This window comes from Mauremys reevesii, unplaced genomic scaffold (assembly GCF_016161935.1).
Source record: "Mauremys reevesii isolate NIE-2019 unplaced genomic scaffold, ASM1616193v1 Contig1, whole genome shotgun sequence".
Classification (NCBI taxonomy): domain Eukaryota; kingdom Metazoa; phylum Chordata; order Testudines; family Geoemydidae; genus Mauremys; species Mauremys reevesii.
The window spans coordinates 1,280,104-1,348,192 of record NW_024100715.1 but is presented as its reverse complement, the minus strand read 5'-3'; the positions used below and the strand labels follow the sequence as shown (position 1 = coordinate 1,348,192).

The 68,089-nt window shown below is 58.6% G+C and overlaps 5 protein-coding genes across 5 annotated transcripts in view; 2 read left to right on the top strand and 3 right to left on the bottom strand.

The window, feature by feature from the left end:
- The window catches only part of LOC120392496 (protein Bouncer-like), a 4,223-nt gene extending 3,465 nt beyond the window's left edge, over positions 1-758 (bottom strand). Inside the window, exon 1 of the mRNA XM_039517296.1 lies at positions 330-758. Coding sequence (XP_039373230.1) covers positions 330-381 — 52 coding nt within the window. The 5' untranslated portion in view covers positions 382-758. The remainder of the gene's footprint in view (positions 1-329) is intronic.
- Positions 759-14,032: 13,274 nt separating this feature from the next.
- LY6G6C (lymphocyte antigen 6 family member G6C) lies at positions 14,033-29,694 on the bottom strand. Its single transcript, XM_039517295.1, has 4 exons — positions 29,650-29,694; positions 19,776-19,847; positions 16,559-16,675; positions 14,033-15,496 (listed from the first exon to the last, which is right to left on the bottom strand). The coding sequence occupies exons 2-4, from the start codon at positions 19,825-19,827 to the stop codon at positions 15,288-15,290; spliced, it is 378 nt and encodes a 125-aa protein (XP_039373229.1). The 5' UTR covers positions 19,828-19,847; positions 29,650-29,694; the 3' UTR covers positions 14,033-15,287.
- Positions 29,695-30,194: 500 nt separating this feature from the next.
- Positions 30,195-33,513, top strand: LOC120392498 (protein Bouncer-like). Its single transcript, XM_039517298.1, has 4 exons — positions 30,195-30,215; positions 30,835-31,037; positions 32,632-32,745; positions 33,181-33,513. The coding sequence occupies exons 2-4, from the start codon at positions 30,986-30,988 to the stop codon at positions 33,309-33,311; spliced, it is 297 nt and encodes a 98-aa protein (XP_039373232.1). The 5' UTR covers positions 30,195-30,215; positions 30,835-30,985; the 3' UTR covers positions 33,312-33,513.
- A 3,859-nt stretch (positions 33,514-37,372) lies between these two features.
- On the top strand, positions 37,373-41,968 carry LOC120392497 (protein Bouncer-like). The gene is made up of 3 exons (XM_039517297.1): positions 37,373-37,517; positions 39,205-39,318; positions 41,001-41,968. The coding sequence occupies exons 1-3, from the start codon at positions 37,466-37,468 to the stop codon at positions 41,207-41,209; spliced, it is 375 nt and encodes a 124-aa protein (XP_039373231.1). The 5' UTR covers positions 37,373-37,465; the 3' UTR covers positions 41,210-41,968.
- Positions 41,969-60,529: 18,561 nt separating this feature from the next.
- The window catches only part of LOC120392353, a 9,914-nt gene continuing 2,354 nt past the window's right edge, over positions 60,530-68,089 (bottom strand). Inside the window, exon 2 of the mRNA XM_039517069.1 lies at positions 60,530-62,094. Coding sequence (XP_039373003.1) covers positions 60,530-61,855 — 1,326 coding nt within the window. The 5' untranslated portion in view covers positions 61,856-62,094. The remainder of the gene's footprint in view (positions 62,095-68,089) is intronic.

Below are 68,089 nucleotides of genomic sequence, written 5' to 3'. Positions count from 1 at the left end.
GCAGCGGTGGGGTGAATCTTCGCCAATTTGCCGCCAGAGAGCGGAGGTGTGAGCCCTAAAACCCGCGAGCCCCTCTGAGCCCCATGGCTGGGGGGACACTTAGGGGGTTGAACCGCAGGCCCAGAGGGGGGAAGGGCCCCCCCATTTCTGAACAGCACTGTTCAGAGCCACTTCCCCCCCCTCCCCCTCCCCAATTTGGTTTGTTGAGTGGCAAAATTTCCCCCCAGGGCTCGGAAGGGAACCTGGCAAAGACGGCGGGACCGGGGAGATTTTCCTGGGGGGGAGAGGGAGTTGGGGGGGGGGTTGTGTGGGGCAGGGCTGGGGCTTACCGATCCCGACAAAGCTCAGCGCGGCCAGGCACAGAAGGATGACTCTGCCCATGGTCGTCGAGGGGGTGGAAGATCAGACAGTCCTTGGGCTGGGCAGTCGGAGGAGAGTCAGTCGGGTTGTGATCTGTGCCGTTATATATATACACATTGGCACCAACACACACTCACACACATGGGTGTGGCAGGGGCCTGGTGCCAGGGACAGCTGCAAAGGGGGGCAGGCCACATGATCGCCGAGGGGTATAAAAATAGGCAGCCGGTTAGTGAGTCAGAGAGAGATGGCGATGCAAGGAGACTAGGTGTAAACACACAAACACACAACCCAGCTACACACACACACACACACAGACATGCCCCATCTACATGCCAACTACACCCCTCCAGTTACACACACACAACCCAGCTACACACACACCAACTACACCCCTCCAGTTACACACACACACACACACACACACACACACACACACACACACACAGACATGCCCCATCTACATGCCAACTACACCCCTCCAGTTACACACACACACACACACACACACACACACACACACACACAGACATGCCCCATCTACATGCCAACTACACCCCTCCAGTTACACACACACACACACACACACATGCCCCATCTACATGCCAACTACACTCACCCAGCTACACACACACAAAACCCAGTTACACACCCACAAACACCCTAGCTACACACAGACACACCCACCACCCCAGCTACACCCCCCAGCTACAACCCAGCCACACACACACACATATACACCCGCCAGCCACACACACACACATGCCCCAGCTAAGACCCAACTACACACACACAGAGTAACCGGTAGAAAGACACAAACAGGGATAAATAGGTAATCAGATAGAGAAACGACAACAGACACAACAACAGCGACCCAGGAGGGAAGGTCTAGTGGTTCTCTCCCCGGGTCTGGGAGGGGTCTGGGGTCTAGTGGTTAGAGCAGGGGGGGCTCGGAGCCAGGACTCCTGGGTTCTCTCCCCGGGTCTGGGAGGGGTCTGGGGTCTAGTGGTTAGAGCGGGGGGGCTCGGAGCCAGGACTCCTGGGTTCTCTCCCCAGGTCTGGGAGGGGTCTGGGGTCTAGTGGTTAGAGCGGGGGGGCTCGGAGCCAGGACTCCTGGGTTCTCTCCCTGGGTCTGGGAGGGGTCTGGGGTCTAGTGGTTAGAGCAGGGGGGGCTGGGAGCCAGGACTCCTGGGTTCTCTCCCTGGGTCTGGGAGGGGTCTGGGGTCTAGTGGTTAGAGCAGGGGGGGCTGGGAGCCAGGACTCCTGGGTGCTCTCCCCGGGTCTGGGAGGGGTCTGGGGGCTGGTGGCTGAAACACGGGGGAGGGGAGCCATGATGTCACAGGTGGGAGGAGCTGGACCCCCACGAGGTCACAGCCACAATGACATCATCGTGGGCACCATGTGAGCGGTCAGGAGGTGGGGGAGGTCCCCGCCCTGATGAAACACAAGGCATCATGGGACACACGGTGTCAGCGCCATGGCAATGCCGACGAGATCATACGTCATGGGAGGTCAGCTCAAGGGGGTGATCAGCCACATGGGGTCAGAGCCATGGCAACTCCCAGGGGGTCAGAGGTCACACAGCCAAAGAGTTCAAAGGCCAAGTGGGGTCACAGGACACTTGAGGTCAAGGAGGTCATGGGCTGCATGAGGTCATCACTATGGCAACCACATGGTGTTCATCATAGCCAGGTTAACGCCATGGCGACACTCAAGAGGTCGCAGGTCCCCACCGTGGCAACGCCAGAGAGGTCATAGGTCATGGAACTCCATGCGGGTCACAAGGCACCTGGCAGCATCGCCATGACAACAACATGGGGATGGCCAGCCATCTCTACGGCAACACCAGGGACATCGTCACCATGACAATGTGGCGGGCGAGTGGGCGGGGCGGAGCGGAGCCTCTCGTCCTGGAGACGCCTCCCCCCAGTCCCTGAGGCCAGGGGTGGGGTGGGGGGAGCCGGCTCGGGGGGGGGAACCAGTCTCAGAGTCGGGGACCCAGGCTTAGGGCCGGGTGCTCAAGGCCCCAGGTGAAGCCGGGCCCCCAGTGAGGCAGAGCAGGGCTGGGAGCTTGGGGCCCCCCCATTGCACAGGGGTCTGCGGGTGGGGAGTGAGGGGCACCGGCAGAGCTGGGGGGGTGGGGGGCAGAGCTGGGGGGTCCCAGGGGGCTGTGGGTGGGGAGTGAGGGGCCCTAGAGCTGGGGGTGGGGGGCAGAGCTGGGGATACCAGGGCCAGGGGTGGGAGTGGGAACTGGAGCTGGGGTGTGGGGCAGAGCTGGGGGTACCAGGGGCTGTGGGTCAGGAGTGAGGGGCACCGGCAGAGCTGGGGGTTTGGGGGGGCAGAGCTGGGGGGATACCAGGGGGCTGCAGGTTGGGAGTGAGGGGCACTAGAGCTGGGGGTGTGGGGGGGCAGAGCTGGGGGGTACCAGGGGGCTGTGGGTTGGGAGTGAGGGGAACTAGAGTTGGGAGTGTGGGGCAGAGCTGGGGGTACCAGGGGCTGCGGGTTGGGAGCTGGGGCACTGGAGCTGGAGGTGTGGGGTGCAGAGATGGGGATACCAGGGGCTGCGGGTAGGGAGTGAGGGGCACAATAGCTGGGAGTGTGGGGGGCAGAGCTGGGGGGGTACCAGGGGGCTGTGGGTCGGGAGCGAGGGGCACCGGTGGAGAACCTGGGGCGTGGGGGCAGAGCTGGGGGGATACCAGGGGGCTGCGGGTTGGGAGTGAGGGTGTGACGTTATAAGTATAATATAATATCTCATTGAAAGGTGACAGGGCCAGAAAGAGTTAATTACCTCACCTCACCAACTGACCTGACCCAGGGGTGAACCTCAAGGACGGGTTAGGAAGATCTGTCAATGAACAGAGCTTAGAAATGCAGCCGCATTGCTAGGGGTAGAAGGGGAGGTGTTTGCTCAGGTCTTGGGATGTCAGCAAACAAGCCTTGTCTATTGCTAGAGCTTCAATTCAAAGATCAAAACAGGAATATTAACAGTTATACTAATACTTGAGTGAAATAGTGTTATTGTCTATGTGTCTCTTTGCAGGTTGTGGTATCTGAACTGTTTAATGGATAAATTGCCCTGTGCTAATGGCCAGGATGTTTGGGAGAAGGAGTTAATTAAGCCTGTTGTTTTCTCAGGCCCAAAGGCTGCTGGAAATGTATAAAAACCCTGGGACACGATCCTGCTTCATCTCAGATCTGCTTTGGGTTTCAAGAGGGGGAAACCTTAAGCCACAAGGACTGAGATCCCCAGTCACTGACTGGAGCCACCCTGAATATGGACATTGGACTGTAACCTCTGGACTGTTTCTAAAAGGACTTTTGGCAACTACAAGCTCATCTCTGCTGTGTCTGAACCTCAAGATTTGAATTCAAGTCTGTCTGTATAGTGATCTTATAACCAACACTCTCGCTTTTCCTGTTAATAAATTTTAGCTTAGTTAATGAGAATTGGCTGTAAGTGGGTATTTTGGGTAAGATCTAAGTTATAATTGGACCTGGGTGTGTGGCTGATCCTTTGGGGTTGGAAGAACCTTTTCTTTTATATGATGAGATCAGATTTTCAGGAATCAGCATCGGATCTGACGTGTGTGTCTGGACGGAGGCCTGAGGCTGGGCACTTCAAGGGAACTGCGGGGTTTGGACTCTGAGTAACCAGTGAGGTGATACAGACGCTGTTTTGTGCTGGTTGGTAAATCTAAGTATTGGAATAACCACCAGTGTCTGGGGTTTGTCTGCCCCGTTCTGTTTGCAGTTCACCCTGATTGAGTGACTTCAGCTGGCTCCCATGGGCAGCACCGTCACAGAGGGGCACCAGTGGAGCTGGGGGTGTGGGGGGCAGAGCTGGGGGGGTACCAGGGGGCTGTGGGTCAGCAGTGAGGGGCACTAGAGCTGGGGGTGTGGGGGGGTACCAGGGAGCTGCGCGTCAGGAGTGAGGGGCACCGGCGGAGCTGGGGGCGTGGGGGGGCAGAGCTGGGGGGGTACCAGGGGGCTGTGGGGTCTCTCCCACGTGCATGTGACAGGCCGGCCGGCACCGGGTTTCCCAGGCTGCGATGAGCCACCCGCGGGCCCCGCCCCCGGCCAGCCGAAACCAGCACAGGATCAGTCATAGCCACTTCCCTTGTGTCATCCCCCTGCCCCCTCCCAGCCGACACACCCAGACCAGACTCAGCGAGGGGGGGGATCTGTGGATGACGGGCGCCCCCCTCCCCTCCCAGAGCTGCATAGAACCCAGGAGTTCGGGCTCCCAGCCCCCTCTCCCACTGCTGTCCCACATTAGAACTAGAACCCAGGAGTCGCAATACAAGGTATGTTAGGGGCTTGTGCCCTCGAGGGGACAGGCCCCTGCCCCATTCCCCGCCCCCCTGAGCCAGCCAGTCCCTGCCCTGGGGCCGGGTGGGAACCAGTGCCCCCTAGAGGGGACAGGCCCCTGCCCCATTCCCTGCCCCCCTGAGCCAGCCAGTCCCTGCCCTGGGGCTGGGTGGGAACCAGCGCCCCCCAGAGGGGACAGGCCCTGGGCCCCATGCCCCACCCCCCTGAGCCAGCCAGTCCCTGTCCTGGGGCCGGGTGGGAACCAGTGCCCCCCAGAGGGGACAGGCCCCTGCCCCATTCCCCACCCCACTGAGCTAGCCAGTCCCTGCCCTGGGGCCGGGTGGGAGCCGGCACCCCCTAGAGGGGACAGGCCTCTGCCCCATTCCCTGCTCCCCGATGCCTATGGCTGAAGGATCTCTAGGATCTGCCCCCCACCCCATTGCATGGACAGACAGGACCTCATTTTGCATTCCCCCTGGGCCAACCTGGCCTTGGATATTCACCCTCACTTCACCTTAACTCTGCCCATCATGCACAGCTCCCTGCGGCCCTGCTCCCGGCGGGAGAGACTCCGAGGGACCCCGTCCAGCTCCGCCGTGACTCCTGGAGCTCGGAGTCATCCTCCGAGTGCAGGACGAGCACTGTGTCTCCTCCAGCAGAGCCCTGCACCTGTAGGATGGCGTTGGGAACGACGCGTCCAAGGCTGATCGGCCGCTTCCTGGGACAAAATCCATGGCAGTGAGCTGGTCTCTCTCCCCCAAGATCCCCAACCTTTGAGCTGGAGGAGCAACTCCATTAGCCGGCAGCAGTAGAAGGCGTTCTAGAGCGCCCACTGTTCTAGAGCGTGCGCGCTGTCCCCTAAACCCAGGGAGTGGGTCAGGGTGAGGAGAAATAGCGGGATTTCCCAGAAAGCACAATGGGGCCCTGGGCGGGAAAAAGGCTTCCCCATTCTAGAACACTGGATGTCTGAAGATTGTAAGTTCTAGAGCAATAGTTCTCAACCTTTTTAATATCTGGGACCTGCTTGCTGCCTTCCGACACGGTGTCAGGGAAATCCCAGGGAGCATCACAGTCTATGGGTGGTCAGTGAGAAATGCTGTTCTAGAGTTCCCGGGGGAGAGGAACATCATGGGTTCTAGACCCCCAGGAACAGAACATCCCAATGTCTCGAGTCTCTGTTCTAGAGCACAGACGACCAATGGGTTCTAGAGTGTCTAGAGCTGGGGTATGTGGAATTTTTTTGCTCCAGAACGCATTACCCGAAGGTGCATGGCTTCTAGAGCTCTAGGCTGCACAGTATGGGTTCTAGAGTGACTATCCTCTAGATCCCACTCCCCTCCCAGAGCCAGGATAGAACCCAGGAGTCCTGGATGCGGAACTCAGAAAACGCTGGTTGTTCTAGAGGGTGCAGCTTGGAGAGTCCGAGTTCTAGAGCACCACAGTTTCTGGAAAAAAATGCTTTCTGAATTCTCAAACGTCGTGTTTTGATGTCCGAGTGTCAGGGACTCTAACCCCGACAGCGAAGTTCGTTGTCTGACCGCAGAGAGACAGGCAACACCAGCAAGGTCCGATCAAAAGCTCTTTATTGACAAGTGCATCAACAGAGAGCAGCTCGTCTCCAGAGAGAACCAGCCCCCCCTTTACAGCTTAGTATCAGCCTATATAGACAGTTCCATCACGTCATAGATCATTCACTTGAGCAACCCACCCCCCCTTTTCTAACAACTAGAAACTAGACACCTTTAAGGTACACGCATGCCTAGTCCCCTACGTTTACAGCATTAGATTGTTGTTAATATTTTAACAAGCACCAAAAGTTAGGAACGTAGGGGAGTTAAAAACAAACCGAAAACCAAACCAGGGAGTGAGAGGGAGGACGCTGGGAGGCTGGGGTTTTTTATTAGTTTTTTAAATGAACTGTTTCTAACCCAGCACAGCTGGTACTATGCCAGGAATCCAGCCCCTCATTTATTTTACTTTTTTTCAGCGCTTTGTGAGACATGCTACTTCTCAGTATTTTTTCACTTTGGGATTACCCAGAAGCCCTTGTTAGCCTGACTTCGGTCAGGTTGGCATAACTGGTTTTGTGCTACATCTTTATTCAGGCCTAACACGAGAAGGGCGGGGACCCACCGAGAATCACTGAATTCCAGAACCCAAGGATCCCTGCTGCCTCCACACCCAGGACACTGGAGAGATGAAGGGTCTGGATTCCAGAACCCTCGATTTCCCAGAGGAGTCAGAGCTCTAGACTGTCCCCATCCAGAAATGCCCCATGAACCCCGGAGCCTGTTCTGGTTTCCCTGCATTCTAGGAAACGTAACGCTCTAACGGCAACCTGGCTGGTCCACCCCAGCCAGTCAGACCCTCACAACCTCTGCCAGCTGCCCAAGCTCACCGGGGGTTCTGGGCCGTAGAACAGAAATGCTCTGGATCCTCCCGCGTCCCGGAAAGGCCCGTTTCCTGGTGCTCCTAGAGCTCTGCAGTGGTCTCACTTCACCTAACTAACTATGGCTCCACAGCCACCTGGCTGGGGGTGAGCCCGCAAAACAGTCCAGGCCTTCTGGACACAAAGAGGGGGTTTAGCTGCGACCCCAGGGTTGAGGTCGGTGAAGGGGGTAGAGGGACCCGGGCCCACCCTACTCCACTAGGTCCCAGCCCAGGCCCCTAACAATGGCGGATGGTTCACCGCTGGGGATCACACATGGACTCGCTCTCCGGCCGCAGAACCGGATTGACGTCTGTGTGACGGGCTGGGTCACAGAAACTCCCCTGGGAGCTGCCACCCGATGTGCCCAGGGTACCTCTGCCCCTGCTTTCCCTGCCAGCTGGGGGCCCAGCCCCCCATATTGCTGAGCCAGACGCGCCCGTCTGCGCCAACGCAGACCCAGGGTCTGAATTACCTGCTCCAAAGCTGCAGGTTTACCTGAAAGCAGCTCACAGACGTGTGCTCGTCTCTAACACCCAGTGGGGTCTAAACCCGACTCAATCCGGTTTACCCGGTATAAAGCTCACACGGGGGAAACTCATCAACCGTTCGCCCCCTGGAACACGGACAGAGAGCTGCACGGCTGTCTGCTCCCCCAGGTATTAACACAGACTCTGCGTTAATTAATGAGTAAAAAGTGATTTGATTAACTACAGAAAGGAGGATTTCAGTGGTTCCAAGTAGTGACAGACAGAACAAAGTAAGTGACCAAGTAAAATAAAACAAAACACTCAAATCTATGTCTAATCAAACTGAACAGAGAGAAGATCCTCACCAGTTCCAGAATGCTCCTTTTACAGGCTAATCTCCTTTTAGCCTGGGTCCAGCAATCACTCACACCCCCTGCACACTGTCCTTTGTTCCAGTTTCTTCCAAGTATCCTGGGGGCTGGAGAGGCTCCCTCTTTAGCCAGCTGAAGACCAAATGCAGGGGTCTCCCAGGGGTTTAAATAGACTTGTGGGTGGAGACCCCCCTCCTCTGCCCTATGCAAAGTCCAGCTCCAAGATGGAGTTCTGGAGTCACCTGGGCAAGTCACACGTCCATGCAGGACTCACAGTTTTTACAGGTAGCAGCCATTGTTCACATGCTCCTTTGAATGTCCTCAGGCAAACTTCTCATGTGCACTGGAGCCTTCCATGATCCTTTGTCCTTTAAGTGTTTCTTGCTCGGGTGCTTAATCTGCACATTCCTTTCTGCAGGAACTGACCAAATGCTCGTTAAGGTTATTCAGAAACCAGCCAGTACCCAGCCACCATTCGTAACATTCATAACGTCGAATACAAAAGTGACACTTGCAGACAAATTGGATTAATACATTCAGTGGCTCAGAACCTGTCCGGGGATACGTCACGTGGCCCATGTAGCATAAACCACATTCTACGGGTATTTCCAGAAAGCCTGATGGGAGGTACCGTCACAGTCTGGTTCCCCTGGGCTACTTCCTATCACAGCCTGGGCGCAGGGCTCTGCAGCCAAAGGTCCCCCATCTCCTCAGGGCTCTCGGCCACCGGCAGCTCCCACGGCTCCTGGGGCATTCGTGGGACGGCGGACCTGGCGGCTCCTTGGGATGCTCATCCATCTCCTCCGACCGCAGGGCGCAGCTCCACTCGGGTGCCTGTCCATGATCCTGCAAAGATCCCCGCTCCTTGGAAGAGATGTCGGCTCCCTCCGCTGCTCCAGCCCCAACTGAGCTCTGGGGCTCTGGTTTTATACTTCCTGTCCCACCCCGGGACTTCCGGGGATTCGGCTCTGCCTACCGGGGGAATGTAGTGGGCCCTCGCTCTCCTGCTCAAAGGGAGGCCACTCCGCCTCGCTACAAGCACCCAGAGCACCCAACGGTGTGATTTCTTATCGTCCCCTGTGGCTCAGGATTGCCTTCTTCCTTACTTCTAGAAAGTCTGGCTTCTAGGTGCTGCATCATTCTAGAGCACCCCTCTAGACTCTGTTCAGGCTTGGGGCTGGCTTCTTGCTGTATTCCAGAAAGACCAGGTTCGAGGGTTTTCCTCATTCCTGAGCGCCTGCACTTCAAACGATGGGAGCGTCTGGAGCTGGCTTCGATTCTGGAATCCAGACGTATCAGGTTCCAGGGGTCCCCTCGTTCTAGAGCACCTGAATCACCCACTTGGCTAGCAGACGGGATTGGCTTCTTTCTGGACGCCAGACAGACCGGGTTCTAGGTCTCTCATTCTAGAACACCCCTTACCTCCAATTCGGGTAGCAGCCAGAGTTGGCTTCGTTCTGGGATTCCAGAATGAAGAGCCACCTAGAACAGCTGTACTGGGGGCCTGGGGGGGGGGGGGGTCAGCTTAGCTACAATCGAGGTGTTGCAACTTCTCTGATTTCCCGGATTCCAGAACGGGTGGAGACGAGTGGGCTCCAGGCTCCCTTCGGCAGGCCAAGAAATCCAGGCGAGAGGGATCCCAGCCCCGGCAGCTTCCCAGCAACCCCCATCCCTCCGGAGAGAGGAATGTTGTGATAAAGAGATGGGAAACCTCTCCCACTCAGAGAACAAAAGCCCCACAGATGCCGCCCGAACAGGCTACTTCCCTCAGGGCGAGGCAACGCCCTTGGCGCTCACCCAGCCAGGGCGGGCGGCTGGGGGAGAGATGCTGCAGAGAAAGTTTGGAGGAAGTTGTGGGGGGCGGCTGTTCGGAACCCCCACCCACGGGGGGGAAGGGACATTATTGCCTAACAGCTCCCCCCACCCGCTGGGGAAGGAGTCGGGAAGCCAGACTGTGGGCCGAGGGGCATCACCTGCCCCCAAAGCGGAGACACCCCCCGACTTCGAGAGTCAGAGCTGGGTGCAGTCTCTGGGGCTGGTTCAGCCTCTGCTGAGACCTCCCGTGGATCCCAGGGAGGTGGGAATTACACCGGGGAGGGGGCGGAGGGGGGCTGGGGACTAAAGACACTAGGTAAGTCAGCAGCACAGGTAAAAATAGAACCCAGGAGTCCTGGCTCCAAGCATCCCCTGCTCTAACCACCAGCCCCTGCTCCCCTCCCAGAGCTCGGGAGAGAACCCAGGAGTCCTGGCTCCCAGCCCCCCTGCTCTAACCACCAGCCCTCACTCCCCTCCCAGAGCCAGGGAGAGAACCCAGGAGTCCAGGCTCCCAGCCCCCCCTGCTCTAACCACTAGACCCCACTCCCCTCCCAGAGCCGGGGAGAGAACCCAGGAGTCCAGGCTCCCAGCCCCCCCTGCTCTAACCACTAGACCCCACTCCCCTCCCAGAGCCGGGGAGAGAACCCAGGAACGCTAAACGTATGAAGACGTCAGATTCTGTTTGGTCCTTGCCACTCCGAGAACCAGTGCACACCCCTGTCAGCGACCCCCAGAGGATGGCTCCTCCACCCCCTGCCCCACCGGTGCCCCTCACTCCTGACCCGCAGCCCCCTGCCAGCCCAGCCCTGCCCCCCCCAGCTCTGCCGGTGCCCCTCACTCCCGACCCGCAGCCCCCGCCAGCCCAGCCCTGGGACCCCACAGCTCTGCCGGTGCCCCTCACTCCCGACCCACAGCCCCTGCCAGCCCAGCCCTGCCCCCCCCCCAGCTCTGCCGGTGCCCCTCACTCCCGACCCGCAGCCCCCGCCAGCCCAGCCCTGGGACCCCACAGCTCTGCCGGTGCCCCTCACTCCCGACCCGCAGCCCCCTGCCCCGGGATCGCTATTCCTGCACCTCCAGCCTGAAGCCCCCAAATCCTCTCCTGCAGCGCCCCCTGCTGGCCCAGGCTCTCTTCTCCCAACGCCGGAGAGAGTTTAAACAAACGCTTGTTTTAGGGACTGCTTTCGGGGCCAGGGGTGGGGGCTTGTTTCTTCCCAGCAGGGAAAGGTCCCAGGTTTTCTATTCTGCAGCCGGGTGCTGCTTTGCTTTCGCCATTTAGCCAGGTGTAAACACTGGAAAAAAAATCAGTCCTGCCACTTGTAATTCACGGCCCGTTCCATGACCTGGTGCTCCGGGGTCCGAAACCCAGACACTGCCCAGGACTCTCGGGCTGAGAACAGCCAGTCAGATCCGTGGCCGTTAAAAAATGTTAGAAAGGCTGGACCTGGGGGTGCAGCCCCCCCCTCCCCCGGCGTCACCATCTCCCGGGCCAGCAGCGCGCTGCAGGAGCTCCAGAGCGAGCCCTGGAGATCTTGCCAATGCGTCGTGAACGAAATGGGCCCATGACGGGTTTTACCTGGTGGTTCACCACCAACATACATGAGCTGATGCTAAACTGCAGGGGGGAGATGAACATTTAAAAGTTTGTGGAGGGGGAAGCAGCATTAGACTAAAGCGTGCGCATTCGTTAACACATGATCATTGCCTGTTAGGTTCACTCCCTCAGGGGCACCTGGCATTGGCCACTGTCGGCAGACAGATACTGGGCTAGATGGACCTTTGGTCTGACCCGGTACGGCCTTTCTTATGTTCTTAAGAAGGGGGAGAATGAAATTAACGATGGCTCAGAAGTAGCGGAGGTACCAAACTCTTCGAAAGTCACGGCCTGATTAACTGATGGACGTTAGCGGCACGGAGCTAGACATGAATGTATTTTGGTAGCCAAATCTTACAAATTCCTCAGACGGGCTCGGGTTGACGCGCGCAGCTCGTGATGCTAAACACAGAGGATGACGCTGGAAGGATTTGCGAGACTAAACAGCACGTCAGTGACATTCACAAACTTGAGGACCATCCATGAGGCTCGGCCGGACGCTCAGAAATACCAAACGGGAGCAAAGCGACTTCCCAGCGGGAAGAGAAGGACCCACGGCTAGAAAGGGCTGGCTGAGGGCCAGCAGCTCCCCAGGTCCTAGCAAAGCGCGGCCCCGCTCGGGGGAGCTTTGGTGAGATCAAGGCTTTCCCGGCGGAACCAGCCCTTGGGGGTGACAGTCCCTAGCTGGGCACCTGACTGAAGCCCGGGGTAGGCGAATGCCGCCCTCACTCGAGGGACTTGAAACCCTTTCCCCGTCTGCCGGCTGGGAAAGCCGCGGCTGCCACCAGGCCACAAAGGAGGGCAGCACGGCCCCAGGGAGTCACGGCCTCACGCCCTCCTCCCGCGTTACCCGGGGCCAGGACGGCCGCACGAGAACTGGAGCTGCCCCTGGCGCTGCACGCGCCGCTCCCACAGCCGTGGCCCACGCGCCATCGGCTGCCGCGCCGGCCGGTGGCTGGGCCGAGTGAGGAGATGGTTTGAGCACTGGGGGGATGGACACCGGGGAACCGTGGTGTCCTCGTTCCCGCCTACCCAAAGGAAAATCACAGCCATGGAATTACTCGAGGGCTGGAGAAAATGCCTGAAGCCCCCTCATGTTTAACTCACCCCCAAAACCGGCCAGTGACTTAGTGTAGCAGTAACTTCCCCGGGGGAACCTACCTGGTACCAAAGAGCTGGTTCATCCAGCGGAGACAGGCCGGGCGAGAACCAGGGGCTGCTTAGCACCGGCACAGACGCCCCAGGACGGCCAGGGCCTGGCCAGGTCTTGGTGGCTTCCAGCCCAGAAGAGCCGCTTTGGTCAAACACGAAGCGAGGGGGGTCGGGGGGAGATTCGCCAGCCTGAGCCGGGCAGGACGTCAGACGCGATTAGTGCGTCTCCTCCGGGCAGAAGGGGGAGCCAATGGCTGGAAGATGATGTTGCTAGACTAATCCAGGGGCATTTTGTAAACCAGGGGGGTCACAAGCCACTTGCCGAGGGATTTGCTAGACGTTCCGTCTCTTGACATGTTGAGCGCAAGGTGGGGTTGGTCTGCCAGGAGCCACGTTAGCTCATCCAGAAGTTGACGGGCCGGCGGGAGGAGCCGCCGGGTGGGATCCTGGCCTGGGGCTCACGTGGAGGTAGCTAGGGGCAGAAGGGTCCGTCCTCAGAAGTTTGAGGTTGACGGGGGGAGCAAGAGAGTTCCTGGTTCTGCACTGGGAGGAAATCGAGACCTTTGAAACTTTTCTGCCCCCTCCCAAAACCCCAGAGAATGAGAGAGAGAGAGAGAGAGCGAGACGGACTCTAGATCCCGGCGGTTCTGACGGTCAGGTTGAAATCCCGGCATCAAGGAATATTTCATTGTTTGTACCAAGTGGAACAGTGCGAAGAAGCGAGACCCCCCCCCCCCTGCAAACTGGCTGGATATTGAGCGCACCTGGAGTGAGGGAGACCCACTGAATCCACGTCTCCCCCATCCCACCTTGGCAGCGGGAAAGCCGGAATTTGACCCTTCGTCCCTCCCCAAGCAAGTCCTGTCACCCTCTGATTCCTGCGAGGGGGGAACATTTTTTTGGGGGGGGGGGGAGACCAGAACTTGTATCCTGGACCTGGTGCAAAGTGTCATCAAATCACCGTGTCTGACGGGAACGTATCTGCCAATGAACCAATGTTTCCCGTTTCCCTGCCTCTGCCTTGCAAAAGCACTTCGGGCCACCCCACCCCAGACTGGTCTGGACGCAGGACGTCCATTGCGTAGCATCTCCAAGCTGCAGCCGTTCCTATCCCTCCTCCCGGCTGAGCCTCCGGTCCAGACGCGCATCTCGATTTCTGGACCCTCCTCTCCCCGGCCCTCACAAACGCAATCTTGCCCCGCTCAGCTCTGTCCACAAAGCCGCCGCGCAGCTGAGACCACGTCAGCCTCCGCTGGCTCCCCTCCTCCAGCGTAGCCAACGCGAGTGTCTTGTCTTCACGCCCAACGCCGGCACGGACCATTCCCGGCCGACCTGTCGCCCCTCTCCTCCGAGGAGCCCAGAGCCCCCACCACCCCGGCCCGTGCTGATACCACGCTCTGTAACGCTGACCAGCACGGCCGCCCTGTGCTCCCCTGCCTGTATCTGAGCTTCTTGGGGAAAGAGTCCGTCTTGCCATGTGTTTGTAGAGAGCCTGGCCCCGGTGCGTGACGGAGGCCCTGTTAATTATCTGTATTACCCTAAGGAGTTCTCCGGGTCTTGAACCATTCTCGGGGCTCTTCCAAGAGCTGTGACGTCTCCGGGCGAGTGACCACAGCCACCGAGAAGACAACTCCGAGACCAGGAAGCCAATTTTGTTTTAATTAATCCATTCACTGTACATACAAAGTATTAAAAAACCACCCAGACCTCTCGAGGGAAGCGACACTTTCTGAACAGACACCCAGCGAGCTGGTTTGGTCACGGAGACGCGCGGATGGGTATAACGGACACACCAGAAAGGAGCCGGTGGGTTAATGCCTCTGTAGCCAACCTTTAGCCTTCCCCAGCTTTGCCATCTCCCCGGCATGCCCCGGGAGCGCTCACAAGTGATGATGCGAAGGCCACCTGGTCTCCGCTGGAGATTTCGAGCAGCTGTTCCCAACAGGAACAAGTGGTGTGGGGCTCCTAGGATCCAGTTTCATCCTCTGCTCAGGCCTAAAGGACTCAATTCTCCATCAGCTTCCCCCAGGTCTTGAGATACCACAGAAGACCCCAAACCAACCCACTGTCTGACGTCTGGGACAAAGATCTGGGACTTTTGTTCTCCACTGGGGGTGGGGGTGGGGGTAAGGAGCTTTGGAGCTTGGGGACTTGCCTTCAGGAGAACTGGGGGTGAGCAACGGAGATTTGGGGGTACAGCTGCCTCCAGCTCAACCATAGGACCTCAGGGTTTTGTCCCGCCAGCCTCTGTGGAAAAGCTGAGGATGGTCTCCTGCCTGTGGGACGATGGGGTATTCAGACCTGGCCTGAGTTGGGTTTGCAGAGCCTTCCAGGGAGAAGACCCCTCCCCTCCTCCAGTGTTGTGTCTAAAATAGCAAACGTCTCTTGCTTTAGCTCAGGGTTGGTCATCACTTCACCCCTTCGAGACACAGGCCAGAAGATGAGATTAGATTCTGGGTGTGTGTGTCTCAAAACCCTTCAGAAGGCAGGTGGCAGATTCAGGGGGTGCTGAGGTATCCCCCCCCAATCCTGCCTGTAGTAACTGGGTTTCCCTGGCCCCCTTCCTAGGCTGTGGGGGGGGGGCCTACAGAGGCCATGGGAAAGGAGAGGAGGCAGCTACTTGTGGGAGAGAGAAGACCAGGGAGAAGGCGACAGGCCTGGTGGAAGAAGACCAGAGAAAAGGCGACTTGAGGGGGTGGAGTGGAGCCTGCTACTGACGCGTGTGGCGAGGCGGCCCCGGGAGGGAAACGCGTGTAGCAGAGAGGGGGTGGAGGTTAGGGCCGGGCCGGGGGCTATTTCAGCAGCCACCACCCCAGCAGGGCTCCCAGCCCAGAGAGCAGGGGGAGCCCGGCGGCCCGGGGGGGCCCAGCAGCGTTGCACAGGTCGCTCTCGCAGCAGGTCCGATTGTAGCTGACCTCGAAGACGGCGTCTTTCTGCTCCGTCATGTTGCAGGTCTCGCGGGTCCGGCTGCAGCCATACTTGGAGAACAGCGGGACCTTGCCTGCGGGGAGAGACCAAGGCAGCCGTGAGCCGGGGTTCAGGACACCAAGGGTCGATTCCTGGCTTGAGGGGGGAATCCCGGTTCTAGCCCCAGCTCTGGGCAGGGGAAGGGGAGGTGGGAGGGTCTTGCAGTCGCTCTTGGAAAGTGACCCCACCCCCCATAAGGTGGATCAGCAGCAGGGTTTGAACCCTGGACCTCTGAGCCCTTGATCTGGAGACGAGATCTAGCACTACCTAGCAGTAGTAGGTTGTTATTCTCTAGGGGACAAGTCACAGGAGGGGCAGGGACAGCAGTCGGGATGTGTTATAGGAGCTTTATCCACCACTGACACAGAATCCAAACATCTCCGCCGGCAGATCCCAGCAGCAGAGCCACATGAGACGGGGCAGGAGGGTCCCTGAGACAGACACCTCTAGGACCATCCTCTAACCCCCTTCTCCTCCCCCTGCCCTGCTCAGAGAGGGGAGCAACCCCCACGGGACCTCTCTGGACAGCTGGAGCTGCCCTCGAGCCGCTCCCTCCAGAGCCAAACCCTGGATTCGTTAGGTAACTTCTCAAGAGGGAAGGGAGCCTCCTTGGGACATGCCCCCCTGTTCTCCATCCCCCATCTGCAGGGCACCCCCATTTCGAGAGAGATTCCCCCCCCCTTTCTCCTCCCGAGGGAGCTCTCCAACCTCAGGACTCTAGTTCTCGATGGACGTCTCCTAATTTTGCCAGCATCTTGCGTTCCTCTCGTCTTGCAGGAATTTGGATGCAGGTCTCTGCAGATCTCACCCCCATGCGAGGTCCTTGGGGACCCCCCCCTTGGAGAGACTCCCCTTAAGAGGCAACCAAGGCTAGTGCAACCCCCCCCCCCCCGGGAGCGGACCTGGGCGTATGGGCGTCGCCCACGTACAGGTGTGGCCGTGCGTAGGTACCTACTACGTCGAGGGACTCATCCACTTGGTCCCTTGTCTCCATCAGCATCCAGCTGCTGTAGAATAAAGTCCCCCCGCCCAGAGCTCCCCCTAGAGGCCGGGTGTGCGTCGCCGCTCCTTCCCCTTGGGGGTCCCAGGGACTCACCAATGTAGGCCTTGGTGGTCTCGCAGACTTGCTGGCCCTGCGCCGTGCAGGGGCTGCGGGAGTGGAAGCAGAGTTTGCCCACCTGGAACTCGCAGACCCGGCAGATGAGGCCGTGAGCTGCACGGAAAGACAGGAGGTAAATCAGCAGAGAGTCACTCCAAGCAGGGGGCTGGGAGCCAGGACTCCTGGGTTCTCGCCTCCGGCTCTGGGAGGGGAGTGGGGGCAGGGCTGGCTCTAGACCCCAGCGTGGCAAGCACGCGGGTGGGGCGGCCCTTTCCCGGGGGGGCGGCAGGCTGGGCCAGCGGACCTGCCGCAGTCATGCCTGCGGGAGGTCCACTGGAGCCCCAGGATGACCGGACCTGCCGCAGGCATGACTGCGGAGGGGGCGCTCGTCCCACGGCTCCAGTGGACCTGCCGCAGGCATGACTGCGGAGGGGGCGCTCGTCCCACGGCTCCAGTGGACCTCCCGCAGGCATGACTGCGGACGGTTCGCTGGTCGCACGGCTCGGCTGGACCTCCCGCGGGCATGCCTGCGGCAGCTCAAGCGGAGCCGCCGGACCTGCGAACCGTCTGCAATCATGCCGGAGGTCCGCTCCCCGCTGCCCGGGCGCCTCCCGGGCATGACTGCTTGGGGCGGCCAAAAACGTAGAGCCGCCCCTGAGTGGGGGCTAGTGGTTAGAGCAGTGGGGGCTGGGAGCCAGGACTCCTGGGTTCTTCACCCCTCACTTTTATCACCGCCCCAGAGCGCGCTAAGCTAAGCCACGGGAGCGAGGTGTCTGGGTGCAGTTTGCCGCGGCTGTTTTCTTTGCTGGATTGGCAAAGTGTGAGGGGGTGGGAAGGACTCTGGCATCGAAACCCTGCACGTGGGCACACACCCCACAGGGTGTGAGAGAGCCTGGGGGGCAGGGCGGGTGGAGAACCAACCTCCGAGAGGCCCTGACTCACTCGAGCGACTTACCCGGCCCTGGCGATTGGGACACGTAGGAAGCTGCCCAACAGCCGAGCGCACCTTATGCAGAGATGCGGCTGCTTCTGGGGCGGAGCGCAGAAAGTGCCCTGCAATCCCGGTGTGCAGCCGCCTCCGAGCCACCAGGGACCGGGGAACACGCCCCAAATCCTGCTGCTTGGGGTTTCACACGCTGGGCGTGGATTAAACACCTGACCCTGACCATTAGCCTATCACGGGAAAGCAGTATCGCCTAGTGGTCACAGCACCCAGCTGGGGAGGTCAGGACTCCTGGGTTCTCTCTTCAGCTCTGGGAGGGGAGTGGGGGCTGGTGGGTTAGAGCAGGGGGGGCTGGGAGCCAGGACTCCTGGGTTCTCTCCCTGGCTCTGGGAGGGGAGTGGGGGCTAGTGGTTAGAGCGGGGAGCGGGGGGTTGGGAGCCAGGACTCCTGGGTTCTCTCCTCAGGAATTTAAGCCTTTGCCGCAGCCCGTGCATGCCAGGGAACGTACAGGAATGTGAAGAGTCCCTGAAGTGGGCGGAGGACGCCGAGGTTACCCGAGGTCAGCGTTCTAGTGGGGCGTTTCGAGCGCGCCAGCCACAGGGACACTGGAGCGAGTCGAGAGGGTTTTGAGTCATTCCAAGCGTCCACTCGACGCCCCCACGGCTCTGAAACCAGTCGTGCAGCTCCACAGCCCCCCCCCGCCCCGCCCCACACCCACAGACCAGCCGTCGCCGATCTCCCCGGTGTGCACCCCAGGGCGGATGAACAAGGCCGTCACCCCACCCTCGTGGGACCAGAGCGCTCCCTACGTCACACAAGGGACTGACACCAATTCCAGAGTCTCTGCTTATTAAAAGTTAATTAAAAGGAGTCTCCCCGCCTCCGCCCCCTTCAACGGGAAACATTTCAAACACGACACACAAGTACACACAGATTTTCTCTTCCCCCTTTAAACTTGGATGGGGGAAAAAGCAGTTTCAAGGTTCCCCATCCGGGAAGGGAGCTTAAAAAAAAATTCCCCTCGTAAGTTCCCCTCTCCAAGAGGGGAGAGAAGCCCCCAGTCTGCTCCTCAGGACAAAAAAAGCAACAAGAAAAGCAACTTCAAGGTCCCCCCCTTGAAACTGTGTTTTATTAATGACAGTTTCGAGTCCCCCCCACCTCTGGGGGAGCTGGGAGACGCAGGCAGAAGCTGGGTTGGGGGCAGCCTCACCCCAAGGAGCTGGAAGCCCCTGAGCAAATCACAAGTTCTGGGCTGGGCAGGGAGACGGGCCAGGGACCCGTTTGCCTAAAGACACCCAGTGAGCTGGAACGGACCCCCGGAGTCCTGGCTCCCAGCCCCCCTGCTCTAACCCCCCAGCCCCCACTCCCCTCCCAGAGCCGGGAACGGACCCCAGGAGTCCTGGCTCCCAGCCCCCCTGCTCTAACCCCCCAGCCCCCACTCCCCTCCCAGAGCCGGGAACGGACCCCAGGAGTCCTGGCTCCCAGCCCCCCCTGCTCTAACCCCCCAGCCCCACTCCTCCCAGAGCCGGGAACCCAGGAGTCCTGGCTCCCAGCCCCTGCTCTGCTCTAACCCACCACCCCCTCCACCCCTCCCACACCCAGGGAGAGAACCCAGGAGTCCTGGCTCCCAGCCCCCAACCCCAGCCCCTACTCCCTTCCCAGAGCCAGGAGAGAACCCAGGAGTCCTGGCTCCCAGCCCCCAACCCCCAGCCCCTACTCCTTCCCAGAGCCAGGAGAGAACCCAGGAGTCCTGGCTCCCAGCCCCCTGCTCTAACCCCAGCCCCTACTCCTTCCCAGAGCCAGGAGAGAACCCAGGCGTCCTGGCTCCGAGCCCCACCCTGCTCTAACCCACCAACCCCCACTCCCTTCCCACACCCAGGGAGAGAACCCAGGAGTCCTGCCTGGATCCCAGCCCCACCCGCCAACCACGAGACCCCACGCCCCGCCCCGGCCTAGAAAAGAACCCAGGAGTCCTGTCTCTGAGTCCCCATTCTAACCACTACACCCCCCTCCCCTCCCACAGCCAGGGAGAGAACCCAGGAGTCCTGGCCCCCAGGCCCCCCATTGCCACAACTTCACTCAGGCCAATCCCCAGTTCAGCCCTGCAGACCCAGCGTCCCTCACGCCCTGGGCAGACCCGCGACGTTCCCGCCTCCCGCACTCGGGGGGACCCACCCCAAAGTCCCTGGGGGTCTCGGAGCTCAGACTCTGGCCCCAGCCCGATTCTCCCCCCTCCCGGCAGCCGCTGCCCCCCAGGACCCCGACACTCACCCAGGGCACAGCAGAGCAGCAGGGACACGGCCCGGAGCAGAACGTTGCTCATCCCGGCGGGGCTCAGGGGGGCTGAAAGTGACAAATGGGGGGGGGGTGAGCCAGGCAGGCGACAGCAGCAGGTGCAAACAGCCACTGCTGGGGAAACTAAGGCAAGTGGGGCCCAGCCTGGGTATTTATCCCTGGGTGGGGCCAGCAGCAGCCAATCAGGGGGCAGGACCCGGGGGAGGGAGCCGCCCAGATGTGGGAATTGAAAAATCAGACACAGAGAAAAGCAGGTGACTCAGTGATTGTATCCCCGGCCCGGCCTGCAGGAAACAACCCAGCCCTGCGGTGCCCCTCACTCCCGACCCGCAGCCCCCTGCCCGCCCTGCGGTGCCCCTCACTCCCGACCCGCAGCCCCCTGCCCGCCCTGCGGTGCCCCTCACTCCCGACCCGCAGCCCCTGCCCACCCTGCGGTGCCCCTCACTCCCGACCCGCAGCCCCTGACCCTCAGCTCTGCTGGTGCCCCTCACTCCCAACCCGCAGCCCCTGTCTGCCAGCCCTGCCGGTGCCCCTCACTCCTGACCCGCAGCCCCTACCAGCCCAGCCCTGGGCTCTGCTTGAGCAGTGACAAATGCTGCATAAGGGTTTTGTTTGGTTTGCCCAGTGTTGGAATTGGTGGAGACTCTAAAAGCTCCTGAGCTGTGGATCCCTCACAGCTCACAGGGCTGAATTCAGGCTCCGGACCCCCGGCCTCCCCCAGGGGCGGGAACTGATTTGTGTTGTCAGAAGAAGGTTGCAAAGTGACTCAGAAAACCTGGGGAGAGAACCCAGGAGTCCTGGGTCCCAGCCCCCCGCTCTAACCACTAGACTCCCCCCAGAGCTGGGGAGAGAACCCAGGAGTCCGGGCTCCCGGCCCATGGGTCGCTGAGTCACATCAACGCTCTCCAGTCCCGAGACACTTATTAAGGCTCAGGGGCCGGGGCGGCTTGTGAAATTTCCCGGTGCTGGTAGGAGGCCTCGGCCCTGCGGGGGCGGGGAGGGAAATCACCCAGCGAGGGGGCTGCAGCCAAGGGGCAGGGACTGGCTGGCTCAGGCGGGCAGGGAATGGGGCAGGGGCCTGTCCCCTCTGGAGGGCGCTGGCTCCCCCCGGCCCCAGGGCAGGGACTGGCTGGCTCAGGGGGGCAGGGAATGGGGCAGGGGCCTGGCCCCTCTAGGAGGCACCGGCTCCCCCCGGCCCCAGGGCAGGACTGGCTGGATCAGGGGGGTGGGGAACCGGATCCAGACGTTGGATGTTTTGTCCTCTTTGTATGGAGCCGATTTGTGCCTCGGTTTCCCTCTCTCCGTGGCACTGCTACCCCATGGGGGCGAGAGGGATCCAGCTGCTCCGGGACCAGAGCCAGAGGCCGGCGGCGCGTGTCCCCCTGGCTGTCCGGGGTGGGGGCCGAACCCGGCTCAGATCAGACAAGAAGCCCCCCCCAGGATCGGCCAATCAGCAGGAAACCCGGCCGGGGATCTGGGGGGTCACAAGGGATCGGGGGACGAAGGGAACTTGGGGGGCTGAGGAGCCCGGGATGGGGGGAGGGGGGCCCTGGGGGCCCTCCTAGGAGACAGGGGCCGGGTTGGGGCATGAACTGGCCCCGTGACGCCGGCTCAGGGACGCTGGCTCCGAGCCAGGCAGCGCCCCCCGGTGGGGAGTCGCCCCGTTTCGTTTGGACCTGCCCCCGCCTGGAAGCCGTGGGTCTGACTATCAAGGAGATGTGGCCGGCCCCATTCCCATTCCGGCGCCCCCCAGAGGGGACAGGCCCCTGCCCCGTTCCCCACCCCCCTGAGCCAGCCAGTCCCTGCCCTGGGGCCGGGGGGAGCCGGCGCCCCCCAGAGGGGACAGGCCCCTGCCCCATTCCCACCCCCCTGAGCCAGCCAGTCCCGCCCTGGGGCCGGGGGGAGCCGGCGCCCCCCAGAGGGGACAGGCCCCTGCCCCATTCCCGCCCCCCTGAGCCAGCCAGTCCCTGCCCTGGGGCCGGGGGGAGCCGGGGCCCTCCAGAGGGGACAGGCCCCTGCCCCATTCCCAGTTTCCACTTTTCACCCACTCCGGTGGCGTCCGGCCGATAAGCGCAGAGTAAACTCGGGCGTGTCCGGAGGGACCCGGCCCAGACACGCAGCGGCCGGCGCTGACTGAGGCCACTTCAGGCTCCTGCTTCGCCCAGGACCCAGCGACCGACCCCCAACCCCCCCCATTGCTCAGGGGGCTGCAGGTGTCCGGCGCCCTCGACCGCCCACCCGCCGGCGACATGGGCCAGACCCTGCTCCTGGCGGGCACCTTCCTGCTCTGCTGGGCCACTGGTGCGGCTGGGGACTGGGACTGGGGGGGTTGGATTGTGGGTGTTCGGGGGGGGGTGGATAGGGTCAGGGCCGCCCAGAGGGGGCGGGGCAAGAGGGCGCAGGAGCGTCTTCGCTCCCGGTCTTTGCCGGCAAGGGGTCCTTCCGCTCCCACTGGCGAATTACCGCCGAAGCAGGACCCGCCGCCGACATGCAGCCCGGTCTTTGGCGGTAATTCGGCGGCGGGGGCCCCTCCGTTCCGGGACCCGCTGCCGAAGTGCCCCGAAGACCCGCGACGGGGACACCCCCCCGCCGCCGAAGAATTACCGCCAAACACCGCGCTGCGCTTTGGCGGCGGGTCCCGCTTCAGCGGTAATTCGGCGGCGGGGGGGCCCCTGCCGCAGGTCTTCAGGGCACTTCAGCGGCGGGTCCCGGAACGGAAGGGCCTCCCGCCGCCGAAGGCCCCGGGCCCCTGGAATCCTCTGGGCGGCCCTGGGCTGTTCCAGAACTTCACTCCTCTGATGGTTAGAAACCTTCGTCTAATTTCAAGTCTAAACCTCCTAGTGTCCAGTTTATATCCATTTGTTCTTGTGTCCACATTGTTACTAAGCTTAAATAATTCCTCTCCCTCCCTAATATTTATCCCTCTGATATATTTATAAAGAGCCATCATATCCCCCCTCAGCCTTCTTTTGGTTAGGCTAAACAAGCCAAGCTCTTTCCGTCTCCTTTCATAAGACAGGTTTTCCATTCCTCGGATCATCCTAGTAGCCCATCTCTGAACCTGTTCCAGTTTGAATTCATCCTTCTTAAACACGGGAGCCCAGAACTGCACACAGTATTCCAGATGAGGTCTCACCAGCGCCTTGTATAACGGGACTATCCCCTCCTTATCTCTACTGGAAATACCTCGCCTGATGCATCCCAAAACCACATTAGCTTTTCTAACGGCCACATCACACTGGCAGCTCATAGTCATCCTGTGACCAACCAATACTCCGAGGTCCTTCTCCTCCTCTGTTACTTCCAACTGATGCATCCCCAATTTATAACTAAAATTCTTGTTATTAATTCCTAAATGCCCGACCTTGTGATTTTCACTATTACATTTCATCCTATTACTATTACTCCAGTTTACAAGGTCACCCAGCTCTTCCTGTAGGATACCCCGGTCCTGCCCTGGGTTAGCCAATACCTCCCAGCTTCGTGTCAGCCGCAAACTTTATTAGCACATTCCCGCTTTTTGTGCCAAGGTCAGTAATAAGGGGCCGGGTTGGGGCATGGACTGGCCCCGTGACACCAGCTCAGGGACACCGGCTCTGAGCCAGGCAGCGCCCCCCGGTGGGGAGTCGCCCCGTTTCGTTTGGACCTGCCCCCACCTGGAAGCCGTGGGTCTGACTATCAAGGAGATGTGGCCGGCCCCATTCCCATTCCGGCGCCCCCCAGAGGGGACAGGCCCCTGCCCCGTTCCCGCCCCCCCTGAGCCAGCCAGTCCCTGCCCTGGGGCCGGATGGGAGCTGGTGCCCCCCAGAGGGGACAGGCCCCTGCCCCATTCCCCACCCCCCTGAGCCAGCCAGTCCCTGCCCTGGGGCTGGGGGGAGCCGGCGCCCCCCAGAGGGGACAGGCCCCTGCCCCATTCCCTGCCCCCCTGAGCCAGCCAGTCCCTGCCCTGGGGCCGGATGGGAGCTGGTGCCCCCCAGAGGGGACAGGCCCCTGCCCCATTCCCTGCCCCCCTGAGCCAGCCAGTCCCTGCCCTGGGGCCGGGGGGGAGCCGGCGCCCCCCAGAGGGGACAGGCCCCTGCCCCATTCCCCGCCCCCCTGAGCCAGCCAGTCCCTGCCCTGGGGCCGGGGGGCGCCAGCGCCCCCCAGAGGGGACAGGCCCCTGCCCCATTCCCCGCCCCCCTGAGCCAGCCAGTCCCTGCCCTGGGGCTGGGGGGAGCCGGTGCCCCCTAGAGGGGACAGACCCCTGCCCCATTCCCTGCCCCCCTGAGCCAGCCAGTCCCCGCCCTGGGGCCGGGGGGAGCCGGTGCCACCCAGAGGGGACAGGCCCCTGCCCCATTCCCGCCCCCCTGAGCCAGCCAGTCCCTGCCCTGGGGCCGGGGGGAGCCGGCGCCCTACAGAGGGGACAGGCCCCTGCCCCGTTCCCAGTTTCCACCTTTCACCCACTCCGGCGGCGTCAGGCCGATAAGCGCAGAGTAAACTCGGGCGTGTCCAGAGGGACCCGGCCCAGACACGCAGCGGCCGGCGCTGACTGAGGCCACTTCAGGCTCCTGCTTCGCCCGGGACCCAGCGACCGACCCCCAACCCCCCCCATTGCTCAGGGGGCTGCAAGCGTCCGGCGCCCTCGACCGCCCACCCGCCGGCGAGATGGGCCAGACCCTGCTCCTGGCGGGCACCTTCCTGCTCTGCTGGGCCACCGGTGCGGGCTGGGGACGAAGGGAACTTGGGGGGCTGAGGAGCCCGGGATGGGGGGAGGGGGGACCCTGGAGGGGGGGCGCTCCCAGACTCATAGACTTTAAGGTCAGAAGGGACCTTTATGATGATCTAGTCTGACCCCCTGCACAGTGCAGGCCACAGAATCTCACCCACCCACTCCTGTAACAAACCCCTGACCTATGGCTGAGTTACTGACGTCCTCAAATTGTGGTTTGAAGACCTGAAGCTGCAGAGAATCCTCCAGCAAGTGATCCATGCCCCATGCTGCAGAGGAAGGCGAAAAACCTCCAGGGCCTCTGCCAATCTGCCCTGGGGGAAAATTCCTTCCCGACCCCAAATATGGCGATCAGCTAAACCCTGAGCATGTGGGCAAGACTCACCCGCCAGCACCCAGGAAAGAATTATCTGTAGTAACTCAGATCCCATCCCATCTAACATCCCATCACAGACCACTGGGCATACTTACCTGCTGATAATGAAAGATCAATTGCCAAATTAATTGCCAAAATCAGGCTATCCCATCATCCCATCCCCTCCATAAACTTATCAAGCTTAGTCTTGAAGCCAGATTTGTCTTTTGCCCCCACTGCTCCCCTTGGGAGGCTGTTCCAGAACTTCACTCCTCTAATGGTTAGAAACCTTCGTCTAATTTCAAGTCTAAACTTCCTAGTGTCCAGTTTATATCCATTTGTTCTTGTGTCCACATTGGTACTAAGCTTAAATAATTCCTCTCTCTCCCTAATATTTATTCCTCTGATATATTTATGAAGAGCCGTCGTATCCCCCCCTCAACCTTCTTTTGGTTAGGCTAAACAAGCCGAGCTCTTTCCGTCTCCTCTCATATGACAGGTTTTCCATTCCTCGGCTCATCCTAGTAGCCCTTCTCTGCACCTGTTCCAGTTTGAATTCATCCTTCTTAACCATGGGAGCCCAGAACTGCACACAGGATTCCAGATGAGGTCTCACCAGCGCCTTGTATAACGGGACTATCCCCTCCTTATCCTTGCTGGAAATACCTCGCCTGATGCATCCCAAAACCACATTAGCTTTTCTAACGGCCACATCACACTGGCAGCTCATAGTCATCCTGTGACCAACCAATACTCCGAGGTCCTTCTCCTCCTCTGTTACTTCCAACTGATGCATCCCCAATTTATAACTAAAATTCTTGTTATTAATCCCTAAATGCCCGACCTTGCGCTTTCCACTATTACATTTCATCCTATTACTATTACTCCAGTTTACAAGGTCACCCAGCTCTTCCTGTAGGATACCCCGGTCCTGCTCTGGGTTAGCCAATACCTCCCACCTTTGTGTCAGCCGCAAACTTTATTAGCACATTCCCGCTTTTTGTGCCAAGGTCAGTAATAAGGGGCCGGGTTGGGGCATGGACTGGCCCCGTGACACCAGCTCAGGGACACCGGCTCTGAGCCAGGCAGCGCCCCCCGGTGGGGAGTCGCCCCGTTTCGTTTGGACCTGCCCCCACCTGGAAGCCGTGGGTCTGACTATCAAGGAGATGTGGCCGGCCCCATTCCCATTCCGGCACCCCCCAGAGGGGACAGGCCCCTGCCCCGTTCCCTGCCCCCCTGAGCCAGCCAGTCCCTGCCCTGGGGCCGGGGGGAGCCGGCGCCCCCCAGAGGGGACAGGCCCCTGCTCCACTCCCCACCCCCGAGCCAGCCAGTCCCTGCCCTGGGGCCGGGGGGAGCCGGCGCCCCCCAGAGGGGACAGGCCCCTGCCCCGTTCCCCACCGCCCTGAGCCAGCCAGTCCCTGCCCTGGGGCCGGGGGGAGCCGGTGCCCCCCAGAGGGGACAGGCCCCTGCCCCATTCCCAGTTTCCACCTTTCACCCACTCCGGCGGCGTCAGGCCGATAAGCGCAGAGTAAACTCGGGCGTGTCCAGAGGGACCCGGCCCAGACACGCAGCGGCCGGCGCTGGACTGAGGCCACTTCAGGCTCCTGCTTCGCCCGGACCCAGCGACCGACCCCCAACCCCTCCCCCATTGCTCAGGGGGCTGCAAGCGTCCGGCGCCCTCGACCGCCCACCCGCCGGCGACATGGGCCAGACCCTGCTCCTGGCGGGCACCTTCCTGCTCTGCTGGGCCACCGGTGCGGCTGGGGACCCCCTGCGAGGGGCACGGGCCCCCCCGGCCTCAGGGCGGGACGGGCTGGTCCAGGGTGTGGGGGATGGGGCAGGGGCCTGTCCCCTCTGGGGGGCGCTGGCTCCCCCCGGCCCCAGGGCAGGGACTGGCTGGTCCAGGGTGTGGGGGATGGGGCAGGGGCCTGTCCCCTCTGGGGGGCGCCGGCTCCCACCCGGCCCCACGGCGGAGGGGGGAGAGGAGCTCTGGGGGCAGGGCGGGTGCCGGCGGGGCTGACGGGGTGTCCGTCTCTCGGCAGGGGGGGCCCTGCAGTGCCGTGTGTGCGAGGTGGGGAACCCCTACGAGGGCTGCGTGGGGCCAGGGGACGTGCACGGCCCCGGGCGTCTGCTGGAGCCACGTCGCCAGCCGGTGAGTCCCCACGGGGCGCTGGGCTGGGCCTCGGGAGGTGTCGAGGCAGCCGGGCTGGGGCAGGAAGGCTGGGGTTGGGGGCTGGAGGTGGGGGCTCATTGCCGGGGGCAGGGGCTGGCACTGTGAGGCTGGGGCAGAGGCCGGGAGGGTGGGGCAGGGGAGCTGGGACCAGGGGTCAGAGGTGGGGCTGGAGGTTTTGGGGGCTGAGGCCTGAGGGCAGGGGCTGGAGGTGGGGCTGGCGTCGTTCTGAGTCCGCCCCGACACAGGCTCGTCTGCCCCAGGCCCCTCTTCTCGCTGTCGACTCTGGGCTGCCACCCCGGGACCCCCTGCGACGCCGCCGGGCTCCTGGACCCCTTCTTCGGCTTCACCTACAACCGCACCTGCTGCAACGGCACCGACCTCTGCAACGCGCCCGCCCCTGCCCGCCCGCTGGCCCTGGAGCCGCCCGCCCCCGCCGCGCCCCCCACGCTGGCCTGCTGGGGGCGCTGGCGCTCTGGGCCCTGCTCTGAGCCCCCCGCCCCCGCTCCCCACGACTCCCCTAGCACCCAGCCTACCCAGAGACCCTACGATAACCGACCGGCCCCGAGAGACCCTACGATAACCGACCGGCCCCGAGAGACCCTACGCTAACCAACCGGCCCCAGAGAGACCCTACGATAACCGACCGGCCCCAGAGAGACCCTACGATAACCGACCGGCCCCGAGAGACCCTACGCTAACCAACCGGCCCCAGAGAGACCCTACGATAACCGACCGGCCCCAGAGAGACCCTACGATAACCGACCGGCCCCGAGAGACCCAATGATAACCTACTGCCCCCCGAGAGACCCTACAATAACAAGCCAGCTGCTGAGAGACCCTACAATAACCAACCGGCCCCGAGAGACCCAATGATAACCTACTGCCCCCTGAGGGACCCTACGATAACTGACCGGCCCCGAGAGACCCTACAATAACCAACCGGCCCCCAGAGACCCAATGATAACCTACTGCCCCCCGAGAGACCCTACGATAACCAACCGGCCCCAAGAGACCCTACGATAACAAACCGGCCCCCAGAGACCCTACGATAACCAACCGGCCCCCAGAGACCCTACGATAACCAACATCCAACGAAGACATGCATCCGACGAAGTGGGGATTCACCCATGAAAGCTCATGCTCCAATACGTCTGTCAGTCTATAAGGTGCCACAGGACTCTTTGCTGCTGTAACAGATCCAGACGAACACGGCTCCCCCTCTGGTACAATAACAAACCGGCCCCCGGGGGACCCTACAATAACAAACCAGTCTCTGAGTAACCTGCCAGAACAAATTGGCCCACTCAGTCTCCAGCACCCTCAAGAGATCTTACAAAAAGAAACTGGCCCTTGTGCAAGCCTGGCCCTCAAGAAAGACCCTACAATAACAAACCGCAATGTCAACAGTCCCAGGAGACCCTACACTAACAAACCAGCTCTGCGACCTTAGGAGGAGCCCGACCTCAATAAACACATTAATGAGCTGACGATGTGTCTGGTGCTTTGAAAAGCAAATGGAGCCGGGGGCTGGGCGCCAGGACTCCTGGGTTCTATCCCGAGTTCTGTGAGCTGGCGGGAGGGGCGGGAGAGCCCAGGGCTGGACTAGCAGGGGGCTGCGGGTCGGGAGTGAGGGGCAACGGCAGGGATTGAGGGGACAGGGGGCTGTGGGTCGGGAGTGCGGGGCACCGGCAGGGGTGGGGGCACAGGGGCTGTGGGTTGGGAGTGAGGGCACCGGCAGAGCTGGGGGGCCCAGGGGCGGCGGGTCGGGAGTGAGGGGCACCGGCAGAGCTGGGGGGCACAGGGGCTGCGGGTCGGGAGTGAGGGGCACCGGCAGAGCAGGGGGGGCACGGGGGCTGCGGGGCGGGAGTGCGGGGCACCGGCAGCGCTGGGGGCTCAGGGGGCTGCGGGTCAGGAGTGAGGGGCACCGGCAGAGCTGGGGGGCACAGGGGCTGCGGGTCGGGAGTGAGGGGCACCGGCAGAGCTGGGGGGCACAGGAGGCTGCGGGTCGGGAGTGAGGGGCACCGGCAGAGCTGGGGGGCTCAGGGGGCTGCGGGTCGGGAGTGAGGGGTACCGCAGAGCTGGGGGCACAGGGGCTGCGGGGCGGGAGGGTGGGGCACCGGCAGAGCTGGGGGGCACCGGGGCGGCGGGTCGGGAGGGGCACCGGGCTAGCTGGGGGGCTCAGGGGGCTGCGGGTCGGGAGTGAGGGGCACCGGCAGAGCTGGGGGGCACAGGGGCTGCGGGTCGGGAGTTGGGGGCACCGGCAGAGCTGGGGGGCACAGGGGCTGCGGGTCGGGAGTGCGGGGCACCGGCAGAGCTGGGGGGCTCTGGCGGCTGCGGGTCGGGTGTGAGGGGCACCGGCAGAGCTGGGGGGCTCAGGGGGCTGCGGGTCGGGAGTGAGGGGCACCGGCAGAGCTGGGGGGCTCAGGGGGCTGCGGCTCGGGTGTGAGGGGCACCGGCAGGGCTGGGGGGGACACGGGGCTTCGGGTCGGGAGTGAGTGGCAAAGGCAGAGGTGGAGGGGCACAGGGGCTGCGGGTCGGGAGTGAGGGGCACCGGCAGAGGTGGCGAGGGCAGGGAGCAGGGGGCTACGGGTCGGGAGTGAGGGGCACCACGTACCCAGAGAAGGGGGATTCTCCCGCCTAGGCCAGTGCTGGATGGGGTGTGAGGGAATGAGAATGGGGAGGAGGAGGAGGATTCTGATTGGTCGTTCTAGTGCTGATGTCATAACCCCACAAGAAGAGGGTTCCAACCCAGCAGCTGGGGGCTGGGGCTGGGGCATCATGGGGGTGGGATGGGTGGCAATGGGGCAATGGGGCAGAATGGGGCTGTGGGGATGGGATGGAGCTATGGGGAACAGGGCTGTGGGGAATGGGACAGTGCGGTGGGGCCCCACAAACCCAGTGGACAGGTGGCTCCCTCCTATGGGCTGAGCTTGGGGAGCGGGGCGCTGGGATCGGGGTGGCTGGGTGGACGGGGCTGGTAGGTGGAGGGAGGGAGGGAGCAGGAGGTGGGTGGTTGGAGCTGGGGGTGGGTAGGTGAGTGGGGATGGGGAGTGGGGATCTGGGGGCAGGGCTGGGCTGGCAGGGGCTGCGGTCGGGAGTGAGGGGCACCGGCAGGGCTGGGGGGCAGGGGCTGCGGGTTGGGAGTGAGGGGCACCGGCAGAGCTCAGGGGGAGACTATTTGTGGGTGTTTCTGTGTGTTTTTTGTGAGTGTTTGTGTGTTACGACCCCTGTGTCTCTGTTGGCAGCGCAGGTGTGTTGTGTGATTCTGTTTACACCTTGTGTGTGGGAGGGTTGGCAGCTTGTGCCCAGTGGAATAGTCTGTGTCGGTAGTTGTGTGTGTGTCTCTTGTGTGTGACTGTGTCTTAAGTGTATTTTAACATTTACACCTTGTGTGTGTGTCAGCATTTACTGTGTGTGTGTGTGTGTGTGTGTGTGTGTGTTAGCTACAGGGGTGTGTGTTTTACCTACATGTGTCTCTACACCCTGTGTCTGTCTGTCAGGGGGTGGGTGAGTGTGTTAGTGTTGGAGTCAGCTACACAGGGCTGTGTGTGTGTTTGTTTTGTGAGTGTGTGTGTGTGTGTCCCTGCTGGGTCTGTGTGTGTGTGACTGTGTGTGTGTGTGTCCCTGCTGGGTGTGTGTGTGTGTGTGTGTGTGTGTGACTGTGTGTGTGTGTGTGTCCCTGCTGGGTCTGTGTGTGTGTGTGTGTGTGACTGTGTGTGACTGTGTTTGCTCCATCTGTACAAATACGTCTCCGCCCAACCCCCGGCTCTGTCAGCTGCGCACGTCGGCCTGTTTACAGCTTGTGTCAGTCGGGCCCCCGGGTTCACGTGTCGCTCCGCGGCCCCACCCGGCCGTGTGTGTCGGCCAGAGCGACGCAGCCAGACGCAGCCTCAGCCGCCGGCCCCGAGCGTCCCCAACCCGCCCGGCAGCCGCCTCGCCCGGAGCCGCCCATGGGCAAAGCTCTGCTCCTGGGCCTGGCCGCTCTGGCCTGTGCCAGCCTGGGTGAGCCGCGAAACCCGGGGGTCTTCGCCCCGCCCCCGCCTGGGGGGCTCGCCCTGTATTTCCCCAGTCCCTGCTCGCCAGAGCCCCCCCCAGCCGAGCGTAACTCGCTGCCACGGCGCTGAGGAGGATTTCAAGGGGTCCCGGACCCCCAGGCCTCCATACGGCCCCATGGAGGAGCCCCCCTTCGGCGCGAGCCCCCCGGGAAGATCGCGCCGGGGTCAGGCCCTCTGGCCCCACCGCCCCCCAGGCCTGCGCCTCCGAGCCTCCAGCGCCTGGCTCTGCCGTGGGCCCCGTGGGGAGTCCCCTCGCCCCAGCCCCCGGGAGCCCCCCAGAGGGAGCGACCCCCCCCCCCGATCCCCAGCCTGCTCGGACTCTCCGCCAGCCGAACCCAGCCCAGGCGGGTCTCGGGGGGCTCGGGCCAGGCCAGTCGCAGCCCGGCCAGCTGGGTCCGGCCCCAGCCCCTGGGGCCCCGGCTGCTCCTTGTCCCCCGCCCAGCAGCCCCCTCCCTCCAGCCGACCAGCCGATGGCCTCCCCCCAACAGCCCTTTGCCCTCGGTCCCGGTAAACAGGCCCCCTGGGCCCCCCCGTCTGTCCTCTCGCCTCAGCTCTTCCGCTCACCAGTCGCCGGGTTCCCCAATCTCCGGCCGTTGTCTGGGGTCCCGACTGCCGGGCCAGGTCACACCCGGTCCTCTGCACCAGCAACCCCCCCATACAGCCCCCGGGGAAACTGAGGCACGCCCCCAGCTGTCGTGCCGAACACCACGGAAATTCCCCGCTGTCCCCAAGGCTCCGCTCCCCTCCCCGACCCGGGGAGTTTAATTCCCCAACTCAGGCCACTGGGCGAGGCGCAGCCGGAGTTCAGGGGATTCCTCCCGAGCGAAGAACATGAGAGCGGCCAGACCGGCTCAGCCCGAAGGCCCATCCAGCCCCGTGTCTGGCACTGGAGCCCCCGACCGGCTGCCACTTCGCTCAGGGCCCAGGAGGAATATTTTTAGCTGCGCAACAGTTTCCTCCCTTGGTTCCCGTCCCAGAGGAGTCGCACTTTGCCCCCGGGCCCAAGATTATTAGGACGTGTCCGTGTGAGTGTGTGTGGGGGGCGGGGGGGAGCCCAGGGCCGGGATGGGAGGGGCTGCGGGTCAGGAGTGAGGGGCACCGGCAGGGCTGGGCTGGCAGGGGCTGCGGGTCGGGAGTGAGGGGCACCGGCAGAGCTGGGGGGGGGGCAGGGCTGGGCTGGCAGGGGCTGCGGGGCGGGAGTGAGGGGCACCGGCAGAGCTGGGGGGGCAGGGCCGGGCTGGCAGGGGCTGTGTTCCCCCAACATGAGGCCTGGGCAGCCCCGACCTCCCTCAGCCCCCAGCCTCACCCCATCCCTTAACCCCTGACCCTGCCGTGACCTGACTGCCAGCCCGGTTGTCCCCCCACCGCAACCGCAGCCCCGCCCAACTGCTCCTGCCCCCCCAGACCTCCCTGCCTGAGTCCCAGCTCCCCGGCTCATTCCCTGGGGCTCCCCCCAGGGGGCGCTGTCGCAGGGCTGGGACAGGCCCGGCTGCGGGGGGTCCGTGGGGGGGGCCCGGTCTCACCCCTGTTCCCGTTCCCAGGCGCGGCCCTGCAGTGCCTGAAATGCGACTTCACCGCGTTCAACGCCCCCTGTGACCTCAGCCCGGTCACCTGCCCGGCCGGGCAGCTCTGCGCCACCGTCCGGGGCCACGCAGGTAACGGCCCTGCCTGCGGCTCCGGGCTCCTTCCCCCTCCCTGGGACCCCTCCTGCTCAGTCCCTGTCTCCTTCCCCCTCCTCCGGCTCCGTCTCCTTCCCTCCTTCTCCGGCTCCGTCGCTCCCTCTCGGTCCCCATCCCCTTCCCTCCTTCTCCAGCTCCGTCCCCTTCCCTCCTTCTCCGGCTCAGTCACTCTCTGTCGGTCCCCGTCCCGTTCCCTCGTTCTCCGGCTCCATGTCTCTCTCGCGGTCTCCGTTCCCTTCCCTTGTTCTCTGGCTCTATCACACTCTCTTGTTCCTTTTCTTATTCCCTCGTTTTCTCTCTTGTTCTTCTGTTCTCTTTCGTTCTCTCTCTCTCTCTCTCTCCCTTGGTTCCTCCGTCCTTCCTTCGTTCTCTTGTTTCCTCCTCTCATTCCCTCTCTCTCTCTCCCCCCAGCCGGCCACAAGACGATTGTGCGGAAGAACTGCCTGGACGAGGTGAAATGCAGCACCCAGGACACGGCGACCTGGGCCAGCGTCACCTACGCCACCTCCTACACCTGCTGCCAGGGCGACTTCTGCAATTAGGCCCTGGAGCACCCCGGGGCCGGCGCCTCCGACTGTCCCCCCTTTCAGGGGGCGGATTTGGCTTGCTTGCCCCCAAATTTCACCTCCCTTAAAAACGACTTGCTGATGTCAAAATCCAGAAGTGCCCCAGCCCCGCTGTGACTGAACAGTGGGAGACTTTCTCCCTTTGATCCTGTAATTATAATTAAATAAAATGGAATAGAAACCCTGTGCTACATTTCAGTGTATAGGACATAAGAGCGGCCGTACCGGGTCAGACCAAAGGTCCGTCCAGCCCAGGGTCCTGTCTCCGACAGTGGCCCATGCCAGGTGCCCCAGAGGGAGTGAACAGAACAGGGAATCATCCACTGATCCAGCCCCTGTCGCCTGTTCCCAGTGCCTGGCAGTATTAACAAGTCATCGTCTGTATGAAAGTTTAGTTTGCAGTGACTCTGAGTTGGACAGGGACCGAGAGAGAGCAACAGAGCCAGAAATTTTTCTATAGCCTGTCGTCAAACTAGGCAAATATCGAGCGGAGTTGATGTCCCCCCGGAAGAGCTCTGCCTACCCCCCACCCCCCAGTGGACTTGTGTCCCTGTCGAGAACTGCGGCTCTAGGCGTATAAGAAACACAACGTGCAGGCGCGCAAGGGATGCAGCTCGACATGCGTTAGCCCGACAGCCTCAGGCTTATCTGGCTGGAAATATCCCGGGATTGAAAGCTATTTGGGTGCTTAAAAATGCAGCTGGGCGCCAGGTTCCCGATCCCCCTAACTCTGATTTCAATGGGGCTCGGGCGCCTGGATGCTTTTGAAAAATCCCCCCTAGGTGCCTCCTGGCAGCTGTTGTGTTTAATTAATCTTCAAAAATCCGTCCCGTCTTCAGAGACCAGAGTCAAGGCAGGAATCTGCATTTCCAAGAACATCTGCTTGTCACTGGCTGCAATCCATGGCGTCGGGGCCTCCAGGCCGCTTGGGACACATCAACGAACTCCCAGGGGAATAGAAGTCCCACTTTCTCTGAATTTGTGCCCACTGGGGGGTTTCTCCAGCTGGGTCCAGTTTTAAGCAATCGCTTTCGATGTTTCCCAGTTGGCTTGGACTCACCACAGCCCAACCGGACGGTTTTCTATGTCGTGGGGCAAGAACACCCGTCCCCCTTTGGGGTGGGGCAAAGGCGTTGCGGATCTACAGTTAAGTCCGCCTGCCTGCCCTTAGCCTCAGGGCCGTATGGCCCAATGGCCGGAGTCAATATCATTGCCCTGTGACCCCAGTCTGTATGGCTGCCCTCCTTCGCCGAGCTGAGCGGCCGAGTGTCCAGCGTCAGTAAAGCTGCCCTCCTTAGCAGGGCTCTGCGGCCTAATGGTCAGAGGCGGGGAGGTGAGCTGCCACCTGCACAGGGCAGCAGGGGTAGGGGGGCCCGGGCCCTCCCTCTCCACCGGGTCCCAGCCAAGGCCCCGGTAATGGCGAGTGCACGTGGCGCCGAGCGAAACATGCCAGGCCAAGAGCCGGTTCTGTAACTGGTCCCCTGCCTAGTTCCCCTGGGCTGGTTCCTACCAGATTCCCCAGAGCTGCCATCTGGACGCCCTTGGGCTCTCCGGGTTCCTCAGCCAGCACCGGTCCTGGCGGCGCCGACCTCCCTCGTGCACCTGCCTGGGTCCCGGCGCCTCTGGCTCCCACGCTCAGGGGTTCTGGCTGTTCCCGGGCTGGAGCCAGCGAGGTGCGTCCTTCCTCGCCGGGGGTCAGCCTGCAATGAAGCTGGGCTGCTCCCTTTTATACTGCAGCCGCAGTCGGAGCGTGCCCAGCAGGGGCGAGGGGCGGGGCTTCCGGTGGCAGGAGTGCAGGCTTAACCCCCTCCTCTCCAGTGCGGGGGCAAGTTCACCCCGTCACAGGCTCCCAGAGAAGAAACTAGAGACAAGGTGGGTCCCATAAAAGATTCGCTCACTTTCCTTGTGTCTCTAGATCCTAGGACTGACACGGCTACACCCCCACCTGCCTACAGAGAATTAACTAGCCCATGGTCTCTGGAAAGTCGCATCGCTTTAACGAGCCTGGTATGATCAAATCACCGCGCTGGACGCAGCTGTACCAGTATCAAAGTGCATGTGGTCCCTTTATACTGGTCTGATTGGTCCGCATTGGGGGTTCATAGAATCATAGAATCTCAGGGTTGGAAGGGACCTCAGGAGGTATCTAGTCCAACCCCCTGCTCAAAGCAGGACCAAACCCCAACTAAATCATCCCAGCCAGGGCTTTGTCAAGCTGGGCCTTAAAAACCTCTAAGGAAGGAGATTCCACCCCCTCCCTAGGTAACCCATTCCAGTGCTTCACCACCCTCCTAGTGAAAAAGTTTTTCCTAATATCCAACCTAAACCTCCCCCACTGCAACTTGAGACCATTGCTCCTTGTTCTGTCATCTGCTACCACTGAGAACAGTCTAGATCCATCCTCTTTGGAGCCCCCTTTCAGGTAGTTGAAAGCAGCTATCAAATCCCCCCTCATTCTTCTCTTCTGCAGGCTAAACAATCCCAGTTCCCTCAGCCTCTCCTCGTAAGTCATGTGCTCCAGCCCCCTCATCATTTTTGTTGCCCTCTGCTGGACTCTCTCCAATTTATCCACATCCTTCTTGTAGTGTGGGGCCCAAAACTGGACACAGTACTCCAGATGAGGCCTCACCAATGTCGAATAGACGGGAATGATCACATCCCTCGATCTGCTGGCAATGCCCCTACTTATACAGCCCAAAACGCCATTAGCCTTCTTGGCAACAAGGGCCACTGCCGACTCATATCCAGCTTCTCATCCACTGTAACCCCCAGGGGTTTTACTGGTTTGACTATTCACTGATGGAAAACATCACTAGTGCAGAGCTAAAGGCACCCGGTGGGATCGTGGGCCCTGCCCCAACGCCGAGTGCCGCACAACGCCTCCCTCGGAAATGCAGACTGGCCGCCTGGCCGAAGTGGGAATTATCAGCAGCCGGCCAGCTGCCTTCCCTGCACTAGGACTGGGGAATGAGTGGGACGGGGATTGGGATCACAGCCCCTCACCTCGACCCCCCGGGCGTGTGATCAAAGGAAAGAGGTTAACCCCCCGCCCCACATGTGCCTCACTGAAAGTTACAGCGGTAAAACTTCCAGGCGTTGGTGAAAGGAAACTGATGTGGGGCGTAGGCGCGATCTCGCGGGAAGAACTGGGGTGTATTTACCGTGCAGTAATTGGAGGGGGCTTCACCTCCACATCGGGCGCAGTGGAGATTTTACCATCCCACGGAGGACCCCGAGGACACACGGGAAACCAGCCCTGCCCCGTTCACAGATTAGCCCCGTTCCACAGCGTGTTAGCGAGACAAAACCCACAAACGCCAGCCCAGCAGAGGAGACGGAGCCCACGTGGTAACGGCCAGCGCTCGCGTTAGTGACACCAGCCCACGCGGGGAGGGACTCGGGACACTGAGCTACCGGCCGCGTTTCACCCGATGTCCCCCACCCCGGCTCTCTGGTGAGGCGCCAAGGGGGGTGGGTGTCCCGCCCGAGCCGCGGCGTGTGGGAAATTCCTGCTTCGCCCAGCGCCTGCTCCTCTTGGGATCGGGCAGATGAACGAGATCATCTCAGCTGGGGCACGACAGGGCGGGACAAAGATCTGCTCTGTGTGTGTGTCTGTGTGTTAGCTACAGCGAGGGGTGTGTGTGTGTGTGTGTGTGTCTGTGTGTGTTACCTACAGCTGTCTTTACACCCTGTGTCTGTCTGTCAGGGTGTGTGTGTGTGTGAGAGAGAGAGAGAGTGGGTGTGAGAGACAGTGTGTGAGTGTATGTGTTTGGTTTGTGTGTATGTGTTAGCTATGGAGATGGGTGTTTTACCTACGGGTGTCTTTACACCCTGTGTCTGTCTGTCAGGGTGTGTGTGAGTGATTGTGAGTGAGTGTGTGTGTGTTTCGTCTGTACGAATACGTCTCCACCTAATCCCGGGCTCTGTGTCAGCTGCACACGTCCGTGTGTTTACAAGTTGTGCCAATCAGGGCCCCTGCGTCCATGCCCCACCTGCCCCTCCCACCCCAGCTGTGTGTATCAGACAGATCGCACGCAGCCAGACGCAGACTCAGCCGCCAGCCCCCGAGCCCTGGGACGGTCCCGCCTGCCTCCATAATCCGCTGGTGTCCGCCTCGCCAGGAGACGACCATGGGCAAAATTCTCCTCCTGTGTCTGGCTGTTCTGACCTGCGTCGGGATCGGTGAGCCACGAAACCCAGGGGATCTTTGCCCCACCTCTGCTTTCCAGTGTGGGTCGGTAGCTCTCGCGTTGTATTTCTCCATTCCCTCCTTCCTCAAGAGAGCCCCCTTTCGAGTGTAACTCGCTTCAACACCAAGCCACTGCGCTAAGGAGAATTTAAAAACTCTATCCTCCTTCCTGATTAGAAGAGTTTAATTCCCAAAACTCAGACCACTGGACGAACAGTAGCCAGAATTAAGGTGATTCTTCCCAATATCCCCTTAACTCTGCCCTCCCTTGTATCAATGGCACTCACAGACCACAGTCAGGGATCGCAGTGGGTCATGTGAGTACAAGTTGTGGCAAGAACCATTCTTGTGTGAGCTGGTTGAGGTACTCAGTTGTTCTCCCTTCCTATCGACATCTCTCTGGGGGGATCAGAGTTATGTGGGAAATGCCCCCTTAACTCTGCCCTTTCCAGCTTTTCCCACCCTTGAGCTTTGCGGAGTTAAACTCTCCTATTTGTAAGAGAATTTTTGGAAATTAAGCGCCACTGTTCAGTGAATGTGCACGTGATACTGCTACGCCCCTGCCGCCGGAAATCCTGCCTAACAAAGTGAGGGTTGAAGGAAGCGGGGTAACGGGGGCACTGGGGGGTGGCAGACGGAGCTTTAATGGGGACTGTGGGGGAAGGGGAGCAGCGGGGTGGGAATAAAGGGGTTATTTTTTGCTGCCCTAAACATGTGGCCTGTTTCCAGACCCCTCTGATAAACAGCGCCAGGCTCTCGCTGCCACGGCTTACCCTCACCTCGACCTGATCCCCCTTCTCAGCCCCCCAGCCCCTGACCCACACCCCATTTCCCCACACCCTCACCTCGACCTGATCCCCCTTCTCAGCCCCCCAGCCCCTGACCCACACCCCATGTCCCCACACCCTCACCTCGACCTGATCCCCTTCTCAGCCCCCAGACCCTGACCCACACCCCATTCCCCAGCCTCACCTCGACCTGATCCCCTTCTCAGACCCCAGACCCTGACCCACACCCCAATTCCCCACACCCTCACCTCGACCTGATCCCCTTCTTTCAGCCCCCAGCCTGACTCCCATCCCCAGCCCCTGACCCACACCCCATTTCCCCACACCCTCACCTTGACCTGATCCCCGTTCTCTCAGCCCCTCGACCCACACCCCATTCCCCAGCCTCACCTCGACCTGATCCCCTTCTCAGCCCCAGCCCCTGACCCACACCCTCCCACACCCTCACCTCGACCTGATCCCCTTCTCAGTCCCCAGCCCCAACCCACACCCCAATTCCCCACACCCTCACCTTGACCTGATCCCCTTCTCAGCCCCCAGCCTGACCCACACCCCATTCCCCAGCCTCACCCCATCCCTAAACCCCACCCCATTTCCCCACACCTCACCCCTGACCCCCTTCTCTCAGCCCCCCCAGCCTCAGCCCCATCCCCTGAACCCCTGACCCACCCCTAACCTGACTCATGGCCCCTTATTCCCCCACCTCAACCCCAGCCCCTCAGCCCCTCCTGCCTGTCCCAGCTCCCCGGCTCATTCCCTGGGGCTCCCCCCAGGAGGCTCTGTCATGGGGCTGGGACAGGCCCAGCTGTGGGCAGGGAGCCCCCAGGGGTGCAGCCCCCTGTGCCCGGCTGAGGGAGGGTCGGTGGGTCTCACCCCTGCTCTCTGTTCACAGGCGCGGCCCTGCAGTGCCTGAAATGCGACTTCACCGTATTTGGCATCCCCTGCCACACCACCACCATCACCTGCCAGGACACCCAGCTCTGCGCCACCATCCGGGGCCGCGCAGGTAACGGCCCTGCCCGTGGCTCCGGGCTCCGTCCCCCTCCCTGGGGCTCCCTCCAGCTCGGTCCCCGTCCCCTTCCCCCTTCTCCGGCTCCATCACTCCCGCTCGGTCCCTGTCCCGTTCCCCCTTCTCTGGCTCCATCGCTCCCGCTCGGTCCCTGTCCCGTTCCCCCTTCTCTGGCTCCATCGCTCCCGCTCGGTCCCTGTCCTGTTCCCCCTTCTCCGGCTCCGTCGCTCCCTCTCGGTCCCTGTCCCGTTCCCCCTTCTCCGGCTCCGTCGCTCCCTCTCGGTCCCTGTCCCGTTCCCACTTCTCCAGCTCCGTCGCCTTCCCCCTCCCTGGGGCTCCCTCCCGCTCGGTCCCTGTCCCGTTCCCCCTTCTCCAGCTCCATTGCTCCCTCTCGGTCCTCGTCCCGTTCCCCCTTCTCCAGCTCCGTCGCTCCCGCTCGGTCCCTGTCCAGTTCCCCCTTCTCCGGCTCTGTTGCTCCCTCTCGGTCCCTGTCCCCTTCCCTCCTTCTCTGGCTCCGTCCCATTCCCCCTTCTCCGGCTCCATCACCTTCCCCCTTTCTGGGGCTCCCTCCCGCTCGGTCCCCGTCCTGTTCCCTCCTTCTCCAGCTCCATCGCTCCCTCTCAGTCCCTGTCCTGTTCCCCCTTCTCCGGCCCCGTTGCACTGTTGGTCCCTGTCCCCTTCCCTCCTTCTCCAGCTCCATCCCATTCCCTCCTTCTCCGGCTCCATCGCTCCCTCTCAGTCCCTGTCCCGTTCCCCCCTTCTCCGGCTCCATCACCTTCCCCCTTCCTGGGGCTCCCTCCCGCTCGGTCCCCGTCCCGTTCCCCCTTCTCCCGCTCCGTCGCTCCCTCTCGGTCCCCGTCCTGTTCCCCCTTCTCCGGCTCCGTCACTCCCTCTCGGTCCCCGTCCTGTTCCCCCTTCTCCGGCTCCGTCACTCCCTCTCGGTCCCCGTCCTGTTCCCCCTTCTCCGGCTCCATCGCTCCCTCTCAGTCCCTGTCCCCTTCCCTCCTTCTCTGGCTCCGTCCCATTCCCCCTTCTCCGGCTCCATCACCTTCCTCCTTTCTGGGACTCCCTCCCGCTCAGTCCCCGTCCCGTTCCCTCCTTCTCCGGCTCCGTTGCTCCCTCTCGGTCCCTGTCCCATTCCCCTTTCTCCGGCTCCATCACCTTCCCCCTTCCTGGGGCTCCCTCCCACTTGGTCCCCGTCCCGTTCCCTCCTTCTCCAGCTCCGTCGCCTTCCCCCTCCCTGGGGCTCCCTCCCGCTCGGTCCCCGTTCTGTTCCACCTTTTCCGTCTCCATCGCTCTCTGTCGGTCCCTGTCCCCTTCCCTCCTTCTCCAGCTCCGTCCCCTTCCCCCCTTCTCTGGCTCCATCGCTCTCTCTCAGTCCCCATCCCCTTCCCTCCTTTTCCGGCTCTGTCACTCTCTCTCGGTCCCTGTCCCATTCCCCCGTTCTCTGGCTCTGTCCCCCTCGCCCGGTCCCCATCCCCTTCCCCCCTTCTCCAGCTCCGTCGCTCTCTCTCGGTCCTCATCTCCTTCCCCTGTTCTCCAGCTCCGTCGCTCTCTCTTGGGCCCAGTCTCCTTCCCTCATTCTCTCTCTCTCTCTCTCTCTCTCTCTCTCTCCTTTCTTTATTCTCTTTTTTCCTTTCTCCTTCTCTCATTCCCTCTCTCTCGCTCTCTGCCCCCAGCCGGCCACAAGCTGATCATGAAGAAGAACTGCGTTGACAAGGGGAAATGCCACACCAACGACAACTCGACCTTCGCCGGCATCACCTACAGCACCTCCTACGAGTGCTGCGAGGGCGAATTCTGCAACTCGGCCGTGGGCGCCGGGGCCCAGCTCTCCCTGGCCGCAGGGCTGGCCATGCTGGGGGCCTGGCTCGCCCGGGGCCTCTAATCCCTGCTCCACAAACCAGGAGGCAAGAGGAAATCATTTCTGCGGGAGGACAAAAAAAATCGATCTAGCCATTGCCTTTAAATAGCTCCTCCCCCTTGCTTCTTAAAGGGGCGCTTGGTGACCAGAGTCCAGCTCGGATTGCTTTGCCTTTTTTTGGTCATCATAAATTGTTATAACCCAGGGATGAGGCGGCGGGAAAGGCCCTGACGGATGGGGAAGGGGTGGGGTCTGTCTGGAGAAGGGTGGGTGGATTTCTTGTTTCACTCCAGTATAAAGAGTGCTGAACTGGAGTCACTCCGGATTGACACTGTGGTTACTGAGATCAGAATCCAGCCCTGGCTTCACTGGCTGCCTCCTGCCCCCTACGGGCTGGCGGTGTGGGTGGGAGGTGGCAGGTGTGCATGCGTGTTTTCCCGCTGCCCCCTGCTGGCTGGAATTAAACCTGCTGGTCTGTGTACCATAAACCCGATACTGCTAACAGCTTAAGGAGATCACTACCTCGCTCGGTTTATACCCGGGGGTTGCCTCTCTGAACTCCCCACCAGCACAGCGTGTGTGTGTCAAAATTATAAATCCGGCCGCGTGCCGGTTCGCTTTCCCAGCCCCGCTCTAAGGAACGGGCTTTACTCCACTTTGCTCAGTGTGGAAACGGGCTGGCTCAGAGGGAGAGCCAGGGCCGGATTACCACAGGGGCTTTAGAGGCGGCAGCCCAGGACCCTGGGCTAAGGGGGTGCCCGGCACAGCCGGGCTCCAGCAGGCTGCCTGAGTGTTGTGGCCCCACGCCGCTCCCGGAAGTGGCCGGCTGCTGGAACTGGCATGGGTGGCAAGTTTGTAAAAATTTTGGTGGGGCCCAGAACCCGCCCCCAACTCCGCCCCCCCCAACTCCGCCCCCACCTGCCTAAGGCTCTGGGAGGGGGCTCGGCGGGGGAGGTCTGGGGTGCAGATCCTGGGCTGGGGATTAGGGTGCAGGAAGGGTGCTGGGTGCAGGCTCTGGGCTGGGGCAGGTGTGCAGGAGGAGGTGAAGGGTGCAGGCTTTGGGATGGAGTTTGGGGTTGGGAAGGGTGTGTGGGAAGGAGGGTGTTTGGGGATAGGTGGGAGTGCTGGGTGAGGACTGTGGGGCTGAGGATGAGGGGTACATGATGCAGGAGGGGGCTCAGGGCTAGGGAAGAGGGTTGGGCTGTGGGGTGAGGGCTGTGGATGAGGGGTTCATGTTGTGGGGGCGCTCTGGGCTGGGGCAGAGGATTAGGGTGTGGGGGGATGAGGGCTCTGGCTGGGGCTGAGGATTAGGGTGCAGGGGATGAGGGTTCATGATGTGGGGCGCTCAGGGCTGGGGCAGAGGATTAGGGTGTGGGGATGAGGGCTCTGGCTGGGGCAGAGGATTAGGGTGCGGGGGGATGAGGGTTCATGATGTGGGTGCTCAGGGCTGGGGCTGAGGATTAGGTGCGGGGATGAGGGCTCTGGCTGGGGCTGAGGTTTGGGGTTGGAGAGGCTCAGGGTAAGGGCAGCCTGCCTTGCCAGTACTGGCGGAGGGCAGGCACTAGGACCCTGCGGCAGCAGGCAGGGGAGAGGCGCGCTGCGTTCGGTCAGGCAGGGACGCAACACAACGCGGCGGAGGGGGGGGGGCAGGCGGGGGCTGGGACCTGCTCCAGGCAGGGTCGCGGCGGTGGGGGGAGACCTGCGGTGGCCGGGGCCGATCCAGGCAGGACCGGGGCGGAAGAGACCCAGCTCCAACTATTGCTGGAGCAGGGCGCCCAGCCCTGAATATTGCTGGGGCCCGGGCCCCACACAAATATATAACCTGCCGCCCATGGGAACTGGCCAATGGGAGCTGCAGGGATGGCGCCTGCAGGCGTGGGCAGCGCACGGAGACATGCTGTCCCTCTCCCGTGCCGAGACGTGCCAGCAGCCGGAGCCTGCACCTTGCACCTCCCCCTGCCCCCCAACCCCCTGCCCCAGGTCAGAATCCCCCGTCCTGCACCCAAGCTCCCTCCCAGAGCCCGCACCCCCTCCTGCACCTGAACCCTCTGCCCCAAGTCAGAATCCCCCTCCTGCACCCAAGCTCCTCCCAGAGCCTGCACCCCACCCTGCACCCCAACCCCTGCCCCAGGTCAGAATCCCCTCCTGCACCCAAGCTCCCTCCCAGAGCCTGCACCCCACCCTGCACCCCAACCCCCTGCCCCAAGTCAGAATCCCCCTCCTGCACCCAAGCTCCCTTCCAGAGCCTGCACCCCCCCCGGCACCCCAACCCCTGCCCCAAGTCAGAATCCTCCTGCACCCAAGCTCCTTCCAGAGCCTGCACCCACCCTGCACCCCAACCCCTGCCCCAGCCCCTCCTGCACCCAAACTCCCTCCCAGAAAGAAACGAATATAACGCTGTTCTGAGATAAGACGTGGGCTATTTTGAATTAACGTAACTGGATTCTACATGTTTTAAGGCTGAAATGTAACCCCAGAACGGCTTGATGTTAATTAAAAGGCAAGTTGAGCAGCGTTAGGAGCCTCGATGCCCCGACTGTGATCATTTCGTTTTAAATTAGGAAAGAGATGTGACTACAGGGGGCCCCACAAAATCTAATCGCCCTGGGCCCACAGGAGAGTTAATCTGACCCTGGGGAGAGCGCTGAGCCGGGCGGCGCGCAGCGGGAAGGCACCGGGTTGACACAATGAGCTTGTGTCCATCCTTGGGTCTGTCTCACTGCAGCTAGTGTTGGGCTAGAGGCCGTACCAGTGTAGAACAGAAACGGTGTCTCTAACTCATGTTCAATAACATGACTGAATCTCTTTACAAACTCAAGGTAAAACTTGGTTAGAACAACAGTGGATTGGATCTGCTGTTGCAGCAGGATTCCTGGATGGCTCATGGGATCTTGCCAAGAGCTAAAGAAAACAGCTACTTTATCCACACAAGGTCTGGCAAACATTCGGAACCCAATTAATATCGAGACAATGTTGTCCTTAGTACAGGAATCTTGGCACTTAGCCGTGAAAGCAAGATGGTTGTGTGCCTCAGTTTCCCTTTTCCATACAGCGCATCAGGTCTGGAACGTCCTTTCCCCTGTGAAAAGTCCCAATACTCGTTACAGGCACTAACTGTGAAACCTCAGCATGACAAGGCTTTTTAACAGCAAGTGGGCCCTTATGGATCACCCTCAGCATGTTTAAGGGATTTGCCAGAAGATTAGGCCCGTTGTACATTTTTACAGTTCTTGGTAATAGCAACACATTAGTCACAAAAACCGTCATTAGCAATAACAACAAATTCATTGCAAGGGTCTATTTACAATCCTGTTTGTCATGTCGCACCTTTGGCCCAATACCACTGGGGGTTTGGGCATTTTAGGGTTACCCTGTGGCTTCCCTTTGCAAGATTAAATTCTCTCTTTCCTCCTTGTTCTGAAGGATCGAACCCAGATTCCTCTTGTTTAACAGAATTCACTGGCTGATGGGGGTGGGGGGGGGGGGCTCTCGGTGCTAACAGCTATTAGCAAGTCTCTCCCCCGCAGTCAGCCAGGTAATTTGCATCAACACAGACACTAGGTTTTAGATTCTCAGCTGCTACCAATTCCAATGCTGGACTCTGTCTCACAGAGATACCCACAAATCCAGAGGGTCTGAGGGGGAGCGTTTGCTGGCTCTCTCCTGCATCCTCAGGCCTTCAGCCATAAAACTGTTCTGCTCTGAGACACCAGTAACCCAATCCTGAAGCACAGATGCTCACTCCCAGAATCAGCCTGGAGACATTCCTGTCCCAACACCACTGTCTCCCCACAAGCTGGCCAAACCCAGCCAGATCACAGGGCTGTTTGAATCCCTTAACAGCTTCTCCTCCATCCGAGACCTTCCCAGAGCTCCCCACACTGGATCTTGCAGAAGGAAAGTCAGTGGATCCATTCACAGCGGAACAGCTCTGGCTGTTAGGAACTGAAACGTCCTTGGTTAAATCACTTCCACGCCCGTCAGCTACAGCAAACTGCTTGGTCAGGTTACCATGAGGGTCCCTTTCCCCAGAGCTTCTCTAAGTAACATCCCCCCCGTCCCCCCCAGAAGTTCTGCCCTTACCCGCTTCACCCAGGGCTTGCACGAAAGGAACACGTCCCTGAGCCACAGGCCCCCGGCTCGGGATCTCACTTCCCTGCTCCCAGCACACGGGGGGGGAGGGGTAGCTCCCTCCCTAGGCAAGTCAATACCCCTGACAGACACAGGTGCCAACCAGGCCCCCCCCCCCCCCCGCTCCAGCTCACTCCCACCTCCTCCATGAGCACCGCTGCATCCCGCTTCTCCCCCCTCCCTGTGACGATGTGGTTCTGGTGGGACCCAACTGAGGTGCCAATTCAGGACCAATTGCTCAAACAGGGCAGTCACAGCCCTAGGCTGGGGTTTCTCCACCTCTAAGGCAAACCAAACCAGCCAGACAAAAAGGACTTTGGTTTCACCCCACTGGCTAACCACAAGTCACACAAGCAATTTCCTTAGACACTCCAGTCTCCCAGTATCACCACCAGTCCCACTCGTCCTGGGGATGAATGGTTATGAAAACCAACACCCCAATACAAGAAAAAGGTTCTCTCGATCCCAAAGGACCAAGCCCCAGACCCAGGTCAATATACACATCAGATCTTACCCACAAATCACGCTGTTGCCAATCCTCTAGATCTAAAATCTAAAGGTTTATTCATAAAGGGAAAAAGGTAGAGATGAGAGCTAGAATTGGTTACATGGAATCAATTACATCCAGTGATGGCAAAGTTCTTAGTTCAGGCTTGTAGCAGTGATGGCATAAACTGCAGGTTCAAATCAAGTCTCTGGAGAACATCCCCCGCTGGGATGGGTCATTCAGTCCTTTGTGTAGAGCTTCAGTTTGCAGCAAAGTCCCTCCAGAGGTAAGAAGCAGGATTGTAGACCAGATGGAGATGAGGCATCAGCCCTATATAGGCTTTTCCAGGTTTAAGAACCTCTTTGTCCTTACTGTGGAAAATTACAGCAAAATGGAGTCTGGAGTCACATGGGCCAGTCCCTGCACTTTGCTGAGTCACAAGGCGTGTCTGCCTCCTCTCCATGGGTCAGTTGTGTAGCTGATGGTCCTTAATGGGCCATCAAGCCAGCTAGGCAGAGCTAACACCAACTTGTCTGGGATATTTCCCAGAAGCAGAGCACAATACAAAATACAGACAGTACAGAGCCAATACTTATAACTTCAACTACAAAATGATACACAGACATACAGACAGCATAATCCTAACCAGCTACCCATAACCTGGTCTTAGACACCTTGTATGACCCCCTTTACCTAAGATTTGGTGCCACTACAGGACCTTGGTTGCAACCCATGTTCTATATGGTCCCCATTTATATCAATAACGTCACACTCCCCCTCAGCGCTTGCGCCGCAGAACCGCTGATTCGTGAGGGGGGGGAGGAGGGGAACGCGGTGTGCTGGGGACGAGGTGGGGCCGGGGTGGGGATTTGGGGAAGGGATCCAATAGGGGCAGGGAGGGGGTGGAGCTGGGGTGGGGACTTTGGGGATGGGGTTGGAATGGGGGTGGAGTCAGGGCGGGGCCAGGGGCGGGGGTGGGGCACAGGCACCCACGGGCGCCGGAGACAGTTGGCGCATGGGCCTAACAGACACAGGCACGTTCCCTTCACCGTCCCAGTTCTCCAGCCAGGGAGCAGGTAAGGGACAGGGACATTCCTCGCCCGCCAGCCTGGCCTCCCCCACTGCTGACTAGACAAAGCCATCGGCTGCCTCGGCTCCCCCAAAATCTCCTTGTCCCAGCCCCCAGGGCTGGTTATAGACAAATCCTGGGAGAGTCGGGCAGCTTCCTTACTAGGTAAACTGCTGTTCTCCGCACTGCACTGAGCTACCGCCAGCAAATCACCGTCCCCCGTTTCCAAGCGGGACCAGCCACCGATCCATCACCCATCTCCCCTCTCCTCCCTCAGCCAGGGCTGTACCCGGACCAGCCGCTTCCGTCGGCTCCGGAGAAACGTTTTCCTGACCCATGAGCTCTTCCTGTGCTTGAGCTAATTCCAGCTTCACCTCTGAGACACTGGACAGACATTCAGACACTTCATCCCCAGCCAAACAGCTCTTCTGCTCAGAACCCTCCCCAGGCAAATCATGGCCCATAACAGACCCAGGTTTCAGCTCACTCCTGTCCTGTGACTGGCTACCTGGACTGAACGAAGCTCGACCATCTTCCCCAAGCAAAAGATCCTCAGGCAACAACTTTCTTACCCAGCTGTCACTTGCTGCCGAGCCCCCTTCCATTCGAGGTGGAGTCTGGCCGAAGGCGCCCGTGCAGTGAACTCACAGGGGACTACAACGTTCACCCTCGGATTGGTAAATAATCTTCCTCTTTGACCAGATCTGCTGTCACAAGAGTGATGGGAGAAGCCATCACTTGCCCTAAACAGCTTTTCCCATTGACTTTCACACACTGTCTGAATTTTCCATGGCCAGTCCCGTACAGCGCACGGGCACAACGTGTGGGGTCACCGTCTGCTGCACTCACAGAACGGCACTGACATGCAGGGGGCCGTGCTGGGTACGTTTGGTGACGCCCAGACAACTGCTCAGAGTTACACAACGTACCAACCTTGTTACAAACTGGCCTGCCCAGAGGACACAGTTTCTGCTGTTCTCCCCTTGCTTTTTCAACATGGAGCTGAAGCCTGGCCGTCTCCTGTTGCACCTGGCGAGCCCCCTCCTCAGCGGCCAGCAGCACCAGACACTCCCTAGGAGCGTTTCCTCTTGTATAGCAGCTTCTCCTCCCAGCTCCGCCATCTTCTGCTTTCCCAGCCTCCGAAGATCTGCTAGTTTCTGTTCATGCTCAAGCTGCAGTTTGCTTGCTGCCTTTTGCATTCGAATCGCTTCTGTGGCCTCAGGTAGGGGCTGTGCTCCTGCCTCCTGATCACTGGCCATTAACAGCTCTCTCAGTTCTTGAGCTGTAGCTTTCTAAAGCTTAGCCCCTGTTCTGAACACAAATCTGCCAGGGCTTTTTTTTTGTCAAGGCTTCATATGCGCTTTCCTCACCCATTGCAACTGCTCTTTAACCAACCAAACTCTCAATACCAAAATTCCAATGTGGATAGCGTGAGGTTCTGACCCAAAGCTTAATTGACCTGGTTCTGTGGATCCTAGCACGACTACACCACTGTGACGGTGCTGCCTGTGGGAGCCAGCTGAGGTCACTCAATCAGGGTGAACTGCAAACAGAACGGGGCAGACAAACCCCAGACACTGGTGGATCTTCCAATACTTACTTAGATTTACCAACCAGCACAAACCAGTTTCTGTATCACCTCACTGGTTACTCAGACATCCAAATACTGCAGATCCCTTTAAGTGCCCAGCCTCAGGCCTCGGTTATGCTAAGTTGATTGTGATTCAGGCCTTAGGCCTGCAGGACATTACATAACAGCCTGATAGCTACCTCTATCTTATCTCTATAACCCACTGCCAGCTTACCGAAGGGGTGGAGAAAATTCCTTGGAGCTCACCCCATTTAATTGAGCACAAAAGGAAAATCAAAAGGCAACTTGATTAATGTATAAGTAACCTTCACGGGGAGAAAATACCCAGGACGAAAATCTTCTTTAATATCCTGAACAAAGGCCGATTAAGAACCAATGGCTGGAAGGTTAAAGCCGGACAAATGCCAAGGAGAAACAAGGCACCCATTTTTAACATCAGTCCGGATCGGTTGCCTTTCTGGAGGACACACATTTGTGAACCACAAGTTCTTGAGCTCAATACAGGGGTGTCTGGGTATTTAGGAGCCTGTATTATGCAGGAGGTCAGAGTAGATGATCGACCAGCCGGAAACTTTACGAAGCTCTGGAAATCCCGTGGGATCTCACTGTGGAGCCAGTGAAGCTCTGGCAAGGCAGCTTTCAAATAATTGATCTAAACCAAGAGAAATGCAACCTCTGAAAGGAGGTCTCACGGCTTCGTATTCCTGGTAACCCTGGGTTGGATGGAAGAAGCTGGTCCGAAGCGCCACAGGGATCTGGTCGCAACTCTGAGCTCAGTGGCTTCTGGGGTTCTCCTCGGAGACTTCAGTGTTGTTATACCCCGATGGACACTGCTGCCCTCTGCTTGCTATCCGACCCTTGGCACTTAGTGCTCTCTGGTTTCTCTGGTGCTCCAGACAATAGCCAGGAGATGGCGGTGGCGTACCAGAAATACGCCTGATTCAGGGAGACAAGGTGGGAGAGTTAGTTTATTTTACTCGGATCAGGGTGAAAGAGACAAACTTGCCGAGCTCTTTTTCAGATGTGATTCTCTCATGGGAGGATTTTTCAGTTTCAGTTTCATCCTTTGCCATTCATCGGGCGTCTGTATCAACCCGCACAACTAACAAGAATTCGCTCCTTGGAATACTCCAAAGCTGGGCGCTTCTACCTTTCCATATTCCCTTCCTCCTGGTGCCACGCAGTTTGTCTCAATGCCAGTGCACAATCACTGTTCGGTAGCCAATTAGTTCAATTTATCCTTCATTTATTGTGTGATGTTACGATTAACTAACGTGCGCTGTCCTATATACGCATTGTTTGCTAAATAGGGTTAAGTTGTAGGGTTCTGGAAGTATAAGATTGATCAGTTGTCAGAAGGGATAATTCTGTATTAAGTATCTAGGTAAGTAGGGTTGAAACACAAGGCCTGCAGGCTGTAAAATTGTAGCTTAGCCATAGCAGGCCTTAGTCTCAGAGCTAAGAAATGCTGACGTAAGTAAGTGACCGAACAATAACCTGATGCCAAAGATTACGGGGAAAAGATGTACCAATGGGTACATGCCTGGATGGGCGGGGATGGTGTCCCTAGCCTCTGTTTGCCCCAGGGGATGGGTCAGTTAATGATTCCCTGTTCTGTTCATTCCCTCTGGGGCACCTGGCTCTGGCCACCGTTGGAAGACAGGACACCGGGCTAGATGGGCCATTGGTCTGACCCAGTCGGGCCGTTCTTATGTTCTTATTACGAAAAATGAACTGTAGGATTAATTTTGACCACAAGCTACCTGGTAGTCGCATTGTTCTAACACATGTTCTAACTGCAGGGTGTGAGGTATGGTCAGAATCACGTTATAAAAGAGGGTGCCCGGATCGGGAAAGTTGAGTTCCCTACGGGAAAACTCCAGCAGGAACCATCCCTCCACTGGCTGCCATCAGCCCCGAAGAATATCGCTAAGGATGTGAGGATGATTATAGGTGTAACGTGTGCATAGGTCAGTCTAGGATTTCTATGGGCTTCGATAATCATAACGATAACTGTAACTTTCATAAAAGTTGTACAACAAACTAGACGTTGTGCTTGTGAACGTCTGTGTGGTCACTCCCCTTGGTCTCTGTGCGTTCCTAGAGACGCCACATCTGCAGCAAGTGGCGGACGTGACTTTCACTCGCTTGAGCTTGAAACTACAGGCCCCAGAGCCGAACCCCCGGGGGTGTCAGACCACATTACACAATTCACTGGAAATAAAATAAAAGGCGACAGTTCAAAAAGAAAAACCGAACAGAACCTTCTAGTTCCTCTAAATCGGGTCAGTATTTTTTACAAACATTTCTTTGATTTCATTTTGTAGTTGGGGGTGGCATCAGTTAATCCCCTTTATGAATCCTCCCGTTTTCGTTGGCTCAAGGAGCAGGCCATTCCTAACAGGGTTAAAGCGGCAGTTGTCCAGTGTCGTCTGTGCAATCTAGTGTCGCTGTGCAATCGACTCTCAGGATACAACCTGCTGCCGCCTCCTTTTTGACAGTCAACAGTGTTTGTATCGCTGGCCAGGTGACCAGAAGATAAGAAGGTTCTTGTCCCAGAAGCAGACGACCCAGAGCTAAAACCCATGAGTTCAGTATCGTGCAGGGACCCCTGGGGTGGATGACAAGGACATGCACACTGAGGACAAAGTGCAGCCTCAGAGAGCTGTATTAAACCAAGGAATAAAGCCGGAAAAGCGCCAAGCCCCATACGAAGATAGGAATAGGACAGCTTCGGGGACAGGTGGCACCATTCCTTGCATAAGCTCTTGGACCTGCGTTCTCACACCCTCCCTGGAGGCCCTGGCGGTACGCGACCAAGGCCCAGCCCTGTCTCTGGCGAGCCCAGAGAGTCCGACGGGCCAGGTTCCTCCATGCCCAAGGCTGATGGCAGAGAACAGTGGAGCCGAAAGGTCAAGTGGTGGGAAGGGATCTTCCAAGCTAAGCTCACCGCAATGGGAGAATCTCCGCTCAACACGGCGGTTTGCCCTGCGGCAGGGCTGGGGCACCATCGTGAATGTTCGTGCTAATGCTCGGCCTTCCGTGCCCAGATCTAACTTCCTCCCCCACATAATACTGGGGTGCCCCAGCCCTATAGGTTAGCCGATTAATGCCATTTTAGCTCTGAGACCGTTGGTGCCTGGGGGGGTGAGGTGGGGCGTGGGACGCTGAGGACGCTCAGTCAGGACATCAAAGAATGGGGCAGAGACCCCCCAAAACTGATGGGTTTAGTCTAATAATTAGATTCACTTAGCCAGCAACAAAACAGCTTCTACAACACCTTCCTGGTTACAGAGACGCCAAAACCACAGCTCCCTTAAAGCACCCCAGCCAGGGTCTTAGATTGGCAGTGGCCCTGGAGGTTTTTCGCCTTCCTCCGAAGCATGGGGCAGGGGTCGCTTGCTTAAGGAGTGGGTGGATCGGCTTATGTGGCCTGCATCTTGCAGGAGGTCAGACTAGATGATCATAATGGTCCCTTCTGATCTTGAATTCTATGATTCTATGATTTGTCATGGGGCAAGTTAACCCCCTTCACCCTGGGGTGGGGCAAGGGCGTGGTAGCCCTGTGGCTTAGTCAATATGGCCGCCCTCAGCCGCAGGGCCACGCGGCCCCGTGACCGGAGTCAGTAGGACTCCCCTTGGCTACAGCGAAGCGCGGACCAATGGCTGGAGTCCATAGGAGGGGTCTGGGTGGGCTGCCCCCCAAAGAGGGCGGCTGGGGTAGGGGGACCCGGGCCCTCCCTGTTCCACTGGGTCCCATGGGTTTGCCACCCAGTGGGCGGGGAACCCCCCCGAAACACACCGAAGTTGCAGGGACACTGGCTAGTCCCTCCCTGAGCTACTTCCTACCATGACTCCTGCAGCTGAAGACTAGGCATCCTTGGAGCCTCGGGCGGCGCTGCTCCCAGACACTGCAATCTCCCTGGGGCATCCGCAGGTACCTGAGCACCTGTCTGGGTCCTGGCGTCTCCTGCTCCCACAGTCTGGGGTCCTGGCTGCTCCCAGGCTGGAGCTGGTGCAGTGCGTCCTTCCCCCTCGGTGGTCAGCCCAGACTGAGCTGAGCTGCTCCCTTTTATACTGCAGCCGCAGTCAGAGCATGCCCAGCTGGGGCGAGGGGGCGTGGCTTCCGCTGCCAAGAGTGCAGGCTTAACCCCTTCCTCTCCAGTGTGGGGCAAGTGCACCCCATCACAGGCTCCCACCCAGACAGCCAAGGCAAATATGGTGAGGATTACTGAAAATCTTGTTCATCACAGATGAAGGTCTACCAGTCTCAAGGGATCAGACACATCACCCGCCAGGTCAATGAATATTTCAGATCTCACCCAAATATGCGTTTACAGCCAATTCTTATTAACCAAACTAAAGTTTATTAAAAAAAGAAATGAAAGAGCGTATTGTGGTTAAAAGATCGTTATACCTACAGATATGACTAGCGTTCTTAGGGCAGGTTCATAGTAGAGATGGTGGGGTGCTGGCTTGCAAAAAAGTTCTTCCCAGAATCAGTTCATTGGGTTATAATCCAATTAGACAGTCCCTATAGAGAGTTTGTTCAAATTCTTCCACGAGCAGCAGCAGAGTGATCCAGACTGGAGCTGGACACCTCAGTCTTGCGACTCAAGCTTTCCCCGACCAAGTTTAAGCAGATCTGAGATGTCAGGATGGGGCCAAGTTCTTTTATAAATCTCTGGCCGGCTATGGATAGCCCCTTGACAGCAGCTATTCCTTGGGTGAAGAATAGGTAACCTACATTGCGGCTTTGCAGTAAAACCTCCTATTGCCTATGTATACAAAGGTCATTGCATTCATCAGCGTAAGGTAATTCTCCATTGAGCCATTCGTAGTTCACTACAGACTTCAAAGAGAAATAGAGACAATGGTATTATCACACCCAAGTTCCAGCTAAACGTTAATATCCCCATAATCAGTAGAACATAGTAACAGACAGGAATTGTCGGGTTACATCGTTAACCTCTAACTTCTAACACAGACCAATAGAATCACTATCTTCTTCCAATTCTCTACTAGTACAAGTCTACATCTGAAAGCTCTAGGGTATGTCTACACTACAAGACTATTTCGAATCAACTTAAGTCGAATTTGTGGAATCGACCTTATGAAGTCGAATTTGTGTATCCACACTAAATACACTAATTCGACTGTGTGAGTCCACAGTAACGGGGCAAACGTCGACTTTGGAAGCGGTGCACTGTGGGAAGCTATCCCACAGTTCGCGCACTCCCCGCTGCCCATTGGAATTCTGGGATTTCCCCCCAATGCCTGCTGGGGGAAAACTGTGTCGAGGGTGGTCCTTGGTAACTGTCAGCATTCAACCGTCACTCCCGCCGGCGGGAAATCAGTTCGCGCACTTTTCCTGTTATAAGTGACAGCGCGGACGCCACAGCACTCCACTGAGATCATGGAGCCTGCTGCGATCATCGCTGCACTTATGGCCGTTGTCAACTCCTCGCACCTTATCGTACACCTCTTCAACAGTCAGATGCTGAGAAATCGGGCGAGAAGGCAACGGCAGCGCGGTGAGGACATGAAGTCTCAGACTGGCACAGACCTGTCAGAAAGCACGGGACGCCGCGCCGTGGAGATCATGGTGGCACTGGGTCATGTTCATGCTATGGGACGGCGATTCTGGGCCCGGGAAACAAGCACGGACTGGTGGGACCGCATAGTGCTGCAGGTCTGGGATGAATCACAGTGGCTGCTAAACTTCAGGATGCGTAAGGGCACTTTCCTTGAACTGTGTGAGTTGCTGGCCCCTGCCCTGAAGTGCAAGGACACCAGGATGCGAGCAGCCCTGACAGTGCAGAAGCGAGTGGCCATAGCCCTCTGGAAACTTGCAATGCCAGACAGCTACTGGTCAGTAGCGAACCACTTTGGCGTGGGCAAATCTACCGTGGGGGTTGCTGTGATGCAAGTAGCCCACGCAATAGTTGAGCTACTGCTCTCAAAGGTAGTGACCCTGGGAAACGTCCAGGTCATCATAGCTGGCTTCGCCGCGATGGGATTCCCAAACTGTGGTGGGGCTATAGATGGGACTCACATCCCTATCCTGGGACCAGACCACCAGGCCAGCCAGTACATTAACCGAAAGGGCTACTTTTCAATGGTGCTGCAAGCACTGGTGGACCATAGGGGACGCTTTACCAACATCTACGTCGGGTGGGCGGGCAAGGTTCATGACGCGCGTGTGTTCAGGAACTCTGGTCTGTTTAGACGCCTCCAGGGAGGAACTTTCTTCCCGGACCACAAAATAAGTGTTGGGGATGTGGAGATGCCTACAGTGATCCTCGGGGACCCAGCCTACCCGCTAATGCCCTGGCTCATGAAGCCCTATACAGGCGCCCTGGACAGTGACAAGGAGCTCTTCAACTACCGGCTGAGCAAGTGCAGAATGGTGGTGGATTGTGCTTTCGGACGTCTCAAGGGGAGATGGAGGAGCTTACTGACTCGCTCGGATCTCAGCGAAACCAATATCCCCATTGTTATTGCAGCTTGCTGTGTGCTCCACAATCTGTGTGAGAGCAAGGGGGAGACCTTTATGGCGGGATGGGCGGTTGAGGCAAATCGCCTGGCTGCAGATTACGCTCAGCCAGACACCCGTGCCATTAGAAGAGCCCAGCGGGAAGCGCTGTGCATCCGGGAGGCTTTGAAAGCTAGGTTCCTCAGAGAGCAGGGTAACCTATGACTGTCCAGTTGCTTTACAGAGAAGCTGAACCTGCCCCTGTTTCTTTACCCATTTACTGTTGACTCTCCTCTGCAGTCTCATACCCCGTTCACCCCGTTTGCCCCCTTCCAACACACGTGTAAAAATAAAGGTAATGGAGCATTGTTATTTAAAAACCTTTTCTTTAATAATGATTTCGCGTCAAAGGGTTGAAACAGGGACGCGGACTGTGGTGGGTAGGGTGTGCAGTGATGTAGAGACCGCTTCTAGACTCTAGGAATGATAGGCTACTGCTCCTACAGCGGTCTCTGGGAGGACGGTTACAGGTGGGTGTGCAGGAAGGGGTGGGGTGTCGGCTTTGGGACGGTGTTTGGGTGCTGCCTCCGGGCTGGGGGTGGGGGCTTTGTATGGGGTGCGGGGTGTGTGGGAAGGGGGAGGAGGCGTAGGGGGTTGCGGGCTGTGGCTGGGGCTGAGGGTTTGGGGCATTGTGGAGGCTCAGGGCAACGGTAGAAGGGCAGGGTGATGGCAACCTGCCTTGCCATTTGTGGATGGCAGGCGCTAGTACCCTGGGGCAGCAGACAGCATTTGTGCCGGTAGCCGCTCTACTGTCAGGTAGGGACGCAGCGCGGGGTGGGGGGGAAGACAACACGCCGGGGGAGGGGTGGCAGGTGGGCACTGGGACCTGCTCCAGGCAGGGAATTGACGGGGGGGGGGGGGGAGACCCGCGTGGGCCAGGGCCCGATCCAGGCTGAGCCGGGGGAGAGACCCACCTCCAAGTATACCTGGAGCAGGGCACCTGCCGCCTATGAACAGAACATTAAAAACACCTCACAGACTGACCAGGGTGCCTAGTGACTGCACTCAGTGAGTAACCTGCTGTTGATCCTGCCCCCATGTCTGTACCCTGTTCATGGTGACTGTCCTATGCAATTACCAAACCCCTCTCCCCCCTTCACAGAAAGTCTTCAGCAAACAAACATGACAGAAACAGTAATTAACAGCAAACTACTTTTAATACTCGACAACACAGTAAAGGTGAGAACTTTTCAAAATCTAGGGACTGAGAACTTTTGGGTAATTTAGCAGTCCGCTGGGGTGCAGTGACAGTTTTCACAGCCCTTGGTACCCCTCCTTCTTGTTATTCTGGGGGGGTATTGGAGTGTGTGGCGGGGGAGGGCGGTTGCAGACACAGTGCAGGGGGGCTCTGTCCTCCTGCCTGCGGTCCTGCAGGACATCGACAAGGCACCTGAGCGTGTCCGTTTGCTCCCTCAGTAGTCCAAGCAGCGTTTGAGTCGCCTGCTGGTCCTCCTGACGCCATCTGTCCTCCCGTTCGCTGTGTGAGCGCTGCTGCTGTGTGAGGTTCTCCCTCCACTGGCTCTGCTGGTCCACTTCTGCTCTGGAGCAGCCCATAAGTTCAGCAAACATCTCGTCCCGGGTCCTTTTCTTACAACGCCTAATCTGCGCCAGCCTCTGTGAGGGGCATGGTGGAGCAGGTCGGGATACTGTTGCAGCTGTGTGAGGGGGAAAAGGGAGTGAATTGCTTACAAAGATGCCTTTTCTTAAAAATGAAACATAGTCTACTCATTGCCTATGAACCAGACCATGGACGGCACCTATCTCCTGAGCACTCACTCAGGGAAAGTTCGATTTATCTGCATTCGCTTTCATTGCCTGGGGTATTGCACTGCAGACCAGACAAGCGGGGCAGGAAAGCTGAATCCGTGGAGCAGCCAGGCATGGTAAGCCAAAGGCTTTTGGCTGCTTAAAAGTCAATGTCCAGCTCTGTCCTCTTGCTGCAGGCAATCCTGAAAGCATAAACTCTGCCCCTGTTCCACCCCCTCGCGGTTTTCCCTTGGAAAAGATCCCTGTATGCTGCCACTCTGTAGCCTCCAGCACGTGGCTCTAAAGTGACGCTTCTTATTGTTCTAAGGAACAGTGAAGCACTACCAATAGTAATAGTACACAAATCACTCTACTTCCATGCAGGAGTCTGCGCGCGAGATCACCCTGAGGAGGGTGTCACGGAGAGACAGGGAGCGCATGCTGAATGAAAGCCAGCACAAGCCAGGGCCCTATGCTGCGATGCTCGTCAAGGCACTGGTCCCGGAGTACCAGCTGAGAGCGTGGCGCGGAAAAGTGTGCTACCTTGAAGCACCCAATAAGCCAGCTCTCCCCAGGAACCTCCTCCATAGGCTTTTCGACTACCTCCAGGAGAGCTTCGTGGAGATCTCCGCGGAAGATTCCTGTTCCATTCCCCTGCATGTAGACCTTCTGTTCGCCTAGTCTATTTTCCTGTTCCATTAATAATAAAAGTTTACATGTTTAAAGCACTTACCGACTGATCCTTCTCCTGATTCAGGGTCCGTGGTAACGGCTGCGGAGGGTTGGTAGGGGATCTCAGTGAGGGTGATGAAGAGATCCTGGCTGTCGGGGAAATCAGCGTTGTAAGCGCTGTCGACTGCCTCCCCCTCCTCATCTCCTTCCTCATCTTCCCCATCTGCGAACGTCAACGAGGAACTGGCCATCGACACTATCCCTTCGTCAGAGTCCACGCACATTGGTGGGGCAGTGGTGGCAGACCCACCTAGAATGGCATGCAGTGCCTCGTAGAAGCGGCATGTCTGGGGCTGGGCTCCGGAGCGTCCGTTTGCCGCTTTGATTTTATGGTAGCCTTGTCTCAGCTCCTTGACTTTCACGCGGCACTGCGTTGCATCCCAGCTGTATCCTCTGTCTGTCATGGCTTTGGAGACCTTCTCGTAGGTCTTTGCATTCCGTTTGTTGGAGCGCAGCTCCGAAAGCACAGACTCATCGCCCCACACACCGATCAGATCCAAGACTTCCCGGTCAGTCCATGCTGGGGACCTCTTTCTATTCTGGGATTGCCTGGACTCCTCTGCTGGAGAGCTCTGCATCGTTGCCGGTGCTGCTGAGCTCGCCCCGATGTCCAACCAGGACATGAGATTCAAAGTGCCCAGACAGGAAAAGGAATTCAAATTTTCCCGGGTCGTTTCCTGTGTGGCTGGTCAGAACATCCAAGCTCGGACTGCTGTCCAGAGCGTCAACAGAGTGGTGCAGTGTGGGATAGCTCCCGGAGCTACTAAGTTCGATTTGCATCCACACCTAGCCTAATTTGACATGGCCATGTCGAATTTAGCGCTACTCCCCTCGTCGGGGAGGAGTACAGAATTCGAACTAAAGAGCCCTCTATGTCGAATTAAATGGCCCTAGTCTATCTAACCTGGCCTCGTTAGCTATTTATAAGGAACAGCTTTACATACTTTTATAATGTCTTTCAAGGTAGAATTTGGGCCATTTAGCCTGCTAGTCGCTTAACCCTTTCTGGCCCAGTGTCGCCAACTCATTATCTACACCTCTACCCCGATATAACGCGACCCGATAGAACACGAATTCGGATATAATGCGGTAAAGCAGTGCTCGGGGGGGGGGGGGGCGGGGCTGCGCACTCCGGCGGATCAAAGCAAGTTCGATATAACGCGGTTTCACCTATAACGTGGTAAGATTTTTTGGCTCCCGGGGACAGCGTTCTATCGGGGTAGAGGTGTAGTTCCTCAGATTGAGAGGGAACTGTCAGGCCCTCTCTCTATGCAACAGGTCGCAGGCCTACCCTACTGAACTAGACTTATGCTCACTCGCTGAAGCTAATGTCTTACAGGGTACAGGCCTGTAGGTTCCTTGCGTTACAGCTCAATACAATAAAGGTTAAATCAGCCCTATGGGCTAGAAACGAATCGATCTCCACAGGAAAATAGGCACTTAGATTTAGGGTCAAACAGCTTGTCTACGTGGGGAAATTGAACCGAGAAGTATACCGCTATATAGTTTCTTCGCTTTATGCCACAATCAAGCGGTACAGAGCGGCCACATGGGAATCATGCTGGCATTGCTAGAGCGATCTAATTATTCCCCCCATATCTATGCTGGTTGATTTCCCCGTGTTGACAAGCTCACAGACGGCTGATCTTTGGTGAGATCTTTAGCACCTTATGAGGTTAGAGAAAGAAATATACTGATGGGTGGATTTCCTAAGAGCTTAGCTGACCGACAGCAGTTTAAAGGTACAGGGATACACTTCGCTAAGGCAAAGGAAATTCATTTATATATTCCACTTTCTAACCACCTCCATCACTGGCCATTTTAAAATCACGGATGGGAAGTTGATCTAAGAGATCTTACTCTAGTCCAAAGATGAATTAATTCAGGGAAGTCTTTGGGCTGGTATTACACAGGAGGTCAGAGTAGATAATGGTAGTTTCTTCTGGCTTTATAATCTGTGAATCTATCCCCGGAGGAATATGAGCTTCCAGTTTCAATTTGGGTGTCTTTCTATAGGCCGTAAGTCTTGTGTGTTGGGGGTGCACCATCAGCCTTCTACTGGCTGAGTGTCTAGGGGGGCATGGAATTGAAGAGGCATCAGATGGGGGTGCACACAGGTCGGTGGCTAAATGTTTTGGCCGTGTCAGCGTGAGGGGAACCAATCGGCAGATTTTTGATGTGGGGGTGGGACGGCGCCATAGCTGTTAACATGCTCCATACACGGTCGCGGCGGATTTGAGGTCTGTTTGTGCCGCATCATGTTGGCACCAGGAACTCAGAGCGCAGACCTCACAATCTGGCTGAGCTCTGAGGACGGCTCTCCGACAAGGCAGATCTCGGGCCATGCTTCAGCAAAGAGTGAGGCGGAGGGGGCAGGGAGAAGAGGAGTGAAATAGAGGTGGGCATAACATCCCCTCCTTATCCCCCTATCCTGGTCACATGGGGGCTGGGAGCCAGGACTCCTGGGTTCTCTCCCTGGCTCTGGGAGGGGAGTGGGGGCTGGTGGGTTAGAGCGGGGGGCTGGAAGCCCGGACTCCTGGGTTCTCTCCCCAGCTCTGGGAGGGGAGTGGGGGCTGGTGGGTTAGAGCAGGGGGGCTGGGAGCCAGAACTCCTGGGTTCCCTCCCTGGCTCTGGGAGGAGAGAGGGGGCTGGTGGTTAGAGCAGGCAGGACTGGGAGCCAGGACTCCTGGGTTCATCGGCACCAACTCTGTGGGTAGTCTGGGTCTGGAGCACCCATGGGGGGAAAATGGTGGGTGCTGAGCACCCACCGGCAGCCCCTCTATCAGCACCTCCTCCTCCCTCCACCCCACTCCCACCCACCGCAAACAGCTGTTTGGTGGTGTGCAGGAGGTTGGGTGGGAGAGGAGAGAGGATGTGGTGTGCTGGGGGGCAGGGGCAGAACAGGGTGGGAAGAGGTGGGACTAGGGTGGGAGTGTGGCCTTGGGGGACAGGATGGAGCGGAGGTGGGGCCTGGGGCAGATCCGGGGGTCGCGTGTCTGTGCCTGGGCTCTGTCCCCAGCTCAGGGAGGTGAGTGGGGTCTGGGCCAGTCACCTCATGGCGCTCCAAACAGTAGGAATTGGACTAAGCTGCGGATGAACTTCAGCAAGGCTTCGGGGATCTTGGGGAGTAGTTTCTGGAACACCCTAAGGAAAGTCACCCACGTGGTGGCTCTGACATTGTAACTGACCTTCCCATCGATGATGCTCACGTCCACTTTATTCTCCCCTTTCCCGGAGACAAAGACCATCTCGCCCCTGTCGCACTCAATGACCAGCCGGGCGTTCTTCTGCAGGCAGCTCGGCTCCGCGGAGAAACCCCTAACGGCCACGTTCAAGGCCTCCTTGACCTTCTCGGGAGCCCCTGACAGACCCCGCACCTCTCCCCGCACGCCCGCCAGGCTCTCAATGCTCAGCGGCTGTTCAGAGCGACGCATCCTCTCCCGATACATCTCCCAGCTCTTCACCTTCACCTCGTAGCTGGGCTTCCCATCACAGCAGGTCACGGAGACCTCGCAGTCCCCATCTTCAGAGACCAGTCGCAGCTTCGTCTCGTCCCAGGCGACGCACATCCTGGGGTTGTCCCGGATGCACTCCGGCTCTTGGGGGAATTTCCTCAGCAGCAGATTGAAGCAGCGTCTCAGCTCCTTGGTCATCACCCCCCAGGACTCCAGCCTGTCGCGAATTCTCTCCAGGTTCCCCGCGCTCAGCCTTTGTGGGCAGGAGCGTAACCTCTCCTGATACACCGTCACCGTGGGCTCCTTCACCTCGTAGCAGGGCTCCCTCTCACCTTCGGACACCGTGATCTCACATTCCCCCTGGCCCGACACAAACACCAGCTCGGTGCGGTCATGCCGGATCACCATCCGGGCATTGCGCTGCACACACCGGGGCTCCCGGGGGAACTCCGCCAGGGCCTGCTCAAAGCCGGCTCCCAGCTCCTCGTCCAGCAACCCCCACTTCTCCAGCGCATCCCGCACACCCTGCAGGGTCTCCGTGCTCAGCTTCTGGGGATGGGACTTTAACCTGGCCAGGAACACCCGGGCCGTTGGCTCTTTCACCTCATAGCAGGCGCCATTGTCAGAGATCCTGATCTTATACTTGCCCTTCCCAGAGAGGAACGTCAGCTCAGTCTCGTCGCTCTGGATCACCATCTCTGCGTTGTTCTGCACACACGGGGGCTCCCGGGGGAACTCCGCCAGGGCCCGCTCAAAGCCGGCTCCCAGCTCCTCGTCCAGCAACCCCTGAGTCTCCAGCGCATCCCGCACACTCTGCAGGGTCTCCATGCTCAGCGGCTGGGGACAGTAAAGTAATCTGACCAAGTACACATCCCCTGTGGGCTCAGCAACATGGTAGTGGGGTCGCCTGTTGCTATGGGACATTGTGATCTCACACCTGGCATTTCCAGACCCCTCGGGTCCTGGCGGTGCGTTGCCTCAGCTCACGGGACACATTCCAGAGGGACTCGGGTTCTCCAGCTGCAATGACGCTGAGCTGCCGGCCGTGCTTCACCCGGTGCCCCTAACGCTGTTTCTCTGGCGATGATCTAAGGCGAGGTGAAATGCACGAGCCGCATGCCTGGGAAATTCCTGCTTCGCCCAGCACCTGCTCCTCCTGCGACCTGGAAGGAGAACGAGATCATCTCAGCTGGGGCTCGATGCGGAGGGACAAAGAGCTACTCGAATCGATACAGCCAGATCCCCAACAGGAGCAACTCAGCACCGCTCCACTGTCAGAGCGACGCCCAGTGACCCCAGCTGGGATCTGGCCCCATTGACTCCGGTGGAGCTACGGCCGATTTACACAATCCTGCCGGGCAACTCTCACTGTGGTACCAGGGGCTATGCTACAGACACAAGTAGATTTGAAAAATAGCGAAACCCCACCACTACCCTGCAGGGAATTGCTTCAAACCTTGTGGCCCTGCAACAATTTGGGTGATGCACATGAACTATAGCTCATTACACCTTAACCAAAAGACTGTTTCATGGTACCCGGCAACTGAAGCGCGTTTCTTAGCAGCAGTTTCTGTATTTTTCCATTTCCAGTGCACAAATCACCGATGGACATTCTAAATTGAGTAGCATTTCAAATATGTTATTGAAAATCTTGGAGCCCTAAGATCAAAACTAAAAATGAAAGAAGAGGGGCCATATTCTGTTCTCATTTACACAGCTCCAAATTCAGAATAATGGGTGAAACCCAGGCAGTTACTCCAGATTTCCAGCAGTGCTGAAGAGAGCAGAATTTGCCTCTTTGTGTTTGTTAGTTGCAATTTCTGTTGGAAACTGTGCAAGAGACGATGAGTGGGATTCTCCACTAAAACCCCTCGCAAAGTAAAGAATTCATGTAGCACAACGTACGGTAAGTATTAAAGTGTCCCTCCTTACTAGCACTTTGTAAAACTTCTGTAAAGTAAAGATTGGAACAAACATGGCCTCCCAGTAACATCAAACCTTTGTATAGGACCAATGGCAATGAATTAACTATGGTAAAAGGTCCATCTGTCTGGAGATCATCCACAACAGAACCAGAGGCGGCTCCAGGCACCAGCACGCCAAGCACGTGTTTGGGGTGGCAAGCCACAGGGGGCGCTCTGCCGGTCACTGCGAGGGCGGCAGAAAGGCTGCCTGCGGAGGGTCCGCTGGTCCTGCGGCTTCGGCCGACCTCCCGCAGGCAAGCCGCCAAAGGCAGCCTGCCTGCCGTGCTTGAGGTGGCAAAATACCTAGAGCCGCCCCTGAACAGAACGCTTTCATTTGTGGGGGGAGCCATTTTACAAGGGGGTAGCTAGATATAAAATTGAACTGGGAGCTAGAGCCTTAAAAGAAGGGGCATTCTGGTTGAAACACTGGAGATGAAACTAGAAGCGGAGGAGCTCTGAAAAGAAATGCAGATATGGATAATGAAGAAAATGGATAATGCAGATAAAAAAAATGGATAACCCAGAACACCACCGCTGTCTTGCTGCCAAGCATCACTTCCCTTCTCTGATCATTTTCCTTTAATTTCTTCAGGACACACACACACACACACACACACACACACAGCACTGCCCTAGCAGCAAAACGGGCCCCAGCGCCACTATAGTGAGCGACTACTAGCCTGTTTTAGAGAGTCATCGCAGACACACACATTGCGAGAGCATTTTAATTTCCCTGGACGCTCAGTGACAAACTTGAAAGTTGCCATACTTAAAAAACCCCTTCAAAACCAGACCTCCGCATGACACTGCTGAACTGGAATCCATTTGCAAGTCTGATAGCATCACACCCAGCCTGAATAGAGACTGGGAGTGGCTGGCTCACTACAAAACATTTTCTCCCTTTTCGTATTCACAACTTCTCATCAACAGTCAGTAAAGGGCCACATCCTGCCTGATTGTATTGACCTCGTTAGCACTGGTCCTCTGCATAGTAATGCTACACACCCATCTCTGCAAGTATGTATTTATTCACCTGCCAAACTCCAACCTGCACTTCTGCATCTGACGAAGTGAGCTGGAGCCCACAAAAGCTTGTGCCCAAATAAATGTGTTAGTCTCTAAGGTGCCACAAGGACTCCTGTTCTTTTTGCTGATACAGACTAACACGGCTCCTGCCCTGAAACTTATGTTATGTTGTTGCTTTTCTTACCTTACTGCTAGCCCGGCACCACAGTCTGGACTCCAGAGGCGAGACCTGCAGAGCTCTCTAATGTGAAAAACAAAATCCTGGCACGTTAAATCTCTTAGCCGCAAGGCAGCACAACAACTGGCCAGCTGGCAACCCTAGCACCCCACACTCATCCCATCGCCCGCGCTAGGGTAGCAAAGGGGCTGTTCCGGCTGGGGCTGTGAAAATGGCGTCCTAGGGAATGGGATGTCTTCTAGAGGCAGAGCACTGTGGGCTCAGATCTATGTGGGCAGAGCAGGAAAGCTGTTTCCTTCCTGGGAGGAAGGCTCTGCTTTGGAGATGGCAGCACCAGCCGCAGGAAATGGGGGAGGGGGAGGCTCCATCTCTGCTCACAAAGACAAAACAGTCATCGGCTACCACTGAGAACAGTCTAGATCCATCCTCTTTGGAACCCCCCTTCAGGTAGTTGAAAGCAGCTATCAAATCCCCCCTCACTCTTCTCTTCTGCAGGCTAAACAATCCCAGTTCCCTCAGCCTCTCCTCAGAAGTCATGTGCTCCAGCCCCCTAAGCATTTTTGTTGCCCTCCGCTGGACTCTCTCCAATTTATCCACATCCTTCTTGTAGTGTGGGGCCCAAAACTGGACCCAGTCTCCAGATGAGACCTCACCAGCGCTGAGTAGAGGGGAATGATCACGTCCCTGGATCTGCTGGCAATGCCCCAACTTATACAGCCCAAAATGCCATTCGCCTTCTTGGCAACCAGGGCACACTGCTGCCTCCTATCCAGCTTCTCATCCACTGTAACCAGCAGGGAGAGAAAGACCTCACCGGGGAACTGATAGGCATGAGACCGTGACTACCAGAACTAGGCCTTATGGAAGGACCTGAGGTCTCTTCCAAGCCTAATCGTCTATGATTCGATGTCCTGAGTGATTTTAGATGGCTCAGGAGCCCTGGTAAGCTGGGCACACGAAGAAGCTGTTCATTGTTTTAAGATCAGTTTTCTCTGCAATGCTCTTGCCCTGGATAAATAGTATTTTGCTTCATGAAAGCCACCTGGCCACTGGATATCCCTGTAATTGTCCCCAGTGATAACAGAACTCAGCCCACAATTTCAACCCCGCCCACCACCCAAGCGCCACCCTGAAATCTCTCATAAAAGATTGTGCAGATTTTAGAATAAGCTAATCCCCCTTTCTCGACTGCTTGGAACAACAGCAAAATAGTTAACAATCAAACCATATAAATGGTCGCCATTAGGTTTCAGAGTTAACATCCTCCTGAAGTGAATCGGGGTAGCTCACAGCCTTCAGACGTGTTACTGAAGGCTGCCTGCTGATTCAGACAGATGTCACAGCCTCAGTGATACAAGTCTGAATTTGTCATCGTCACCACGAAGGCCAGAGATGAAGTGTTTTAAATGAAAGCTGAGAGGTGGGTTTGTGTGAGTGTGTGTTGAGCCACGTGAGTTCTGAGTAGGTCTCTGCAGTGTGTATCTTGTTATCTGCGGATGGTTATGTGTATGTTGCACAGTTGATCTGTGTGTGTGTGTATTGATGTGTGTCTCTGTTGAATATGTGGTTGTGTAGATGGGTCATCTGTGTGCATTTTGTATATGTTTTTATTGTGTCTGTGTTGAAATTTTGTGTAGGTGCATGGGGAGGGGATGATTTGTGTTGGTTTTGTGAGTAAGCGGCATGTGTTGATCTGTGTCTGCTGCATGCAGGCAAGTTGGTCTGTGTGGTTTTTGAGTACTCGGCTCTGTGTGTGTGTGTGTGTGTGTGTGTGTGTGTGTGTGTGTGTGTGTGTGTGTGTGTGTGTGTGTGTGTGTGTGTGTGTGTGTGTGTGCATGCTATGTATGTGTTAAACACCCAACACACACTCCCTCTCGCGTGCCACCTCCCTCCCTCAGGTAGCTTTGAGCCGGGCTCCCAGCCCGTTTGGCTCGGGGAACCCCCAGCTCCAATTACGGTAACCGGAGTCAGCGCCTGTGTTATTCAGAGCTAAAAATAAGGGTCTGGGAGCTTGACATTTGGAGAGAAAGTGAAAGCGTCGGTTGTTGTGAGGCAGGGCACAGAAGCTGGGACAATTCCCCCCAGAGGCTTCCCCAAACCTGGCAGGTAGGTCACATTCCTCTTCCTTTCCTCCTCGTGTCTGCCCCAGCATCCCAGCTCAGCTCTGCCATAGTCCCCGTGTCCCTTCATCCCCAGGTCCCCTCGGGAACAGGCTAACTCGGTCTGTGGCCTGAATTACCCCTTGCACGCTGAGCCCCACAAAGTCTACAGACAAGAGGAGCCATTTTGCCATCCTGTCCCACTGCTCAGGGGGCCTCGGGGCAGAGCCACGTTCAGCATCACCTCAAGACAGCTCTGAACGGTCAATGCATTTCTGCCCCTCTTCCCGCGTTGTCGCCACGAACAGGCCTCAGCTGGAGGGAGGGACCAGGAGCGGGGAGTTCCTATTGCAGGCGAATGTCTTCGCTTCTCCATGAACCTTACACTTAGTTTGAGGAGCTGTGCAGGGGGTCACAGTCTGGTTGAAGGGCTGTACCAGCTGTAGGAAGAGCTAAATTAAAACCCCAGGCCTGTTCCGGCCACCCGTTGGGCCCCAGTCCCGTTCTGGCTGCCCGCAGGATTGCCAACCCTCCAGATTGTCCTACAGACGCTAATGAAAGATGCAACAGAGAGTCCTGTGGCACCTTTAAGACTAACAGATGTATTGATATTAGTCTTAAAGGTGATCTTAATTAGATGCATTAGTCTTAAAGGTGCCACAGGACTCTCTGTTGCTTTTTACAGATCCAGACTAACATGGCTACCCCTCTGAAACTTAATGAAAGATGATGTCACGTGATGAAACCTCCAGGAATATGTCCAACCAAAACCGGCCACCCTACATTGGACATAGGATCCGGGACAGATCTTTGAAGGCCCTTAGGCATCAGAGTCCAAATGAGTGGCCTGTTTTTAACTCAGGGGGTGGGAGAAGCAAAGGACTTTGGACTCAGTGGCGAGTCAGTCACTGCGGAGGAGGCATGAGATGGGGAGAGCACAGGGTTGCTGGGAAGGACGGGGAGGAGGCATCTAAATTCAGGGCCCTTCTCAGAACCATGTTCCCTTATGTTCCAGCTGGAAACACCGGTCCCAGGAGGGAAGAGCACTTGGGGATGGAGGGACACGGCCCCTTTGGTGGGACCCTGCGTCCAGCTGAGACAGAGGAGACGGACCATTCCTCACGCACACCCAGCAGGCGGCTCCAGGAGCTGGAATTACAGGTGGGAGGCTCAGACGGGCTGTGGTGAGGGGGATTTGGGCACCGGGAACATCAGCAGTTGGGGACGCGCGGTGGCCATGAGAACCCCTGGGGTGAAGTTGGCGGGTGTCACACGCTACCGAGACGGCTTCAGTTGAGTGCAGAGGAGGCGCGGAAGGTTGTGGTAACGTGCGAGGAAGGATCATCCCGTGCTTAGCCAGCCAGGCAGGGACTCGAATCCTGGATAGTCCCACACACAGCTGTGCTGGTGCCCCTCACTCCCAACCCACAGGACCCTGTTGTCCCAGCCCTGGGATCCCCCCACACACAGCTGTGCCCATATGTTGTGGGGATTCCCTATAGGGAAGAGCCCCACCTAGCACAATTACGAATCACGCTTAACTCACCGGGTCCAAGTTTTGTGACATTCACCAACCTCACTGCCCTCAAACTGAGACCCTGGTCCCTTGCGTTGTCTCCAGGTCCCGAGCTAAGGAATTGCAACAGAGCGTGAGCTGGGCCGTGAGGAACCAGGGGAAACCAGAATGAACCTGGGGCTGAGGAGCTGCATGAGGCTGATCTTTCACTTCCTGGGGGGGACCTGGAACATCCTGGCGCCCTGCATCCGAACTCAGATTTGGCCGATATTCCTGTCCTTCACCGGGGCTTTGAAGGATGTGGTCAAGGGCGTCTGGAGACTGCTGTTGAGCCAAACACCTCAGAAACTGGTGCTGTTACTGCTGCCTGCAGCG

Coding starts and splice junctions, on each gene's coding strand:
- LOC120392497 (XM_039517297.1), top strand. CDS start 37,466: ATGGGCAAAATTCTCCTCCTGTGTCTGGCTGTTCTGACCTGCGTCGGG. Junction 37,518..39,204: donor TCTGACCTGCGTCGGGATCG/GTGAGCCACGAA, acceptor CTCTGTTCACAG/GCGCGGCCCTGCAGTGCCTG. Junction 39,319..41,000: donor CACCATCCGGGGCCGCGCAG/GTAACGGCCCTG, acceptor CTCTGCCCCCAG/CCGGCCACAAGCTGATCATG.
- LOC120392498 (XM_039517298.1), top strand. CDS start 30,986: ATGGGCAAAGCTCTGCTCCTGGGCCTGGCCGCTCTGGCCTGTGCCAGC. Junction 31,038..32,631: donor TCTGGCCTGTGCCAGCCTGG/GTGAGCCGCGAA, acceptor TCCCGTTCCCAG/GCGCGGCCCTGCAGTGCCTG. Junction 32,746..33,180: donor CACCGTCCGGGGCCACGCAG/GTAACGGCCCTG, acceptor CTCTCCCCCCAG/CCGGCCACAAGACGATTGTG.
- LY6G6C (XM_039517295.1), bottom strand. CDS start 19,827: ATGAGCAACGTTCTGCTCCGGGCCGTGTCCCTGCTGCTCTGCTGTGCC. Junction 16,676..19,775: donor GCTGCTCTGCTGTGCCCTGG/GTGAGTGTCGGG, acceptor CTTTCCGTGCAG/CTCACGGCCTCATCTGCCGG. Junction 15,497..16,558: donor GACCACCAAGGCCTACATTG/GTGAGTCCCTGG, acceptor CTCTCCCCGCAG/GCAAGGTCCCGCTGTTCTCC.